At 41.8% G+C, this 70551-nt stretch overlaps 2 protein-coding genes and 1 long non-coding RNA gene across 10 annotated transcripts in view; all 3 read left to right on the forward strand.

The window, feature by feature from the left end:
• The first annotated feature begins 918 nt into the window (after positions 1 to 918).
• CARF (calcium responsive transcription factor) lies at positions 919 to 29344 on the forward strand. 5 transcript variants are annotated; one of them, XM_088167858.1, is made up of 17 exons: positions 919 to 1040; positions 2512 to 2778; positions 3780 to 3900; positions 6158 to 6287; positions 6673 to 6757; positions 10668 to 10857; positions 13025 to 13145; positions 14044 to 14187; positions 14642 to 14875; positions 15269 to 15431; positions 16384 to 16459; positions 19661 to 19791; positions 20791 to 21157; positions 21625 to 22328; positions 26183 to 26225; positions 28107 to 28160; positions 29206 to 29344. In XM_088167858.1, the coding sequence occupies exons 2-14, from the start codon at positions 2569 to 2571 to the stop codon at positions 21741 to 21743; spliced, it is 2091 nt and encodes a 696-aa protein (XP_088023984.1). In that variant the 5' UTR covers positions 919 to 1040; positions 2512 to 2568; the 3' UTR covers positions 21744 to 22328; positions 26183 to 26225; positions 28107 to 28160; positions 29206 to 29344. The 5 variants fall into 5 exon arrangements, with proteins under 5 accessions (XP_088023984.1, XP_088023985.1, XP_088023986.1 ...); XM_088167859.1 differs by lacking the exon at positions 26183 to 26225; XM_088167861.1 differs by lacking the exons at positions 919 to 1040; positions 2512 to 2778 and adding an exon at positions 2922 to 2946.
• A 144-nt stretch (positions 29345 to 29488) lies between these two features.
• On the forward strand, positions 29489 to 32635 carry LOC148223178 (uncharacterized). The gene is made up of 2 exons (XR_015804801.1): positions 29489 to 29692; positions 30042 to 32635. It is a non-coding gene; the product is annotated as an uncharacterized LOC148223178 (long non-coding RNA).
• Positions 32636 to 46887: 14252 nt separating this feature from the next.
• Positions 46888 to 70551, forward strand: part of PLEKHM3 (pleckstrin homology domain containing M3) — a 77711-nt gene continuing 54047 nt past the window's right edge. The window contains exons 1-5 of one of the 4 annotated variants that reach the window (XM_088167865.1): positions 46888 to 46929; positions 47070 to 47149; positions 47971 to 48128; positions 56326 to 57185; positions 63954 to 64889. In XM_088167865.1, the coding sequence (XP_088023991.1) occupies positions 56528 to 57185; positions 63954 to 64889 (1594 nt within the window). In that variant the 5' untranslated portion in view covers positions 46888 to 46929; positions 47070 to 47149; positions 47971 to 48128; positions 56326 to 56527. Of the gene's footprint in view, positions 46930 to 47069; positions 47150 to 47504; positions 47573 to 47970; positions 48134 to 56325; positions 57186 to 63953; positions 64890 to 70551 lie in introns of those variants that run through there. The other 3 variants (XM_088167864.1, XM_088167863.1, XM_014879396.2) reach the window with 3 other exon arrangements.

Here is a 70551-nt window from a genome sequence, read left to right on the forward strand (position 1 = left end):
CGTGACTCCCCTTCTCCCTTCTTAACTCAAACTACGGGATTTAGGTTTTCTTCTGTTTAGTTGGTTATGTTATGCATGTAGTCTTATATATGTATGCTCTTGCTAGGTAGGGGCCAAGTTAATTGTCATTTTGTCCTGTTGCTTGTGCATGTTTGGGAGTGGTCACTGCTTTAAAGGGTGTGCTGTGTGCGTGAGAGCATTATCCTGTGGATGTGGCAGTTCACTGTCCAATATTACCAGTCTGTTTGAAGGTTTGTAATGGGTAACTGAGTATCTTGCAGCTTTCTTTGAGATAGGAGGTAGATCTCTGAAGTGCTGGGAGTTCTGTCTTTTTGTCTTTCACCACGTAGCTAATGCCAAATTTTGTTTTACATGTCTGGTGTTTTTTTCCTGCCCAAAGCACACTGTAGACTAACAATAGTAATTTTATTTCATGTATATACTGCCTTATAAGCCTTTAAAACAAATTGATTTACTTCAAGATGTCTGCATGACAGAGTTGCATAATGGAAATTTGGGCTGCTGATTATGGAAGAAGGTGACTAATGTATTTATAAAGCACTGCTGGCATGTGCTTAAATATCAAGTGTTCTCTCGATGTGCGTGGTTGTTGGTTCAGTGCTTTTGGACATATTCAGATGAAAATGGTGGGAGGGTGTATGCGTGTTTTGTATCTGTGTATGCAATGACAAGTCAAGCAAATTGTCTCATATAAAAGGCTGAGCTATACTGGAGCAATACACTGAAATTTTTCTGCAGTGAGTCATAAAGTGATAAGGAGACAAGCGTTTCTTGAGAACTTTGCTGTTATCTTGCAACAGCATTAGAACTTGTAGCACTAAATTTGTAAGATCTAAAGACAACACCTGCAGCAATCTCCTGGCAAAAGGCTAAAATGAACTTTTATAACTTTTTCAGGTCACCTTGTAATGGAAGAAAGTGGAGCTGACCATGATATTGCTATGGAAGGATCTAATGATTTGCTCATAGGCAGCTGTAATGGTACAGGAGAGTCAGAAACAAATGATCAAGTTTTTCAGGTGAGGTATGAATGCTTTGTCCTTGTAGATGCTTCCTTTACATCCACTCTCATGAGTTCAAATTATGTTATTTCATCAATGCAGGTTTTTTTTCTTGCCTTTAGAGTAATACATCGTATCTTTTAGGAATGTACATCCTTCCCTTGGATTCCTGTGCCATTCAGTTTTGAACTAATGAATATCCAGATGTTACACGTAATGACAGCACTGCAGTGATGAAGAAATGCATGTTTTATTTTGTTAACCCTTTAAGAAAAGAATACTTTATGACGTGTTGGAGTAGGAGAGGTTCAGAACGGGTAAAAAGGAGGTGGAATTGCTTAGTGACCAAATGTGACAAATAAAGAGTCCAGGAACACAGGACACCTGTGTATTTATTGAGGGAGAGGAGTCTTTAATGTATTTTTTATCAGATATTGCCAGATCTTATCTGGGGAGATTTCTGTGCATGAATGCTCTTCTGCAGAATGTTCTTCTAACATAAAATGTCGTTCACATAGTGTTTTACTTGTGTGCTTGTGATCTCTGCACAATGTCTTTAACACAACAGGTGTCATTTGTTTGTTGCTGCTTTTCTGGTGTAGTTCACAGTAGACAGTTTCAGCACAGAAGATTTATACCTGCAGTATTTTTGATGAGGTTGTTTAGATCAATACTGACTTTTATGTAAAATTTAGAAACATTTTTCCTCATTCTTTGATTTGTAGTGTATTAATTTTTGTTGCAAAAACATCAGAGTTGTTTGTGCAATTGCTGCAGGAGATACAACAAATTTTAGCTCTTCTTGCATTGGCCAAATGACATGTTATTGTACACAAGGACTGCCTAATTTTCCATTATTTTTACATGCTTAATATTTGTCTTGTCAGAGTTTCAACAAGACAAGTATTTGTGCCTATGCACTTAAATATAATGAAAATGGGAAGTACTCTAAGATTTTGGTTCTGCAAACATGATGAAGATGCACTCTATTTTTTTAAGATTTTGAAAATCTGATTCTTGGCCTTGTGCTGTACAATTCTTGGCCTTGAATCAGAGATCATGTTGCTTGTGTTTCTTCTGTGGTAAACAATTTTTAAAGTGTGTAGAGATTTTTTTCTTCATAGCTAAATGCATGTATGGAAAGACCGAATGGAATAGTATCTAGGATTTCTTCTGAAGTCAAATCAAGTTGGTGAATATTTACAGTTCTGTTTTTGGTGTAAATCTCGGTTTGAGATGTTTTAAAGTGGCAAGTGGTTTTGGGGAGCAGATTTTGAGCAAAAGGGATTTTCTTTTGCCTTAGTAGGGAGACTTTGTTCTAGGAAGCAGGAATATGAATACTTTTTCAGCATGGAAATAGAAAACAAAAGTAGAACTGCTAGTGTTAGCCTTTTATTCCAGAAGGACAAGAGCTCCTCTGAGTATACAGTATAGCAAACTGGTTTTAAATGTTCTTTTTCTTGTTGTTTTGTTTTTTTTCTCTTCGTAGAAGTTGCTACTCAAAGTACGTTTTACTATTTTTCCTCTGTGAAAGCAACTAACGTGCATGGATTCCAGGGATCCATTGTTTGGCCAGAGCGACTCTCCCCCAGCCCTGCCCGTCACAGTCCCCCTCTCGGGCAGTCCTCCGGCATCGGCTGTGCCGGCGCGGCCGCCCCAGCCACGGTGCCGCTCTGCAGAGGAATTGCACGGGGCAGAGCAGCCCAGGCAGCCCCTGTGCGAGCTGCAGCCCCTGGGAGGGCCCAGTGCTCCCATGGTGAGTGTCTGCACGTGGGGCTGGGGCTGCGTTCACAGGTGAGGGAGCTCTTTGAAGAACTCTCTTACTTGGTGCTTTGTGGTAGCAACAGCTGATTCAGACTTTATCTCTAGCAACAAGGTGGAGCTTTTCAGTGGTACAGTTCATGCTCCAGTTGCCCTTCTTCAGGTAGGCAAATCCCGTCTGCAGCCATTACTAATTTTATTAAACCATGACTGATGTCTTTTGTTAGTACCAAGCCTGGATGCTGTTGTGTGATAAGATCTTGTATTTCTACTGCTGCTGCTTTCTCTATATTCCCTGGATAAATATCTTTGTGGTTTTTGGGGGGAATGAGAACATTAGCAGTAAGCTACGTCACTATGTCTCACCTTTCCCCCAGCCCTCAATTAATTTTTTTAAATGCTGCTTTGTTATTTGTAACATCTATTTAGTAAAAAAGGTAACTCTCTCACCCAGAATCCTTTGTAATTATGGGTAAAAATACCATAAAGAGTTGTTCAAGTTTTTCAGAATCCCAGGTGATTTAATTTGGGGTTTTTTTTTAAGCCCTGGACTTTTCTTCTCTCTGCTTTTGCATGAAATGCTGCCATAGAGATCAGTTTCTTAGAAGTAATGGTCACAATTTTTATGTTACTATTAGTTCTTCTAGTCCATTAATGGAGTTACAGCGAATCCAACTATGAATGGCTTTCAGGTGTTTGATAGCTTTAATAAGAGAGTTGTCAGTTTCAAATAAATGTGTCATTCATTACAGAATCAGGTAAAGTAGTGTGGTTTTTTTTTTTTTTCCTTAATTAAAGGCCTGTTTTAAAAGGGGAAAGTAATTTTAAGAAATTGACAATGAAGAGACAATTTTCTTATTAGGTAAAGTCAAGTAAATACACAGGCCCTAACTCTAAGCAAAGTATTTCCTGTCCTGGTAGTAATCAAAGCCAGTCGTGCTGCATGATCACCATACAAACTGGAGCCCTTCATGCTTCTGTGTGACTGCCTTACAGATGATTGTTGCCAGCCAGTCAGAAAATGGACAGGTGCTGCATGTCATTCCTTCTGCCCAGCCAGGAGTGACCCAAGTGATTATCCCTCCAGGTCAGCTTCTGGATGTGACCAGCACACAGGGTGAGTTTAACCTGTGGGGCTTGAGGGTTTGTGCTCTTGTGACTAAGCTCATCCTCCATTTTTTAAGCACCTTGTTTCCTTTCCTTAGTCAGTTATAAGACAAAATACACACTGAATCTGCATTCTGATTCTGAATCTGGTGCCTCACACATCACATTTTCTGTTGGGCAAAAGCCTCATGGAAGCTTATGAGAGCTATTTTGCCCCCTTTCTGAAGGGTATGTGATAGGTAGATTGACATACCAAGCACGGAGTTGTTGTGCCTTATTTACCATTAATAAGGATATTTATGCTGTCAGCTGTACTTCAACTTCAAATTTTCAATGTTTACTTCATTGTGAATGAACTAATTGATTCCTGTAGTGCAGACAGGCCAGAAGAACATTAAATCTTCTGTTCCAGAGATTGCTGGTGATGATGCATCTTCTGTGAAGCTAAGAATGAATCACTTGGGTATAAATTCAGTTCTCAGTCAAGGAAATGACATGTAACTTTCCATTCATTGGAATGTGTTAGTTGTTACGTTTTAAGTATGTGCTGAGATACACAACTAGAAGCACAAATTTTAAGGTTTTCTTTAGAAAATGGACATACTGAAATCTGAAAGCATTGATTATTTATCTGCAATCCTTGCCGGATGGCAAGATGCTGTGTGCTAGTTTGTATTCACAGAGTGAGGCAGAGAACGAAGTGGTCACATTTCGTTAAACTCTGAAACGTTTTTTAAACTGTTTTTTCATCCTCTCTATAAAATTATCAAGATTTGAGCGCTGGTTAAGTGTTCTATGGAATGGTAGCTCAGAGTAAGAATAGAGTCCTGGTGCTGAGTGGATAGAAGAAAGATTTGGGATTCAAGTCATGATCTAGCCCTTTTCACTTAGGGTTGCAATATGGTTCCCTGACCTTGCATTGAAAGACTTGTTCCTACCCCAATGCTCAACCTTCCCTCCCTCTCCAGCTTTTGCAGGGGTAAAACCAGGTTTGGTTACAGCAGGGTCTTACATTATTTTAAAGCCAACTGGGAGCCTTTAGTTACAAAATAATTGCTGCTACTCTTTGTAAACACTAAGTTGAAATACTAAATAGTATTTTGCATTTCCATTTTTCATTGAACATGGGGCTCAGTGTCATAATATTTGAATACGTGTTCGGCAGCAGTGCTATGGGTGTCATTTGTGGAGTTTTTTTGGTTTGTTTTGTTTTTTTTTCTGGAGACTTTATAGTGACTTTACACAGTTTATGAAGTATAAGAGACTTTATAGTGATTTGGTCTTTAAAAGACAGTTGGGGAAACTTGTCAGCAGTTTACTGTGCAGGTGAAAGAGAAAGGAGAATGGCCTGTCAGCCTCTGAGTTTCACGTGTCTGCACACGGTGGTAATGCATGCAATGGTGCAGACTCCAGAATAGCCTGCACTACTGCCTGTAGTGTCTGTCGTGGCTTGAGGGCACATCTCTGTAGGAGGAACCAGTGCTTTGAGCCAGAGTGGTGTTAATCCGTGTGCACACTTATGAATCTTCTTATGGAGCTTTGTGTGGATGAATTTCTGTACTGTGTCAATAGCTTACCACTCTCCCTGGATGAGGAAAAGAAGCTTTCATAACTGAAGGGCAAAAGTCCCTCATTTAAAAGAGACCTTGTGTGTTTATGTTAAGACCAAAATATTGAATGTCTGCTTTCACTGTTTTCCATTATGTTTTTGTTTAACTGTTTTGTTTAACACACAGACTTCAATCTAAGAACAATTTTTGGCTTGTGGATTTCTCCCTATTACCAAGAAAGGCTAAAACATTTGTTCTAACAGCATGTCAGATTCAATTACAAGAGGCCTGTTTTTCTTGTTTAAGTGTTCTTTTCTAAGTACAAAGCCGTATCATTACCTCATATTTTCTTGTTTTAAAAGCAACCACTATGTGACTTGCAGCTGAACAAAATACTTGTGCAATCCTATATGGATTCCTGGAAGCAGAGAAATTTGCAAGTTGTTCTGATTATTTGCCTTGTTGTGGAAGGATTCATAAGCAGTAGCACAATTACCAAAGTCCTTAAATATAAGCAGCCTTATCAAGTGTATCTTCATATGTGTGCCAGGAGTTTGAGCACTGATTCACAACTATTAGACTACTTTATCACCTTTAAAACTTCTTTCCTATGTCAAAAGGCTTGCTTTAACAACACACAAAGTTTAATCATAGCTTGTTTTTCCCCATGCTACATTCAGTTATTAACCAAGAAGTTGCTTTCTTTTTTTAATGAAGATATTTCAGAAGAGAAGTGTGGTGATGGGAATCTGCAGACTGTAGTAGTGGCTTCTATAGCAGACAATGCAAGCAGTTACATTCTACATCCACAGGCATCTCTCACCATATCAAAAAAAACAACCACCAGGTAGGTCAGGGGTTAAAGGGATGAACAATCACTTTGATCCACTGCTAGCACTGCCTTTTTATCTTGCAGTTTGTTTTTGCAATGGTTATGCAAAATTACTATAGAGCAGACGTTATGAACCCACAGTGTACTGAATGTTTGGAGGACTTGAATGTAGAAACCAGTGGGGTTTTTTTAATACTTTTATTCACTGCAACTTATTTTAACAATGAAATAGAATATGAAGAAAATGAACCACAGATTTTTAAGGCATGTTGATACAATATCCATAGTTTGATTGTATGCTCTAGGGTTATATATAATACACTGATTTGATCTTACCTGTAATTTAAACTAGGTTGTTGCTTTTCTGAATGTCTATATAGACTTCTATTTTTTTTTTCAGGGTAGTGGAAGATTCTTTTCCCATCCCTCTTCAGCCGTTGCCATTAAATACACCTGCATGGGCACACCGGCTCAGGAACTGTGAGGTGGGCCACAAGGAATTCTGACCTAATGTTTTATCATCCAGCTCTGAGATAGTGTTCCTATTCCTTGAAAGGAATAATTGATAGCTGTAGGAGTGTTCAAGCTTCCTAGTATTTAGCACTGGTACTGCTAGCACAGTTAAACACATAAAATGCTGTGAAATCCCTTTCTTTTTTGAGAGTTTTAGAATAACTAACCATCAACAGCTCCTGAAGTAAAAAAGAAGTGCTGCTGAAAACCTGATACCTTGTAGTGCTGGGAAGAGGCATTGTGTGCCATATTAGAGTTTGCTGTTGAACAACAGTGCAGACTTTGCTGATTTCTGCAACTGTTCATGTAGTTTGTGTTATCACATAGAAATCAAAATCCATGTGACCCGCCAGTGTCAAGTCTGAGACGTAATGCACCCTAATTTCAATATTCCACTAAGGATTGTTATTTTAGATGGTCTTGCTGGTTTTTTTTATTTGTCCCAGCACGTTAGGTTACTTGTGCTTGTTTTCTCTTTTGTTAAAAAGTGCTCTTTCTTTATGTTCTGTGATGGCTTTTGACCTAAACAGAACTCTTCTTTTTTGCATATTGGTAGATATTTGCAGAACTGTCCTGATGATTAGGATGCTATCAGCAGCTAGAATGCATCATAAGTCCCTTAACTGGAAGGGAGGGGAGATGGGAAATTTCTTGAGAGATCAACTACCCCTTCCTCCTGCTGCCAGACTCTTCCTGATAGATGTTTATTTTACTTTATCTTAATACTTTTTAAAAGGAAAGCTCATACTCTGTAGCTGCCTAATCTCTTTAGATATCTCTACCACTTTTTTTTTTTTTTTTTACTATTGGTTTGGCCACTGATAACTACAAGTTGCAGATTGAGGGACCGAAAAATCTTATTTCTTTCTGTATCTGCTTAGAAACAATTTTTAAATTAAATATATTCATCTATTCCTTTTGTGTTATGCCATTTATTTAGCAAAAATGGTACCACTCTTACGTCCACTTTTATGTCCACATAAATGTTAAGAAGTCAGAAAATTAATAGCGTGGATTCTTCCATGGTGGAGATACAATTTTTATAGAATCTGTGGCTTAATTCAGTTGGCCAGTTAGTTCATAAGGTTCACTGTGTTTTTAGCACTACGTGGTACATTCTTTCCTAGCATCCATGTAGCTTATCTGAATAATTTATTATTGGTATCATATTATTGGAGGACTTATGATCTGCATTGTTTCTCTATTACAAGAAATTTCACCTGCTCTGTTTAGAATTCACAGTGGCATTTGTAGAAAAGTTCTTATTTTTAAAGGAAAGGAAATAAAATAATGTCTATTTTAATATGTTCTGAGGACACAAATGTCTCCCTCTGCTGTTCAGCAGAACTGTTGCCTGTATGCATTAATCCTTCCTAATCCACTGGAGAGTGCTGGATGCATTGTCTCTTTTTTTGGGCACAGACTAGAGACACTGGGATTTTGAGGTGTCATTTATCTTTCAGGTGTCAAAATGCTTTGTTACTAGTAACAGAGTTAGAGTCCTACTGAAATTTGGAGATCCAGTTTGGAGAGATGCTGATAAATATGTCAGCTCACAACTCCCCTCTTTCAGTTGTCTGCCAGAAATGAAACAAGCTTAAAACAGTGTTTTGGTCTCTGTGACTCACACAAGGTGTCAGCAGGTGAAGCCACTGCACCCCAAAGGGCAGTGACTCCTTTGGCAGTCGGTACTGTGGGCAAACACAGAGCAGTAAAAGCTGACTGCCTTGAAATGTTCAGCTTACACTTGCTGTGTCTGGACTGCAAAGTGCCTCTGGTACCGTGCTGCTGTGAGTTTCCTCAAGGAAAACTGCATTCTTGGTGTGTGTACTTTTGGGTAAGCTTTTATGTATTTTGTTGAGGCAAGGTCTAGGGAGAAAGAAGGAATCTCTCAATTTTTTGACTTGAACTTTGGAGTTGAAGGGCTGAAGAGTATGTGATTACTTCAAGGTAATTACATTGTTACAGAGTTAATTTTAATACAGTTCCTTTCAATAACTTATATTTAGTTTTCAGTGGTCTGATCAGATGCATTTCCTGCATGTATCAGCCTACTGAAATAAAATTTAATTGAAGGCTGCATTAATGACCTATACAAAATTAATTTATTGGTCTGAAAAAGGTAGGTCTCATTTGTCCATTGTTTCCTACTTGTGAAGCCTGTAGAAAGCAGGGATCTTACGTGCTGTATGGTTTTCTTCTCATCTTCCTCCTCCCCTTCCACGAATTTAGGGAAAATGATCTAACTTGTGCAAAAGTAAAGGCAGAATAGGAGAGAGTGCCTTAACTGTTTTTGCTGCTTTTCTGGCACAACAGTTTTATCAATCTTTTCATCTCTCTAGAATAAGGTCAATGACCTATTTTTAGTGACAGGTATGAGATACGGGAAAAAAAACCCAGCTGGTTTTGAAGTATTTGTTATGTGGAGTGATGCTGTAATCTCTCTTCTGAAAGGCAGCATCCCAGATTTCTGGAAAGAAAGAAGTTCTGGTACTTCTCAGGCTATTTTACTTCTCCTGATTTTTTCAGATCAAGTTTTGTTCAGAAGTGTTATTTATAATTTCTGACTGAACAATTGCCAGTGTCTCTTGCTCCCCGTAGCCGTGTGAGTGCAGCCAGTGCAGACCTGGTTAGGTGCTGCAGAGCAGTGAGCTCTGAGGTGTGAACAGCTCAGTGTTCAGGTGGCTCACACCCAGTGCTCACACAGCCCTCCCATCTGTCCTTGCACTAGCAGCAGCACTGTGCTGGCCCAGTTCGTTCACAAGATCTTTATTGGTTCATTTTTGACTTTAGGACTTGCTAACCACAGACATTCTGTTTCTCTTAGATGAGTGTGAGGCAGGTTTTAAGCAGTTGTAGCTAAGGTATCTGTGTGATAATCTTTGAGGGACACTGCTCTTTTGCTGTCAGTATTATTTAAAGATCTGGCTGTTCTGTCATTGAAGGTGGCAAAACAAATCTATCAGACCTTAGCACTCATTCACTATGTGTTTGTCCCACAGATGCACTTTAAGACTGAGCAGGCAGACTACTCTGGCTGTTAGAGCTGGTTGGCCAGACTGACCCTGAGCTGCATGCAAACGTTTGGATGAAGAGTTCCTTTCTGTCCCAGTAATTTTGTTGCTTACTGTCTGGCTTTTAAGACCAGCTTTACTGAACCAACTGTGACAGCACTGAGTAACTGGATAACCACTTCGAGTCACGTTAGATGCAGTTTTTGTGGAGTAGCCCAGACATTAGCAGAGTTCATTGAAACCATCATCAGTTTGCAGTTGGCAAATCTGGTGTAGTATGTTTCTGTGTAATGCTGAGAATCCAGAGTGCATCGAAAGTTGGGAGGGATGCTGTGTGAGACTTGCAGTTCAAAGTTAGTGCACTAAGTAGGTGAGACAGTTACTGGTGGTATGGGCAGGTGCATTCTGCTCCAGCTCAGTGCAGTATGTTTGCAGTAGATGCAGAGACAATTATTAGAGATTCAGAGATTCTCTATGGCAGTCAAGTGAAAAACTTCATCTCATACTAATTTGTCTAGTCAGTGACTGCAACTGAAGTGTGTGTTGGGGATAAACCACAGGAGTGAAGTTGTCCTCCGGAAATCGGAGTTGGCAGTGACTGTAACCTTTTCAGGGGTTCTTGGTGTTCTTAGGGTCTTGGATGGCTGACAAACTCCTGACTTCAGTGGGGACTGAGGATCTGACTCCTGTTAGATCCTATGATAAATCTCTTTATGAGGATACTGCTGTGAGGACAAAAACCATGGAATGACAGAAATCTGGGCCTATGTTCTCACCTGCCGGAGTCCCTGACTGTTTTGTTTTCTGCTGTAGTGTCCAGCAGTCAGATGGGTGAATAATCCTATTATTTCCCGTCCTTTCCATGCAGAGAATTGGGGACTCGTACCGCGGCTATTGCGTGAGCGAGACAGAGTTAGAGAGCGTTCTCACGCTCCACAAGCAGCAAACACAGAGCGTGTGGGGGACACGCCAGTCTCCAAGCCCAGCCAAACCCGCCACACGGTTGATGTGGAAATCTCAGTATGTCCCCTATGATGGGATCCCCTTTGTCAATGCAGGTAACTAACTTTTATTTTAATAACTGCTTTCAAAATTTCAACTCCCAACTGGCCATAAAGAAGAATCTTTGTTGTTCCTTAGTTTGGATAAGGTCTAGACATAAAAATAAAAGAAGGAGCAGCTTGCACACTGCTGTGAGGATCTGAAGGAGCTTGTTTCTTTTTGTATGTTTTGCTGTGATTATTTCCTTTTGTCCTTTAGAGATTAGCTAATTACCATTTGATGGGAGTTCTTGTGATGAGGTCTTTAGGTGGAGGTCCCATCTGCTCTGTTAGGGCATGAAAGTTCTCATAAGGGTAAGAGCTTGTTCAATTATTCTGCCCAACCTGATCTTTAGAAGAGTTTTTTCCACAGGAGTCAATGAACTATTTAAATTGCAATCATTAAAGGAATAAATACATAAATTCAAAATGCCGAACAAGCAAGATAAACATCAACAGGTATCAGCAGAGAGACTTTTGGCGTTTGGGATTCTTTTTGAAATGTACATGCAGACTTCACAGCTTGGTAATTACATATTTAGCTCATGCAGTACATTTGTGAAATTACCAAGAGTTTAATTTGGATAGAAAATGAACAAGCTTTACTTGCTACACAGAGAAAATGAGTGACAGGAATGTGGTTATGTTTGGGGGTTTTTCTTCTTTTTTTTCCCTGAAAGTTACTGGAAAAGGGAAATGTTAGCACCAGTTTTAAAGCTTCAGCCATAAACTGTGAGATAAAAGAAAACTAAGAATAAAATGGCAATTTACCCTTTTTTCCCCAACATGTGAGACAGCTTCATCTAGATCATTTGGTATCTTGTGGAAACACATTTTATTGCTGTTACAGTACTTCAAAAGTTTCTGGGTATAACACTTGTGGCATGGGCAGCTCCTTGCCTGCATACTAGAGTACACAAACTATAAATAAGAGATAACTAAAGGTGATGTGGAAGAAATTTGGAAGATGTCTCTTTCTTGACAACTTTAATGCTTTGCTTGACGATCCCTTTTGTTGGAGGTCTGACTGGAAGAAGTCACTTAATTCAAGTTTAGAGCAGAGCAGTATTTGTTTGAGCCTGTCTGGTTTTGTGTGGGTGTGCTGTGCTGAAACTGTGTTATTTAGCAGTTAGGATTTCTTAACTGCAAGGCTGAGCTTTTATGGGACAGCGTGGTCTGAAGTGTTGATTTAAGCCAGGAGGGTGGAAATGGCTGCTGACCTTGTCTTGTAGTTTGACCCCAGCTGGAAATCACCACAGCTGCTCACTCATTCCCTCAGTGGGATAGGGGAGAGAATCAGAAAGGTAAAAGTGAGAAAAATCATGGGCTGAGATAGGAGCTGTTTAAAATGTAAAGGAAAATACACACACACACACACCCCAGCAAAGCAAAGTAAGGAATTCATTCACAACTTCCCATCCCCCAGGACAGCAGGACACCATCATTTGTAATGGTTGCTTGAGAAGATAAACACTAACTCTGAATGTCCCCCCCACTTCTTCCTGCTTCCCACAGCTCTATATGCTGCATGTGGTGCCATATGGTATGGAATATGACTTTGGTCATTTTGGGTCAGCTGTTCTAGCTGTGTCCCTTCCCAGTTTCTTGTGTCACTCAGCCTCCTCATTGGTGTGGTGTGGTGAGAGGCACAAAAGACCTTGACTCTGTGTAAGCCCTGCTCTGCAGCAACTAAACATCCCTGTGTTATCAGCACTGTTTCCAGCACAAATCCAAAACACAACCTGACACTGGCTACTCTGAAGAAAGTTAACTATCCCAGCCAAAACCATGAAACCTTTGATTTCAGCTGGAGATTTTTCTCTGTTGTTTTGGGAGTTCTGCTTTTTTTTATTACCAGTATTGTGTTCCTTTGGTAGCTTGCAGGACTTCTCATCTTGTAAAGTATTGGTGCTCACCAGGGCAAAGTCCCATATTTTGCCTTCACATATATTGAGGACTGCTGTGAGGTGTGATAAGTTTGAGAAATGGTTTAAAGTGCTCTTGCATTCTGGGAGAGAAGCATTTGCATTGTATTTGCTTGCTATATCTGAGGGTTATGCCTTCTGAAGAGTCTGATGGCTAGCAGAAATAACTGTTTCAGAACTCTCATCTCTTCTGTAGTTAGTATTTTACTCTAATGAATTCAGTGATTGCTTGAACAGGGTGCATTACTTTCTGTTTCCAGGAAGCAGAGCCATTGTAATGGAATGCCAATATGGGCCAAGGAGGAAAGGATTTCAGCCCAAAAAAGCTGGTGAGCAGGAACACACCTCTGGCCAGCTGTACAAAGCCACTTGTCCAGCAAGGTAAGAATTATCTATAAAGCTGTAAGAGTGACTGAGCATCCTAAGAAAGCATTCTTTCTGTGAGCCATGACAGAGCACTGGTTTGGGATGGTAGCAAATACTCACTGTAACTCTTAGCTTTACCTCCTTGATAAGTCAAGGTTGATACTTATTTAGAGGTAAGGAGGAAATGCTGTCCTGTTTGACTGAATAAGGCTGAAATGTGATAGGCTCCCTGAATGCAAAGTAGCAGTACATCACTCTATGAAATAAAGTGGGATTCGTTATCTACCTGAGCATTCACAAGCTATTGTGGTGTCCTTCAGTGACTGTTTCTGCTCCTAAAACTTTGTCATTTTATTTGTTGTTTCTTCTTCAAGCTTTTAATTGCACTGATATCAGTCAATCATCCTAGTTTAGCACATATCCTGTGTGCTGAAGGAGTTAGTTCTTCCTGTTCACTGGGGGTTTTCGCCTTCTTCAACACTAATGGTTTTTTCCTCACCCTTGAGCGTTCTCCTGGGTGCTTGTTCAGTTTTTACTGAGCTAAGAGTGTGTTTGATGAACAGTTGCATATAGGTCTGTACGTGCTCAATTCTTCATAGCTGGGTGAACTGCAGCCTGTTCACAATTGGTGTTGTGCTTTTTCTATGCTGAGGGACATGGGCTTTTGCTGAGGAGTAAAATCACTCTGGCTGAGTGGCTTCCAGTTCAGAGCAGAAGTGTGTCTGTCTGCATCTATATCTATAATGTATCCTTAAGAATTTTACAGTTCTTTTAGAGACTCCTCACACACTACATCACTGTGCTTGAACTTTTTCTATATTAGTGCCTGATATGAAGTAAGTGGGATTTTTGCCTTTCCCTTCCCAAGGCCTAAGTATGCTGATGGAGAATTTTTTTTATTCCTCCTTGGAAGGATCTATATTAAAAAGGTTCAAAAGTTTCCAGAATACAGGGTTCCTACTGACCCTAAAATTGACAAGAAGATCATAAGAATGGAGCAGGAGAAAGCATTCAACATGCTGAAGAAGAACTTGATAGATGCTGGTGGTGTCCTCAGGTGAAACTTCCACTTTTTTCTTTATTTTCACAAATGAAGCAGAAAAGAGCAGTGTTTTGCTTGGTCTTTTTTTTTTAATTTCCAACCCCCCTTTTTTTGTTTGTTTGTTTGTTTTTTGGTTTTACTTATTAATAATAAAAAATAATTAATAATAAAAAAAATCCACAGTGTCTGTAAGACTTCTGTGGCACTGAAGAGTATTAATTTGGCAAATGTGTTAAGCACTAAGCTATGGAACTTCAGCAGGTGTTTCCATGCAGGGTATCGATAGAAGTAGTTGTATAGTTTTGGGTTTGATCTAGTTTGTTTCGCATTGAAAGGTGTGAGAGGGCCCTGAGCTCTGAAAGAGATTTTCTAGCTTAAGGGCTGTAAAAATTCTCAGACTGCTCCCCCAAGACACTAATATTTTGCTTTGTTTGAGAACTGTGTATATAAACTCTCTCCTTCTTGCTAGGTGGTATGTACAGTTACCTACTCAGCAAGCCCACCAATATCATGAAATGGAAACTTCCTGCCTCCCTCATTCACCATCCCTTCTTTCTATGTCTTCTCCTGAGGAGGAGGAGGAAGTCATTAGGGATGAGAACAGTACACTGCCTTCTCGACTTCATCCTCAAGTGGCAGACAAGATCCGAGAGCTGGTGTCTCAGGGAATAGAGCAGGTCTATGCAGTGAGGAAGCAACTGAGGTACAGAACTGTCTGCAGTGCTCTCAGTCTGTAGTGCTGTATCTACTTTTGTATTTGATTAATTTGGTTTGCAGCTAAAGGGCAGTGCTGGTGCATTACAGAATCTAATTCCCAGATGTCATGAGTCTGTTTTTCCCAGCTTTTGATATCTTTTCATATAATTGTAAATAGGCACTACAAGCTGCTTTACTCTTTAAAGTTACTTGAATAAATGGGGGTTCTAAATTCCAGACTCTGTAGCAGATGCACAAGGAACTGGCTCAGAAGATCATCTAGCTTGCTTTTGTCTTGTCATTGCAGCAAGAGGAGGGAGAAGGTAGCAGGGTCTCTTAACAATGGGGAATAGCAGAATATATTTAAGTATGCTAATAAATGTCCTTTAACATATGACAGAAAGTATGTGGAAAGAGAATTGTTCACACCTGATGAAGTGCCAGAAAGACATAACCTATCCTTCTTCCCCACTGTGAATGACATCAAGAACCACATTCATGAAGTGCAGAAGTCCCTAAGGAATGGAGAGCTGGTGTATAGTTCAGAAAGTATCCCAGCAACGGTATGTTGGCCTTTGTGTATCTTTCTGATTTTTGGAGTTAAATACTGGAAATCTTAATTTTTACCACTTAGCTGTATTTCATCCAAAATTCTCTGTGACTTTATATTTCCAGCAGCAATATTTTCAGTGGAATCTCTGGCTGAGCAAGATTGGATTAAATGTGAATAAAACCTTCTGACCTTATTCGGTATTTATCTCATCAGTATTAGATTGCTGCTAGTTGGTTGACGAATTACACAGTATTAGCACTTCTTGATGACTGCATGAACTGGAAGCCATTGGTATAGAAAAATTGACAGGTGGCATAAAATTTTGTTCATGGCTTTGTCACTGTCTATGTTTTGAAGAAGTTACTACTACTTTTCAGTAGCTGAAAAAATGGAAATGAAGCGTGTCTCCGGTGCAGTCTAAATTAGGACTTAATAAACATTTTGTATGTATAAATAGTAATAAATGTACTTTATAGTAAGTGCAGTGAGCTTGGAGCTGAATCTTCCAAATGCTCAGTAACTCTTAAGTCTTGTTCCTTAATTTCTTCCATGTATTGAGTCATAAAGGGTACACAGTGATCCTAGTTTTCCCAGACTAACCACTGAGAAATGGCTGATTTAAAATCAGCTTTGGCAAACAGTATTAAATCATGCTGTGTCATCACTCTTTTCCCTCTCCCTACACTGGTGTAGCCCAGATGAGTTAGTGTGCTTGCTAGTCAAATGGTTTCACTATTTTCTAAGCAGGTAAGGCAGATAACCTTCCTGAAACACAGTGCATGTTTAAAAGTCTTTAAAGTCTTTTACAGTACTTTTTTTTTTGTGAACCAAGAGGTCCAAAAATGCAAAATTATAAAAAAGTAAGAAAATGTAGTTTTAGACACTATTTTCTTATCAGACCTGTATTGAGCCTGTAGACAAGCTTGCATCCTTTCTGAGAACTGAGTTCTTTCTCCTTTCAGCTGCAATGGACCACAGACAGTGGGAATGTCCTCACAGAAACAGTGACTGTTGCATTTGCCTCACCACCTTCAGATGGTAGGACTGCATATATAACCTGTCTGTATCCAAATGTGTTTTATTGACTATGTCATAGAAGTTCACTTTCCTTCCAGGGACATTGCTGTCATGTCCTGTCGCTCAGGTGAACTTAAGAAGGATTATTTTGCTATAACTATTTTGATTTACTTTTTTTTCTATTTAACTGCATGTGTGGAAAAAAAGATGCGTAGTCATAATGTTGTTGGCAGAAGTATTAAAATTATAAACTTAGCTTTTATTTATCATCTTCAAGCAAACAAAAATTTTAATGGGATGATTGTCTGGAAAGAGCATTTTACCTTGAATGAAGGTGCTAGTAATAACTGTTTGGAGAGAATTAAGTTACTACTGATCAGATATGTCTGTCAGAGGACACAATCCTCAGGATCCAGCAGGGTATTTGAGTTTCCAGGTGGTTTGTGCTTCTCACATGTTTACATGTCTTGCTGAAAGGAACTTCAATGCACATTGAGACTCCTGCTTCTCAAAAGTCATTGGCCTGATGAGTTCCAGTGCTAGGATCAGGCACTGAAAAACAAGCATTGTATTTCTTTTGTTGGAATTGAGAGCAGTCTTTTCCATTTTTCCTTGGTGCTTAGAACAGAAATAGAAACACAGGTGTTAAGTGGCAGTAGGGCTGAGAGATGTTTCTTCAATTCTTTGTGGTGTAACTTCTTTATTAATGTGGCACCCAAATATCATCTCTTCCCAGTGATTGTTGAGCTGCAAAGTGTTAAACTTCTTCCCTGTCTGTTTCAAAACTAGAGTGTAGATAATGTATATTTCTATATAAACTTATTTTTACGCATTCTTGGTCAAAGGACTAGTTTTTTGGAAGATATTATGCTGTTTTACTTTCGTTGAAAGTGGGTTCCTACTACTATTACTTCAACTTCAAAACATGTACTAAGAAATACAGGTGTTTGTAACTAGATCTACTTGCCACCCACACAGTTAGAATTACACATAGGCTAAGATGTTCTGTTGGATTATGGTGGCTGGTAATAATTTTAAAATTAGATTATTCTGCCCTTCCTACCCTAGTTTCAAGAATACTTAGTCTAATGTGATACCAAAAGAACTTTTCCTCAGGTTAGTAGATGCTTTCCCCATCGTCTTTTAATAGGTTTGATGTGAAACTCACCAGAACTATCCCTGGCTTTTAGCAGTGAAGTGAGATGGAAGAGCCTAATTGTTTGCACACTTCTGCACACAGTTTTTCAGATCATACTGCAGACTTCACTGATGTTTTTAATCTCAGTAGCAGAGCCAGCTGCTTTTCCCATTTAACTGAAACATGATGGTGGGTACATTTTGTTCTAGACAGCTGATAGAGAAGTCTACAGGGACCAGAGGGGCACTGCCGCAGTTGTCATGTTCAGGATTTACTGGTGTCAACAGTTATCCTGTGGTTCTTGCCTGAAGAAATCCTGATGTGTTTGTGTCCCTTTCCCCTTAGGTCAGGGAGTGACATGGGCCAATTTCTTATTTGTTGTAACAGGAAATATAACCCCCCAGAGGTTTGGCTCACTGCGTGAGTTCTCCTCAACAACTTGGTGAACCTGATTTATGTGAAGCAGTTTCATGCACACCAGTGCATTTACTGTTAAAAAAAGGCAAAGGTTGGGCTATGTTTAATTTGGGATTTTTTAACTTATTTTGGCTGTTGTTGCAATGGATTAATTTGAACATAATACTGAAAAGCTTTAAGTATGCTTGGTGCTTTTAGGGAAGAATTCCAGTGTTTACAACTGTGAAAGAACAAGAGGTTAATTTTTAGACTCAGCTTGAACAGCGTCCCTCTTTTTTAAGGAAGTCCCGTGGTTTAGAAAAAAGAAACTTGCAATGTGAACAGACTTACTGTGCTTAAGCTTGCATGCCTATGTTAATATTGCCATTACTGTGTTTTTATGGAGAGACACAGGATAGTTGTGCCTTCAAAAGCTGTTGAGCTGTAGAGCACAGCAGGGATGCTGGAGAGCACTCAGAGAACAATTTTTGCTTTCTTTGTTTTACATAGAATTTTCTAAGACAAAGTAGCCTATCAAGTGTGTAAACATCCATCCAGTGACACACTGAATTTTGCAGGAAGCAAAAGTATGGGATTTGTTTAGTATTCTGCACATGTGAACCAGCTCAGTGAATATAAGCAGAAACACTTAATTGCAGCATGTCTCGTCTCCACTTATATGTGGGGGTATGTGTTTGTACACATTTCAACACGTTTATAACTGTATTAGAAAAAAAGAAGCCTAACTTCCAAAAAATGAGCTTTCATTAATGTTTGTGAAGGGGTAGCAAGGGAAAACAGCATTGACTTTTCAGACTACTCTTTGTATATGTATTTTTTTAAAATTCCAACTTGTGCCAAATGGAGACAACGTTTAAAAAATCAGGCAGTAACCGAACTTCTGTTTGTGCAGAACTCCCTATCTCCATGTGATACAACTTTCTTTGTAGCAAATAGAGGAGTTGAGCTATTACCTTTTTTTCCAGAGGTGTTGCTGTAGAATACAACCCAGGGAGAGAACTACTATCTCTTCCTGCATGTGAACATTCACATATGCATATGGGATCTCTGTATAATATTCAAAAGAGTCTGAATATTTGAAGTACTGGTGTTCAAGAAAATTTATAGATTTGTATGTATCTTCCGGTCAGTTATGGATAGCTAAGAGTCTGCAGGTCATTATATACGTTGAAAAATCTACCTCCACTCAGATTGCTGGAAACTTTTCTTAAAATTTTCTGATAGAAAATGTTTTGCAATTGATCATTCTCAATTTTTTTGCATTCACCAGACTAATCTGCATTCACAGGGCAAGTTCTTCTTTTACCTTTGTAACAGTGGAACTGAGAAATAAGCTGAGCAATATCTGCTTGTTTCTGCATAAAGCTTAACCAAAACGTTCTGGCTGGCTCAAACAGGAAATGGAATGATCTCATGAGAAGTTTTCTTGCAGAAATTGTTATAAGTGAATCTCAGTTTTCGCAAAACTTCAGGAAATGAGGTCCATCATTATTGCATTAAATAAGAATTTTGAGGATGTGATATAATCTGTAGACTGAAAGACCTCCAGATAAATGGACTTTGGATGATATTGCGTAGAAGTTTTGCTAATTTCACTGGGGAGACTTTTATTAAACAGGAAGAAAAGATTTGTCATAACTGTCTGCTTCCTCACTTTGGCACCATAGGGAGCTCAGGAGTGGAGTCAGTCATCACCAAAGCAGAATCCAACCAGAGCGGGGAGTCCTTGGTACCAGAAACAACTCAGCTGTTGTCTTCACTCTCTTCACTTCAGCCCAAGATATTTGCACAACTTCAGGTACAGTCAAGTCATTTACAGAGCATCAAACATGCTGTGCTGGAATTGCTGAAGGCGAGCTGAGAACAGCAAGTTCCTTCTCAGCTGGTCCCAAACATAGCTGGGTAACACGGACTTTGAAGTAGCTGTCAGCTCTTACTCTGGTTGCTCTTGCATGTCACATTAGCATATAACTGCGGTGCAGGGGATCCCACTACTGTCTTTTCACACTTTGAGGTTAGGGTCTCTTGTGAAGAAAACCAGGAGGATAAAGGCAGTGGGTTTCTACCTCAAACCAAGTACCTCTTCATTTTCTACAATGTCCAGTCATTTCATAATGAAAATGCTGCAAAACTGCAGGGAGATAAGACAGTCTTGTTCATTCCTTTTAAATCTTTTTCCTGCCTCTCAAGAAAGTATCTTAAAATCCTGAAACTGCTCTTGGCTCAGAGCTGTAAACTTGCAGGTTGAAAGGCTGAAGAGGGAAGGATAAGAATGTCATGCTAAAAGAGCTTCTTCTAAAGCTCATCTCCCTTCAAAGCTGGCTCTCTTATCCTTCTTCCTTAACTACTTTGAAAATCTGCCTTCATGTTTCCTGAACCCCAATGAAGTGTATGATATTTTCTCTAGAAATACAATCTGTAGTAAGATTCTGTTCTACTTGCTGTTTCCTCTTTTTCTGAGGACAGCCTGGCTCCACATCACATAATTTTATTTGAAGCAGTGTGCTTAGCTTGTAGTAGCCACCTCTTGTGGTAACGGGCGGTACTGGGGAATGATCTGAAACCGAATGTCAATCCAAAATTAGAGCTTTATTGTCATAAGCAGTCTTCTAAATGCTGCTGGATTCGACTGTCCTGATTGTTTTCAAGTACATTTTGAGCCTGGAGTTGCTGGGATTGAGTGTTCAGAAGAATTAATGAGTGGGAAGTCAGAAGCTAGCTAGACAATACATGCTGTTAAATGCAGACTCCTGCTGTAAGTGCTGCTCTGTTGGTACTTCTGCCTTCTGTTTCACAGGGATTGCAGCTGCAGTCAACATTTACCTCGACAAACGGATCATCAGCCCTGCTAGCTGTAAATAACCATTCCCCTCCCAGCCCTGCAAGTCTCCTGGATTCCCTGGGGGGTGCAATAAGCAGCCATTCTCTAGCACTGAGTCAGGAGCATGGTCTGCAAGCAGGTGCTGGCCTAGCACAGGACAGTGCTGCTGCGCCTGCTTTTGGGACTCTGCCTGGCTCTGATCACAGTCTGGTTGCCATGGGCCAGCTGGTACCGGCTGAAGGGGTGGATGACTCCAGAAGCCTGGAAGGAGGAGCACATCAGATTTTCCTGGGAGATGTACAAACTATTCCAGTAGGGATTGTGGACAGCCAGCCAGCACTTAGTAAGTTGCAGTTTTCTCAAGAATATGTGAATATAGAAAATATAGTGAATTTTGTTCTGTGTGTCTTGAAGAAAGGAGACAAATGTGTTGATAATGGGGAACTCCAAGACACACTTCTTTCAGCCAATTCTAATTAGTTTTTTTGTTTTTCCATGGGAAAGAGGAAAGACGTTTTGTGTGAAAGTGATTTTATGTCTCCAGACATTTTACTTTTTTTATAAATTGTTTTAAATATTGTTACTCGAGAGGAGCCTCGCTGCAGTAAGTTCACGTCAATTTGCAATATTTTAGAGCACAGTAGGTAACATAACTGGCTGTCAAGCTAAAAAGCTGTAAACTTCATATATATGCCTTAACTATTAGCTTGAGTTCCTGAAATGTTTTTCTTTTAAATGCACAGCTATTGGGGTTGAAGCATTGTCAATGGAGTTTCAACTTCAGTGTTTGATTTTTGTTTTGTTTTTAAGCTGAAGAAAATACAGAGGGTGTTGTTAACCGTGTGAACCAAGCTAAACAAGAACCAAGAGAAAAAGCATTGTCTATGGAGACACGTAAAATCAGAGACTGCCACAGTTCCTCACCATAGTTCTTCGCCTTCACCTGTGAAGCCTGGAAGGATTTTTCAAATTGGAGAACTCTAAATGTCTTGGAAGGGAAGGCAAGTGCTCTCAAAGTACTGCCATTCTTTTTAAATTGTATTATGACATTCAGACTAAGCATATTTTAGAGTACTGACAGAAAGCTGTTTTGGTTTGACTGATGTGACTCACTGCCAACTCCAGGTCATTCAATTGCCCTGTGGAGCACCACCTCTCTATTCTGTTTCAAGTTTTGAGTAATTTGGATTCTATCCAAATGGCACATTTTGTTCATTGTTTCTGAAGGTCTTCCACAATTTAATTCCTTAGCTTTAGAATGTGGATCACAATGCTGGGTTCACATTTTCTCCTTGAGACCCTTGACTCTTACTGCACTAGAGAGACCATAGAATCTGTCAGCTCCAAGATCACAGAATCCAACAGCAAAATGGATCAGTATGGCAATGGTTTTGTGACAAAAGGAAGGTCCAGGATGCTAAACTTCAAAGGGATAAAGAACGTGGATGCTTAAGAAAATGCAACTTTGACCTGATCATAATGTTAATGATGTGAAGATCAAGGAGAGGAGAAAGGTGAGGTTGCCAGGTGACTGGAAGGATGTATGATAAAGGAAAGTGTGTGAATTGTAATGGTGAATGTTTTTGACTTGACAGCTTTGAGCTTAAGTTCTGGCTTTATAATGAGCTTCATTGATGCATGCAGCCTTCCTTTGCAGCACTTCTGTATTTGCAGTTGGTCATAACAATGAAGGAGTCTTTCTCATGGAAAATGATTGATACTGCCATTTCAGCTTACCTGCTCTTGCTTTGTGTGCTTAAAGCTATCAGCTCAGACAAATGTGCTGTTGTTTGCTATGTAGGGTTTGTAGGGATACATTCCTGACAAGGAGAAGCCCAAGAAAACAAAGGAAGTAATCAAAGCAATATGTCCAAATATGCTGTCACCACAACATTCAGAAAACAAACTCATCTTTTTCAAAAGTGACATATTCTAAGACTTAAGTGGTCCATACAATTAAAACAATTACCAGGAATCTTTAGAAAATGGAATGTGATAAAAATTAAAATTTTAGTAATATTTGAGTTAAGGCCATAGTAAGTGACAAGCACTGAGCTGTATAATGTGTGACAGATGTTTCCTGAGGGAACAAAAATTGCACCTACAAATATCTTGGAATCAATTTAAACATGTAAATTGAATAAAACTGATGCCAACATAAATATCAAGTTAAGCAATTGCATTGTTTTCTTCAGATGTTGAATTGCTAGAGCAACATTCAGAGTAGTTTGTATACAGTGAGAGGAGCCTTTCTGGTTTAAGTTCCTAATAAGTGATTGAGAGCTTGATCATAAAATTAAATAAGAGCCAGTATTTTATCATGCAAGTGCATTAAAAATTCTCCAGTTTTTTCAGAGCCACTAATATTTAGTATCTACACTGATTTGTTTTATGGTATGCTTTACTCATTTCTGGCTAGGAAAAATCCCACAAGTTCACCTTTGGCGTTTATTTATTTGGTTGGAGTTTTAAATTTTGTTTTATTTGTTGTTTTTTTGGTAGGTTGTTTTGCTAATTGTCAGAATATCTCCCTGGTGGATATTCTCTGCTACAGTGTTAGTTCTGGAGCCCTCAGCCAGCAATCCCCTTTTCTTTTCCAGCTCAAAAATGGCATACTGGAATGGGTACCTCCTTCCCTACTGCTGTATTCAATAATTCCATCACAGCCAGTTTTTCTTAAAGTTTACACTAATACGTTCCAACCTATATTCTCTTTCTCTATATTGCTCTTTTTTTTTGAGAATTTTTCCTCATAGTTGAGAATGCTTCTTTTCAAAAGAAAAAATTACAGCTAAATATTACCAGCAAGAGGCTATTTCCGTTTCAGTTCTCTTCAAAGCAGACAATACATTTGTGATTGGAGCTAAAAGCTAAAGGAAAGACAAGTTACATTTCCATCAGTTCCTGCTTAATTCCCTCATTAAGAGTTCTGGTTTTAACATGGTTCTTTCCACCATGAGCTACAGTCTCATCCTGTGCTGCACAGAATTTCCGACAGTATTTCTGGTTTTGACCTAATGCTCACAGCTGGAGAAAAGACTCTTCTAGCCCATCTTGAATTGCAGGCTCTGAAATTAATTTTGTATTATATCCTGATTTGCTTGGTACTCGGAAAACAATAGAAGAAGAAGTTGGAAGATTTTAAAAGAAGCAATAAAGAATTAGTTGTTTTTAAAAACAGGGGATTAGACTTGAAATTCCGTTTATTGGAAAATTTATTTTAAATTATTCTTCAGCCAATACTCATATTTTTGTCTTCAGTTTTCTTCATTTTCACAGAAGTTCAGTTCATTGTCTTCCAAATACATATTTCTGTTTATTGCTGTGTTGGTTTTATTAATTTGATGTATTTTTTTTTCCAAAGTGTATGTTTTACATTTGTTTTGTGCATGTTGCTAGAGGAGGAACACGAACTCATCTCCTATGTCCAGTCTTAAAATTCCATTTAATTCCTTTGTTCACTAATATCCACGTAAATTTTATGGAGAAGACTGTTATGTATTTTTAAAAAGTCAGAAGTAAATGCTGCCACATTCAATGGTTAAAGTTGTTTAAGTAGAATATGCAAGGCTGATTTTTCAGAGTAATCTATGCAGCTTGATGCAAAGTAGTTGGTTATGACTTTGTGTTGGAATTGTAGATGTTTTTCTGATGCTTACTTTGTTTTCTTGTGGTTGCTGCGTGCAAACATTTATTTTGCAAACCTGAAATTCCTGACCTTCAACAGTACTGTGAATGAACAATTGATTCTCCAGTTATCTTTGTTGTTGGCTGTCAGTAAGAGTGATTGGTTGCTTTACAAGAAGAGATGTGCTTCTGTAAGTGCATGCAAAAATAACCTTTTGGTAAAATGTAGAGAAGGTGTAAAAAGGTATACACCCCTAGCTCTTGTTCAAGGCTGGAGGCCTCTTGGATGGAAACCAGTGCTGGTAATGAGCACTTCTTGTTGTACAAAATTATTGCGGTTTCTACAAAATTTAGAGGCACAAATATCTGTATATGTATGTGTATATATATATTTTTTTCCTATAGTAACTTAATATATAATATTCCTATTCAAATGTAAACTTCTCAGTCTTTTAAAGTAATGGTCTATTTTGTGGTTATGGGGGCTCATGGGGAGAAATGCAAGAGTTCTTTCAGGACAGTGGATTTTAGGGATGATGGAGAACAAGTAGGATAGCTCCAGGGAGACCAGGTGGAAGAAGTTTCTGAAAAGCAAGAATTCTGCTGGGAGGGCTGGTGGGGCTGTTCTGGGGGGCTTTGGGGTTGAGAGCCCAAAGGCTCAGTGCAGTTCCTGAGTTCCTATCCATAGTCCTTTCTATGCCAGCAGTGGATAGTGTGAGTTCGTGGTAGGAATTTAAAAGTATGGAAGAGAAGGGAAGCCTGCCCTGCCCTTAAAAACAGAAAAGTTGCTTGAGTTTTGGTGAGCACCAGAGGCAGATAAATGACTCCCCGTAACCTGAGGTGCCCATTCTTAGCTTCTAATATGAAGAAGAAACTCCTCTTGGAACTTCAGCCCAGGGCTGTAGACTCTTTCTTTACCTGTTACCAAGGAAAACAAGCCTTTTCTTCCCAGCTGAATTAACCTGCTGCTTTCCTCATCCCACTGACTGCAGCTCAGTATCTGCCCAAATGTCTCTTTCTTCACACTTAATAAGGCTTCCACAGAAATCCCATGCCCTCAGGCCCTTCAGTTCTCAGTGTTTCACTGTTGGACTGTTGAAGGAGCTGCTGAGTTCACTGCATAGGTAAACACAGGTGAGCTTTGCCCCATCAGTTTTTCCCCCTCCTTCCCCACAATTATTAGTACATATGTTCCTTTAAATTGCATTAAGTTTTTTTACTTGCTTGCTTAGAGGTCTATCATTACCAGAAGGAATATGAAGGAGCCCCGTTTCACAGACCATTTACATTCACAGCAACTGAAAAGATTTGATAAAACAAGGAGGAAAGGTGGCTTGTGCCAGCTGTTAGGGCTGGCCTCTTTCAGACCACTTGAATTCCTGATTCTGGCTGTGGATAGTAGCTGCCTGTTAAGTTGTCTGTCTCTTGGCAAAAGTGCAATTTTCTCCCTTAAGCCTATTCAAGCAGATAGTTCTCAGATGTTTAGGTAGGAAGAATCTGTTCCATTAGGGATAGAAAGTGTGATACAGATGTGGATGGTGCTGGGAAAAGTTACTGCTCTTTATGGGTCTCTGATGAGAAAATTGTCTTTGATCTGCCTTGCCTTTCTGAACAAAGCTTTCATAGGAATAGACTTCAGAGCCTATCCCATCAGTAACAATTACCTTCTCCCAGCAACAATGCACCTCATTAATGAATGAAACAAGCCTTGTGTAAAAACAGGTGGTGTTGATTTTTTTAGGTCAGAAGCTATCCCGCTGGTCTATCCAAGAGCAGCAGCTAAGGTATGATTTGGGGGGGAAAGGAGGGGAGAGCAAATAACAGGAGTGTATGTGCATGCATTTTTTCCCCCCAATATTAGCTCTTACATCTTAGTATCCCATTCCATTCTTGATGCACGTGACAAATGATGTGTTTATTTTCTGAAGGGATTTGAAGTGTTTTCTGGAGAGTCTTCAAAGGAGTGATCATAAATAGTACTGCTATTACAGTATCATACAAACTACTAGTACATGTTTGTCAACTCGGACCCCATTTTGTTCTTGTACAGAAGGGGTTTAAAAGCATGGAAAGCTTTACGAGGAGACAAGTACTGAGCGTCTTTGTCCTAATAAGTCTTCCCTGAACAGGAAAATGGGAGCTGTGGGAGTAATTCTCGTCAGTAGTCTGGTAGCCTCTGATAGATAGAATAAACCTTGCAAAAAGCGTGTATATGATAGCCCCTTACACAAGTTACCTTCGGATACTTAATAGTTTTAAAATACATACACATACATGCATAAATGTATGTACTTCAAAATGAAATGCTGACATGACTATAGTTGTTTGCACATAGTTCTTTAATTACAGTTTAATTACACTTATCTGCAGTTAAATAATGCAGATATTTTAGGGCACATGTCATCAGATCTTTTAATGTGGATAATTGAAATTCATGTTTTTACTGCAACCATCCTTTGCTCTCAGCAGCGCAGCTCAGTTGGTCATTTGGCATGTACTGGCTTCTGTTAATGACATTCTGCCTGTTTAAACAAGAGCATACTGTTCTAAGCAAATTAAATTTCTCACTCTTCCTGATCGTTTTTCTAATAGGGATTGATAAGGCTCATCATGAAAATCTGTTTGTAGTATAAGAGTTGATTTCTGGGTCCTCACTAGGAAGGAGCTAGACAACAAAAGCTTACATACTATAGGATCTGCCGTTTGGACATCTGTCTAATGTGCTTGGATTTCTATAGCAGGACAGTGTCAGTACAGCATAAACTGCCACTGAAATACTGTAAAAATTTCAACTCTCTCCCTTGGTCAAAAGTTGACAGTTCAGTGGCTCCAGGAAAGAAGATAGGAATACTGCTCTTCAGAGAATAGTTTCTGTCTGTAGATACTATTCAAAACATAATTAGGTGTGGCAATCAAGTGGCAGTAGAGGTGTGTGTTGGCAGATGAACGAGAGAGGGAGTTCAGTCCCAGTGTCCTTGTGGCAGACTAACATTCTCTGTGCCAGTCCTGAGAGCACCCTTGAGAAACAGTGATTGTCTTTGTGTGCTGACACAGCTGTTCTTTCTGCTTGCCCACTCAAGAAGTTCTACAAGCCTTCAAGGGACATGGAGAGCACGAAGGTGTGTAAGATCTTATGAGAGGGCCTGCAGGAATGAAACAAAGGGGAATAAAGTTTGATGGCATGACTTCTATGTAATGCACATTCTTTGGTGAGAGGAAGAGGATTTTCCAATAGAAAATAAAATTTATCTTCCTTTTAGAGAAGAGAATATTCTCTAATTCCTATTAGAGAATAATATATATCTTCCTTTTCAGAATATTATTATTACTGCTGACTCTCTAATCTGCTTGACAATATGCCTAGTGTTTGGACCTCAATGCTTTTGATTGTGTCCCAAAATATTAATGAATATTCATTCATACATTGCCATTTTGCATATCATACTGAAACTGTAGGCCAGTGGCATCTCCTGCTCTCTTTATTACCTCTGTGCATTTTCCTAAAGTAAATTAAAGCTTGTTTTATAAAAGAGCAGAGAGCTTTTATCCAGAGCCCTTTCATATATATATACACTTTTCACAGAGTAAGCTTTAACTTAATATTGTATATTTTTAACCCTTTGATAACCTAAAATAACCAAAGCCTTTTCACTTTTTTTATCCAGAACATGAAGCATTCCAAACTGCTCTTCAAAACCACCATGCTCAGAGCCTGAAAGGTTTGGCATTTTTCTTGCTCTGTAGGTGATCCTCCATCTGTGCTGTGTTCAGTGTCTTGCACATAACACAAGAATCCATAGTTAAGACCTATCCTATCACATGAGGGCACTTTTTCATTTCCATAATCTTCCTGGTCACTTGACAGCCTGTCAGTAACAATATCTGCAAACCAGTTTTTTTATTAACATCTGTCACATCTGTTCTAGATGTGGCAAATTTTCTTTGTGCATGGAATTTGCATTGGTATAGTGAAACCAATAGTGTTGTCAAAAATGGTCAAGTCTCATGAACTGAGAGCCTTCTGTTGTGAATTTGATCTTAATCTGAGCTCTGTCTGAGCTAGGGACAAACTGAGGCTATGCCCCTGTGTTCTGCTATGTTTGTTGAGCAGAAGAAAAACTTTCCAGCTGCTGAGAACAGCTGCATTTGTGTTTCTGCCTGATGCAATGCTACTCATAATTATCTCTTGAAGGATGGCTCATGGAATTCTGCTTTCCAGCTTAAGGGAAGATAAAGTTTCTATGTGTGAAAACTTGGTGGAAAATGTACAGAGTTGGGAGCACCTAAAGCAGTCACCCTTGGGTGTACTTAATTTAGGAATAGGAGCTGGTAGAAGGAATAAGCAACTGAAGAATATCATGATAAAAGTAGGCATTCTTGCTCTTTACATAGCATTGCCCTTACACAATACTTTTTTCTTAAATATGTTCCTTGACAAACACTGGTCAGAAGTGAGAAGAAAACAAATCTCAATTTCTCCCCACTGCCAGCTTACAGTTTAACATGGCTTCTGCAAATTAATCACAAGAGGGGCCTAAAATTCCATCCTAGATCTGAGTTTTGCTTGGTCAGGTCACTGTTAAGTTACATAAACTTAACTTTTTCGAATAGCTGTTTCTTTTAAAACTAAAATTAAATGTGAGATAGAATTGGAAATTTTGTTTCTTGCAGAGGACACTTCAATTCTCTGAAGTGTGCAAGTGTTTCCCCCCCTTGTCTTCCACTTTTATCTCTTAGTTCACTATGTATTGGCTGTTTTCTCAGGATCACTTACCTCTGAGAGTACTCCAGGTAACTGTCAAGAGACCAGAGCAGAGAACAGAAGAGGAAGAGAAGTTTTCAAAAAGCTGCTTGCAGGAGATAGAAAGCTCTCAAAGCTACAGCTGAAGATAGCAATTTCTTATGGCTGAAATGGCTCACTTTAGATGGTAAGTGGTTTTTTTTTAATATACTACTTTTCAATTGTTGATTTTGTTACTATTTATGCTCTGAACTCGCATCTAATAAAAGCTAGAATGGTAATTGTGTATTTTTCTTTTATCTTCAGTGCACTAGTTATCTTGTGAATGCAAACTGGTCTGATAACTCCACGTTTCTGGCTGTTGACAAAGCTGTTATCACATCTGTGGTGTTCTGTACATGGAAGCAGATGGAGGAAGTGGGAACCTTCTTGACCTTACTTGTACTGAGAACAGATGATCTGTAGAAAGAAGGCTTTACCAGTTAAAATCAATATCCTCACAATAATTTGGTGGGTGTACAGGTTTTTCATGCCAGGTGCTAGTGCATGTCTGACTTTGTACATAATGCAAGCCATAAAATTAACCTCTCACTGGCCTAGTCATATTTTTGTTGTTTCCTACCACTCATTGCTTTTTAGGAGTGGGAAAATTGTTTTAATATGTTATCATTTTCAGTTTTCTGCCTTTCTCCTGTTGCTTCTTTCTCTTACCCAGAGCAGCACAGAAACAAATTTCTCATTTTAAAAAACTTCTCTATCCTCAATTTCCCATATTTTGGGGCTTCCTCTTTGCTTTATTGTGCTGGAGTTTGATTTCTTACATGACTGAAATGTAAGATACCATTGTGTTTTGCTTAAGGAATGAGAAATACTGGGGTGAGCTTCACTGCAGAAGTCCTCAGAGGAAGCACCTGCTACAGGTTCTGCTCCTGCACCTGCATCTCCACAAAGGCCAGCACAAGCACAGAGCTGTGCTGATGACAGCAGTGTCTTGCACTTCGTGTACCAGCACGTTATCAGTACAAAGTTATTGCTGTGAATCCAGATCAGTCTGTGGGTCTGCCCCACTGTGTCCCCACAAATGACTATTTGGGCACAACTTGAAAGAGAGCACAGGAGACAGCCAGCAAGTTCTTAATATTCAGCTTTTAGTTTGTGCTTCTGTGTTGAGTTCAGGTGCCCTGGTGTGGGTGGCCCTGTGCAGGACACAGCTGGTTCCAGGCAGCTCTGTAAGGAACCCGCCACAGGACACAGCCGAGCACGTGGGTGGAGCTGGGGCACCTCTGTGGAGGTGTCTGTAAGAAAGGGCAAAATGGTGCAAGGCAGAGAAGAGTGAGGAAGAAGGTGAAACAGTCCTCTGAGCACCAAGGTGAGAGAAGAAGGAGAGGGAGGAATTGCTTCAGGTGCTGGAGCAGGTGTTTTCCCTGCAGACTACAGAGCCATGAGCAGGTGCAGGTTTTTCTGAAGGAACTGTGGTCTGTGGAGAGGAGCCATGCCAGAACAGGCTCTTGCTGAAGGACTGCAGCCTGTGGAGAGGACCCATGATGGAGCAACAGAAAGAAGCTGTTACAGACTGACTGCAACACCCATATTCCACTTTGCCCTGTGCTGCCTTGGACACGGGGGAACAGGGAAATTTGGGGTTCAAAGTGTGAAGTTGAGTCTGAGGAAAGAAAGCAACAGAAAGGGAATGTGCTGTTTTAATTTGCTTTTGTTTCTCAGTGATTTAATGTATTTTAATTGGCAATAAATTAAATTAGCTTTCCTCATATTGATTCAAATATTGCAATTTACATCTGGACTCGAGTCATGGTGAAAAAAACTGATTTCTCTTTGATCACTGCAAGTCACTATTGCCTTTAATTTTTTAAGTAATCAGATTTCAATTTTTATGAATTCATTCTGTGTGAAGGAAGTAGTGTATCTTGTCTGAATCAGGAATTGCATTTCTGAATGTATTCTGGTTAGGCCTTTCAAGTTCAGCATACTCACCTCTTCACCAGAGTAGATCTCAGGTGGAGAATTAACTCAGGAACATGTCTAATCCGTTCTGTTTCAGCTGAAGAAGAAATACCAGCCATATTTTCACCCGTTTGAGCATGGAAGAGTCATTCTGAGGAGAGGATGCTGCAGCAGTAGATTCTACTTTATCTATTTTGATAAAGCTGTTTTTACAGGTGTTAAGGGTGTGGCATCTTCCCAGTGTTATGTCTAGCAGTGCTTCAGAATTGGGCCAAGTTTGTGGTGAGTGGCATCTTTGGTGAAAGTGGTGTAACTTTGGGAAAAGAAATAAGCAGAGTTTGGGAATGAGATTTATATTCTTGTGCTTTTCAGAGATTTTCCTGAATAAGAAGGGAACTTCCTTTAGAGGGTAAGTTTTATGTGTATGTTCTTACACCTTTGGAAAATACCTGGTACTGGACACCAGGGGTATCTAGACAGGTTACTAGGTGACATGACACACTTGCTGGTTTATAATGGGTGCACTGGAATATAAAATTGATGGATAGCTTCTTAACATTAGCTAAATTAATTTTTTTTGTCCTCTCTCTTCACATTTCACTATAAAGAGAAGAGTCTCTGTTAAAGGGAACGTGGTGGATTGTTAGTTGTCCATAAAACTGTTTATGAACAGTTAGATGAGAAGGACTTCTTTGATAATGAATTAGATGAGCTTTGGAAAGAATTACACTGTCACGGTAACTTCAAGTATTTTCTTCCAATGATATCACTCACTATTGATTATTGTTTTACTGTTTATTTGCTGTATAATTTATTTGTTAAGTTTTTCTGGCCATATCAGAGCCATAGAAATAATACATATGGCAATTCTCTTTTCTCTTGAAGTTTTATAAAAGGGAAAGGAATTTTTCGTTTTGCATTTAGCCATCAGCTGCTCTGGAGAAGTCCATGATTATCTGTGTTCCATAGCTACCAAAAAATCTTTTGTGCTGAAGTGTTCCATAAATTTGTGATTTTTCCTTGGATCAGGCAAAGTGAATCTGGCATCTTTAAAAAAAACAAAAGCCAGAGTACACTGGAACCAAATTTAGCATCTTCAGGAGCTGTGACCTAGGATTCATCAGTTGCAATTGTGAAAAGATTGATGTTTTCATAGTGAAATGTATTTATCCATCTAGTTTAATCTACAAACAAAAGTGTCTCTATTCCTCTTATTTCAGACTTCTGAATTACTTTGCAAAATGAGAGATCGCTAGTGAGATTAGCTAGTAACTGCAAAAATGGCAGAGTTTCACTGAGAACAGGTGCTAACAATATGTACCATAAAGTCAGCCACCATAATTGACATTAGTAAGGTATGATCATTCAGAGATTAACTACAGGCTAACACTTTCGGTGGTACACTGATGTTTATTCTGATCTTGCAAACAAAAGTAATGTTTATGAGCCATTGCAGAAAGAATTGGAAAATAAAGCACTTTGTAGAATGTCTGTGGTGGTTTGGTTTCTGTTGGCTCTGTCAAGCTTTCACTTGGTGTTCATTCCACGGTGTATCCGTTGTAGGGTCTGTTTTATCTCATCTCTTACGTGGAGTAAGTTAAGTTAATAGTTAATATTTAGAGCATAAGACACAAGTACTTCGTGGCAAGTTATGATATTTCATGTGTTTTCTAACAAACAGTAAAAGTTGAATATACTTGATAATTACCAGAAGACATTTGAGAGAGACTTCACATGCTGCATTCACTCTTCTTGTCCATGTTTCGGAATTGATGAATTCCCTTTTCTTTGAGAGTTGTCAGGAGTTTTTAGCAATGAAATTACTATTTTGAAATTAACTGTAGTTTCTTGCCTGCTGTTAAAATAGTTTCAAGTAGGGAAACCAGGTTTGTATTTAATTTTGAATGGCCAGAATTTCCAAAAAGAAGAAACACTGGAGCCACCTCTGCACTCAGAGAAACGCTACTTTTTGGGCATAATGTTACAAAGGTCAACAAAGTTTCCAGAGAAGTTTCACTGGCATGCTACTAAGGATAGCATGGTGTGAAGCAGTGGTGCTGCCTGCTCTGAAATGCCTGGAATACTTTCTGTGCATTATTCAGTGTCTTGCTGCTGACATACCAGTGAGATGATAAGAAGAGGAGAGTCCATGATAAGTGTTTCATTTAAACTCAGAAACAGAGGCAATGGCTGGCATATTTAAAATTTTTCACAGGTGAGTGTTCTGAGATATTTGAGGAGTGAAAAACTGTTGGGATTTTCTCTCTCTCTCTCTCTCTCTAGCATTGTCTGGTAACTAAAGATATGTTCAACTTATTTGGAGAGCTTCCTAGGATCCAGGATCAGGTAGTGCTAATAATATTACAGATTGGTAATAGTGATATTTGCTTGTTTTTTTCAGATTTCCAGTTTCTGTTACTTGCTTTCTCCAGGGAATTTTTGTCAGTACATTCCAATGGCACACTGTCTCCACTATGTTGGAGTAGTACTGTTTACTAACTTAGAAAAAAATTTCTTTCCCATTACTGAGGTGATTTACAGAAAGGTTACTAGAGTTGGCTGTCTAGATAAAACTGTAGTCTTCTGGAGATGGAATTATTTAAGGCTGCTGAGATGGCAAAAATGGCATAATATGGTGAGTACTGAGATTTTGAGGAAGCAGGGGAACAATTTTTTGATGTTTCCATTCTTGAAGTATAGCATTCACCAAGGCTGAAGCAGAAATTCTTTTGCATGGGTCAACCAGAGTTAACCGTCCTTGCCCACAGAGTAAGAACTGAATTAGGTTATTGACTACTTGACCAGCACTTACTCCAATTCCTTCTTGCCATTTTAGAATGAATGGTTAACTTTTGGCTACCTGAGAAGTGCAATTTCACAGCCGAGTACTTTAGCTCTCATGTAGGCAACAATGAGCTGTGTCAGAAATTCCTCAAAGAGAAGCAGTGGAAAATACTGTAGAAAGAGCTGAAATCCCGGAGCACGAGCCAAGCTGACATTGTGGACCTGAGCTCAAGCTATCACAAACCTCCAAAACTCTCTCAGCAGCACACACACAAATTTGTTCCTGTTCACCCCAAATCAGAAAAGAAGTCTCTGCTTAGACCACATACCAGGTTGAAGTTAATACCACATCCCAATTTAAGTAGGTTGCTTGAGAAAGCAGTCTAAAAACAATGATGCAGTCAGAAATTGAAGCTCCATTTTTTAAGAGTAGAAGCTGAAAAAATGAATCTGTGTTCAAATCTCTAAATCATATTCTCCATTAGGAGGGAGATGGGGGAAATAATATTTACCTGACTATTGCTATGTAGTGTAATAGATAATAGTCTGATAAATTTTGTGCCAGAAAGGAATGTTCATAATGCTTTGAAGCACTGGGACCAAAAATACCATTCTTTTGGAATTTTGATTTAGTTCTATTTTTAATTTTTCCATCTATATTTGCGTGAGCTGATGCTTTTATATATTCTATGAGGAAAGCAGGCAATTTTTTGATTTTGTGATGGTTGGTTCTCATTGCTAATGCACATCTTGACATTCTAATCCACATTTATAACGTCACTTACAAAGGGACAAGCAGTGTGAGACAGCAGAGAATTAGCATGGAATGGGGAATCCAGAATGACTTCTGCTGGCTTTTATCAGGTTTTTGTTTGTTTTGAGTGGCAGTAGATAATTGACAATAATAATTTGGAGCCTACTCCTTCCTTGGAAGATCCGTGCCCTGCTGTACATTTTTTGTCATGTACAGGATCAAGCAGAAGAGATAGGCTGAGGGTTCTGCTGTTTGGAAAGCAATGGCTGCAGAGTTACTGAGTCTGGACAGGGGACACAGCCACCATTTCTATATCCAGCAGATGAGAGAATAAGGAATTGAATAGAAGATGGAGGTGACCCCTGTTTTTCTTCTGGTGTTACTATGTTAGATCAAAAATTTGTAGGGGAATTAATGAGCAGCACTGCAAGAGAAAGCAGAGGTGGGAGCTTGGTGATGGCATCCGTTTGAACTCCACTAAGTCATCCAGCTACTTCTGTAGCATTGCAAGTGAGAGGATACTTTCCCAGTCCTCCTTCAGACTGTTTGGAAGGAGTGTGTTCTATCCCAGGCTATCCATTCCTCAGTTCTTGACTTTGGGAGGGGTGATGCCGGTTACGCCAACACGTTATGAGAAGAGATGGATGTTGGGTAAGTGCACTCTGCTCAGACAACAAACATTAGTAGCAGTTCTTGTAAATGTTGCCAGTTCTTTCGGCAGCAGGTTGCTCTGTGCACATCAAGAGATGGCGAATTTAAGAAGTGGCTCTACTTCTGGAGGCTGCAAAACCTCTGAGATTTGTGTGTGTATGTGCAGCCTCATGCTGTGCACATACATGTGTAACTATGTAATAATTTGTAACTGCTATGAACAACTTGGCAGAAAGCAGCTCTCAGTCATCCTATGAAAAGCAAAGAGCTTGTTTTCATGTGACAGCTTAATAAGGCAAGAACCTTAGAAACTGTTTACAGAATGTACAGCAGTTTGACAAAGACAGTAACTAAGAAAATCTTATTTTCTGAAGTGTTAGGTGGTTTGCTTATGTGTTAAAAGAATTGTAAACAATTTAGCATGACTGTTACCATCTATTGCTGCTTCTGTGCTTCAGTGAGCAGTCACTGAAGGCTACATTATAATTACATACTCAGAAATTTTATTTTTTTTTACCTTTGATTAGAGAATACAGCCTCCAAGCTGTTTTCAAGATGGCATTATAGAAGAATTAAAGGGTTTCTTCTAATTAGATATTGAAATTTAAGAAACGTAATAAAATCACTAGCAGCTGTGACAATGACAGTCTTCAGTGAATTGTAAAATCAAACTCTTGGGAAGCTTCTGGATGGTTTGTAAATCATTAGTGACTATGCTTTCTTCAGCTAACATCAAAAATCCATTTTCAGCTTCTGTCAGCCAGTATCCAGGCATTGCTTTGTTCTGCAGATAGGTGGAGAGGGAGGGGTGGCAGTGGAGTGGCCCATGCAATCAGGGGCAGGAGGTCTATGAGGTGGAGCATGTAAGACATCAGAAGAAGTAGCACTGAATGAAGGGAGAGGCAGTGCCAAAGTTCTGAATGTTATGATGAGCACTAAGCAATTACCAACACTATTAGGCACCACTTCTGGAGCATCAGCACTGGTAGATACGTGGTTATCTCAGCCTGGCCTGACCTGGTTTTCCACATCAGCTGATTTCCCTGCACTTCACCCTTTGTGTCTTTTCCCCCTGCCTTGGCAGTAGGGAGGTGTGGCTGAGGCTGCAGTGTCCCTGCTCAGCACAGTGCTGTTCTTTTCCTAAGAAGAGCCACAACAGATCTGTTTTGTGTGGGGGTCACTGGGACTCTCTGGCCACGACATGAGTGTGTGAAGTTAAACATGAGTGTATGAAGGCAGGAGGAGAGGTTCCTGGGCTTTAAGTGCTACTTATTCTGCAACTTGCAACGTGGAATGAAGTCTGTGATCCTCCTGACAAGACTGGACCAGTTTGGATTTAACACAGGGAGAGATTCTTCTTACATTAACAGCCTCTTCAAAACTGAAGCCTCGTAGGGAGTTTAATTAGGTGCTTATAGTCTTTCAGGAATATTGGTAGCACTGATAGACATGTGATGTGTATGAAAGACAAGACTTGGATGTCAAAGACAGGCCAGCAGACACTGCTGCAGAGTCATTAAGAATGTTACAAACAACTGAAATCTGCAATGTCTGCCTGCACTACAGAGTTGTGGCTTTCTTCTGAACATGGGAGAAGGAGCTCTGTCACTGGTGTAAAGGTTGGTGCTGCTTCTATGTACTAGTTTGGCTTGCAGGTTTGGCCGGCAGCTGTGTGTAGCAGCAAATCCATTTGACTTTCCCGCTTTTGTCAGGAGTTTTGCCTCACTCTCTTTGACATTCTTTGCTCTCTCTGTGTTTTGAGAGAATTGCTGTGCCATAGAGAGAGGCTTCCTGGGCCCTGGGCACAGCAGAAATACTGTAGTCAGTGGAGCAGAGACGTACAGACTTTAATATCTGTGCTTGTCACGTCTAAAACCACTCTTAAATGCCACCAAAAAAGATGCTGGCTGCATCTCTTCTTTCCCTGGATCTGGGAAAGGAAACTTGCCAACACACTCTGGAAGACTTAGACAGTAGCAGGCAGGCACTTTTCTCGCTCACTCAGTTTACTCCAGGAAGGCCATTTAGGTACTCCTGGGGAAGGGGAGCTCTAACACCACTGAATCCTGGTTTGCTCTCAAGTGCTATAAAACGGGAGGAAAGACCAGAGAATCTCTAAATGCCCAACCTGGATATTGTGGTTTGAGGTTCTCGAAAGGATTATTTCACCTGCTTATTATCCAAGTTCATTCTCTTTTTATTTCCTTTCTGGTAACAATGATAATTTAAGCAATGAGCACATCTTCAAAGCCAGAATCATCATCTTGACAATTCTACTGCTCTCCCGTGAAAGCTGAGAGCCAGAGTGGACTTGTACAATCTGTACCTGTATTTCATGGATTAGGATATAACTAAGATCCTTCCTTTTCCTGTCCTGTGAGTGTGTTTGCCTCATCATTCTTAGGGTGACAGTGTTTAGCTAGGTGCACAGAGCTCACTTAAAGTATTTTTGTTTGTGGGGGTTTTTTGGTTGTTTGGTTTGTGTTGTTGGGTTTTTTGTTCGGTTGGGTTTTTGCTTTTGTTGCCGTTGTTGGGGTTTTGTGGTTTGTTTTTTGTTTTGTTTTTTTGTTTGTTTGGTTTGGTTTTTTGGTTTTGTTTTGTAAAAAAAAAGAATAAAAGGGTCAGACTGCCTTCATCTTACTGATACTTCCTTACATGTTCTCTCTATTCCTTTAGGATGACAGAGGTACGAACTGCATTAATCCTTTTTGATGCTAGAGGGAGCTCATGGCTTGAGCAGTCAGAATGAATCATGATACCTTGTACAATTCTTGAGGAAACACAGATGGAAAGTAAAGTGCTATTGATGACTATAATGCACCTTTTTCCATCACTGGCAAAATTAGAAGGGGTGAATGTATCTGCTTAGGTAATTACACATGGCTTTCAGAGACACTCAGATAATGAAATGCTGTAGCTGCAATTTCTTCTATATCTGAGCACCTTCCTGTTGTGACTGGATTTATCTTCCCAGCTTCTTCTGAGGAAATAAGTTGTCTCTCGTATCTCTGTGAATACAGGGGAACTGTAACACCGTGAGCACTCGTGTATATGTATATACACAAAGTACTAGTCCAAGCAAATTCTCCAAAACACCCAGGAGGAGACTTGAAAACACAAGGTAACATTGTGAAACATATTGACTTACTCTTTTGCCATCTCCTCGTTGTCACTAGGGATCTGTCACTGTAACAATGCAGTTGACAGCACATTAGCAACCAGAATTTAGGGCCTTTGGAGGCTGGAATGCAGCCACACTTGAACTTAGCTTAAATATAGCCTGGCTTAAGCATATTAGCTAAGATAACTTTCCATTATCAGAACAAATTTTAATTTACATTACAACCATTTCATTATTCAGAGTTCTTGACATGTGGACCTCTAATCCTAGTGAGCACCACCTCTGATCTGTTTAGTTAAATTTCAACAAATCCTTACTCCTTCAGAATAAGCTCAGCTGTCACTGTAATGCTCGGTGAGGTTACTTTAAGTGTCAGAGCAACAGCAAATGAACAATCATACTGCTCCAGTGCCTGAGGCAAAGCAAGCTTGCTTTCTGTGCAGGGCTTTGGCAAGCCGGGCTTGGCGTTCATGCCAGGGCAGCTCTGCCCGGGAGAGGGCAGTGATGCCCGGCCACTTGCTCTAGCAGAGTAGCCAAGGCGGGGAAAATGTAATATATAGGATAGGAAGGTCCGTATAGACAGGTGGACATGAGATATGACACAAAATAATCGCTCAAATGCAAGTATTTCAGTGGCATATTACTGCCAGAAACACGCTGTCCTGGTGGATATAGATCCTGATAAGGAGGCCAGACAAGGGGGCTCTTGCAAAGGGCTGAAGATGTGAAGGCATTACAATGGCATTGACTTCATATATACCTATGCATAAGTACTACAGTTTTGATTTGCAGCTCAGTCTTCAGATTTGTGGAACAGAAGATAGTTCAGCCCTCATCAGGGTATACTCAGATACAGAGTGCCTAAGCTTTTCTCCTTTGTACCTTGTGACACAGTTGTTTAAAGCTGGAATGCTCGGGCTTTACTCTTACAGGATGCAGTAAGTACTAAAAACTGTTACTCTCTTATAGGTGACGCTGTAGAGAGTCCTCTGCCCAAGGTAAACTTATGTTCCTTTATCACCTAAGAAGTTCATCACCAACACATCATTTTTATTTACTTTGATTCCCTGTTAATTCTATAAGCCTTTTTCCTTTCTTTTTATTTGTGCCCTAGCTTTAAAAGTTAAAATGGAAAAGGCTGAGACTATTATAACACATTCTATTGAGGCTGACCATATTCTTGGATGTACTTTGAACATGAGTACCATGGTGGATAGATGGAGTAAAGAGGATTTTATGTCTCAGGATTGTATTTGTATAGTAGTTGTAGCTATGGGGAAATTATACCTGTGGGCCACATTTATGGTCTTGAGATATCTGGTCCTTATACCAGAGAGAATAAGAGCCCTGAGGCTGCTCTAACTTCCATGGAACCTGCAGCTAGACCTGAAAGGCTAAAACATCAGCCAGAGTTCCCTGCTCTGCTATTTGCTAATTAAATTAGCATTAAGATGAAGAGACACTGATGAAGAGTCGTACAGAGGCACACACTGAAGGTCTGGCTGTAACTTCATAGGAGAAAATAAAAGCAACTTGCTAGCAGCAACGATTATAAGCGGTTAGTTGTTGTAGACTTTTTTTAAGGTAGAGTCAACAGATTATGTTTGTGAAAGCTTTGGCACCTCAGACTTCTTTTAGATGGGATCTGGGTCAGGGCTTTCCATCCAAACTTTTCCAGGGGAATTGGGGTGGAAGTTATTGCTGTATAACATCTGTTCACTCATCTCATTCCAGCTTCAGTATTTCCTTCCCACAGCATTTGCATCCCAGCAAGGAGCTCACATAGGCTGTATCCACAGTGAATGCAAGCTGTGTCTTGTGAGACATCCCTGAATTGTTTGGAGGCTCCACATGATTGTGCTACTATGCAGAGGGACTGGCCCTGGCTCTGGGTCCAGGATGGCTGCTCACAGGGCCCCACGGGTAGGTGAGTGAAGTGTTGCACAGCACTGAGGTGTCAGTGTTCCTCCCAGTCCCAAAGCTGGCAGGATTGGTGCTGGGTAGGGGAGTCTATGCACTGGGCTGCCTCCCATGCTATAGATATTCCTCTCTTCTGCGGTATTGGAGACCTCACAGGGCAAGTGAGCAATGTCCTGACACAAGAATAAGGTCAGTGCCTATGACTGGGAAGCTGGAGAAACCATGGACTGCACCAAAAGAGGCCACAAAAGGCCAAGGCACTGGAAACGGCCAGGACAAGGAGAGAGATGGGCTTGGAGCAAAGGTAGGCAGGGAGAGTTCATAGGCACGTAGAGAGCAGAGCAGAAGGCATGTCAGGAAATGAGAATACTGAACATTCAGTTGCATCCTTTAAGGCTGCTTATACCTCCATAAGGTGGGGAGGCTAAACACTGTGCAGGGATGCAGAAGCCACTCCTGGTCAGGACAGGAATTCATGAAAACTTGATTTCTTGTTCCCTATCAGAGTTCTCAAATGTACCCTTGCAGCATCATTCCCCATTCAGGACAGGGATATGGAGATGGGAAGACTAAAGCAGCTTGCTTAAACTCACACAGGAAGCCCATGGCATACCAGAGGAGTAAAGGAAGAAAGTCACCACCCTAATCTGGCATTCCTGCCTGTAAACCTTCCAAATGGGGCTGTGTGGACAGGCAAAAATATCACATGGTCGCTACTGTCCCCCCTATTCTAGTAGACCCTTGATCTACCAGGCTACTGAGTGAGTGAGTGCTTCTCTCTACCTCTTCTGTTATCCAGGAAAATGGCCTGCAGGAATGAAAAGGAGCTGCAGGAAACACCAGTTGAGGGCATTAGAGGGACAGGTTTTTGCTCAGCTGGCAGAACAAGACCTGTTTGGTAGAGAAAGTAGAATTCTAAGGATAAAAAGACAAAGCAGGGAAGTTGCATTGAATTAAACCAGGATGGCACTTGCAGAGATTAATAGCTGCTTCCTGTCCCATATAATACGTCTTCTCCTTGCAAACATACACAAAGGATTTTCTGGAAATGCATACTTTACTCCTCCTTACTCCAGTCCAGTTTCCCCTGGGTTTGAACATACAGGTGCAATGGAGTAAATGCCTCAAGTCTACGTTAAATGAGATCAAACACAGTTTGAGGTGCAATCCAAAACTGCACAGCCAATTAAGGCCTTTTCATTGTTTTAGTAGGATTTAGATCCCAGTTAGATAGTTTATTTAAAGTGCAACAGGATAACAGCAGTAGAGTGAAGTAGAAAAATCTGGAGGAATCCACTTAAAGTCATTGTCTGTTAGCTTCAAATGCTAGCAGAATTAATAAAAAAAAATAAATAAAAGGGGAGGGTGGTGAGAGAATATCTCTGTAATAAACTGTAGGTGTTAATGAGCAAGTCTAAACAGAATTGGCTTGGTGAGATCTGATGTAGTCATTTCCTGCTTGCTGCAGGAACTAGACCTGGAGGAGAATAAATTGGACAAAGATTTGCAGACAAGGTGGTGGCTCTAAGACCGAAGCTTTGTTTTCAAGACCTTACTTGCTGAGTTTCCGTCTCTTTTGTACCTGATGCTTCACCTTCAGCTGTCCTAGTCTGGCTGAAGTCCCAAGAAACAGATCCACCAGTTGCTCATTGCCCATGCTGCCTCTGTCCCTGGGAGCTGGGATACTGTGACCTCTCCTTCTTTCTAAAGGACCGTCTCATTTCAGCCTGCCATGCACAAGCTGTTCACTGAACTTTCATGTGGGGTCTCAAGACTCCCCCTTCTTATGACAAATCTCTGCCTTGACCATCCCTCCCTTACATGCTGCAATTGCTTGTTTTATGGTATCCGTATCTTCTAAGCCATAAGCCAACTTTTTTTTTTCACCTTTCTGTTAATTTCCCCTTGCTTTGGATATCAATGAGATTTCAGTTCTTCCTTCTGAGTCACTGCTTTGTTTTTGTTCAAATACTGTCTTCATTTGCAACAAAGCTGGCAGTATTATCTGCTAGTGGCAAAGAAGGAAGTTTTAAAGACACTTATGCAGCAAAACCCATGCCAGAGGCCAGGTCCTGTGCTACTAGTAATCATTGTTTTATGTATGTTTAATAACTATTCTTTTAAGAAAAAAAGGAATATAAACAGAAACTGATTAACATGAAGAATGAAATGCTGAAAATAGGATGGATTTTCTGTATCAGGAATCTGATCCTGAAGTGCAAAAAGAGGGTGAAGGAATACCAGTGATCTTGATACACTGCAGTAAGACTGGAGAAAGAACTGTATCGACTTCCTAGTTCTGCCATGGCAAGAATTACCTCAGGTATTATTTAATTTCACTGAGGCTCAGCTCTCTGTGTGTAAAGAGTGATTGTTCTTTCTTTGACTTGTGATAGTTCTGAGATGTTTTGATCCTACAGAGATGGTGTTCAGAGGAGCACCTCGGAGAAGTTTCTTTTGTTAGAAGAGATGCAGTTACTGGTGAAATGTTGAAAAGGCCAAAACCATGAAAATTTTCAAAACTATCAAGCCCTGAGGAAAGAAGGGTAAACTCCTTTGTAGAGGCTGTTTCTTCAAACCAGAGTAATGTGGTTTAAGTGAGGAGTCTGTCTCCACATATCTTTCTTCCTATTAGTGATAAACCTTTAGCACCAGTATATTTGCCTAAGTGGAGAGGACTGGGTGGGTGCCTGTGCAGAGAATTTTGTCGTTCCACGCCTCAGCTGAATGAAATAATTTGTCATAACAAAAGAGGCTCAGCAGTGAGGTTCTAAGACTGCTGCCCTGCACACCTACAGGCACAAAGGCACTGCTTTGTCTCTGTAGTCCATGGACTGGTTGAGATAGAGTAGCACAGTGTCCATAGCTTGGTGTCAGTAAAAGAGCTTCCTAAGTACTGAGGTAGTAATTTACTTTTATTGAGATTCCTCATTGGCTAAAAATTACTCCAGAAATTCTCAACCTTGTATCCACAACACCTTGGAACAGGCTGTGTTGTTCAATATTTGTATCTGTGTGTACCATTACAATTCCCTCTCCCAATGCTGTCTTTTGGAGAGACCTCCTGAGACCTCTTGGTCTCATTTTACCGTTTTAGTGACCAGCATGCACCTGACCCTGTAATATTACAATTTGCCTCAACAATTGGCTGGCCCCTTAGAGCTGGTGGTTGAAGATGGGGGCAGTTTCGGAGCCCTCAGGCGAATTTTAGCTGCATGCTCCTCAAAGTGGCTCTGAAGAATGTCGAGACAGCACACCTGCTTTTGCCTCAGTCCATCTCTTCATCACCAGAGACTGGCCACAGCCAGAAGATAGGAGACATTGGTCCATGCTAAATCCCAGCTTGCCTTCTCCAGCAGTGTGGGAAGGGAAGGCAAAGCTGCTCCAGTCGTGCCTTCCCAGCAGCATCTCCCAGTCACAGCTGCTGGATAAAGGACAGCAGCCCCAGGTTTTGCTGCGAGAACTTAATCTGCACTGTCGTCCCTCATTACTGCCACTCAGTGCCGTCGTGTCCAGCCATGAAGGGTCACAAGATGACATGAGAGAGGTCGGGCAGGGGGTGTACAAAAGGGTCTGGCAAGCATCGGGAAATATGGAAAGGCTAAAAAGGGAACAGCTACCCAAACGATGCTCCAAGCGGCTCGGTGGGGATGGGGCTGAATGCGGTTGGGTTCACACTAAGTTTTGCCGAAGGTCACTCTGCAATATGGTAACTCCCAGCCCGGCTGTCAGTGCCCATAAAGGCAGCTCTCCTCACAGTGCGGGGGGGGAAGGGAAGGAGGTTTGTTTAGAAGCATTAGTGCGCCCCTCCCCCGGCCCCATTAGTGGCCCTTATTAAACCAACACAGACAAAGAGCAAAGATGCCCTCGTTAATGGAGAGTCTTCGATAATTACTCTGCTCTGCCGCTTCTTTTGGGGCCTGAATAGCCTTTGAATAATGTTTCTCTTGCTGTGGTTGCAGACAATACCCTCGCAGACTGCTTTAAGCGGTGCCAATCCCATTAGCAGAAGAATAGCAGAGCTTTCTGGTTGTGTGGGTGTGTGTGCTCACGGGAGGACAGCGGGCTCGCAGTGGGAACAGACTACGCTGCCCACTGCTGAGCTCTCTTCTCCTGCCCTCCAGGGCCCAAGGAAGCGAAGCAGGCAAGTGATGGCCTAAACTCCATCTCGGAAACCATCTCTCTATTTAAGCAGCCCCCGTGCCAGAGGGCTGGTGAGAGCCGTGCTGCTACTCCCTGCAGGAGCGCAGGGACAGGCATGGCTGCTCAGCAGAAGGGAAAAGGGAAGAAGCTGGGAGGCAGAAATGCCGCAGGATTGGGGTGCCTCCAGCCTTCCCTCATGTTCCCCAGGCACAGCTCTCCTCACGCCTACACAAAATTTCCTAAGGGGACAGAGGCCCAATAGTCCCTAAAATCAGAATCAGAGTTGCTGTTTTACTATACGGAGGAGATGAGACACTCATCCTTCTGCATGAAGTTGATTATAGAGCATGAAAATAGCTATACCACCCAATTTTGGGAGGGTTAATTTTGTGCTGCACACCCCAAGCAGAACGCTAATTAGTGTGTTCAATGGGTAGCTATCAGCCAAACTTGGAAGAGTTGGGATAATTCTACCTGAGCCTTTCTCTTTGATCTCCCCTTCTGCATGATAAGTGAAAATAGTGTATAGCCGGGCTGGCTGTGGTGTTTAATTTAATCATCTGATGATATTTATTTTCACAAACCTGAACTCAAGCAACAATTATCAGAAAGGCTTCATCTTGTGCTGAACGCTCCAGTTAATGGTCTTTCTGTGAGGAAATAGCTTCTATGTAGGGAGTCAGTAATTAAAACGTGTGAAAAAAGGCCACTTTTTCAGAGGCAGTAGAAGACTGGTGGGTCTAATGCTCAGCTGGTATGAGCTGTCAAGTCGGTCAATGGCCACAATAAATAGGCATTGCTCCTTCCACATTATGCCAGCAAAGAATGTGCCCAGAGTGTTGTTGAGAGTTTCTCAGTTTGAGAAGGAGGTTTGGATTCTTGTGAACAGGAGCCAAACTTAGGAATACATAGTGCAATGATCTGATCTTTGAAAGATCATTCATCTTTGAAAGATGATTTTGGAGTACTCATGGAAGATGTTCAGATTGAAGGAGCACTTGATCCTGCAAACTGTCCCACAAGGAAAGCAGCTAAGTTTCTAGTATTATTATAGAGAGACCTTTTTTCCCTCTTTCAACAGTGTTGAAACTAAGGAAAAAATTACGTTTGGCACATTCCAAGTAGCAGGAAGATGAGTTCCTTCATGTCTTTGTCCTATGGACAAATAATGTATAATTTTTCACTCATACAGGTAACCACCATATGGCTGCATGCACAGTTCAGTGCTGGGCCATGGGCTGCTGATTGGTGAGCAACAAGAACAAAGCTGGAAGTCAAGCTGTGTGGAAGGTTCTGATAGATACCAACCACTATGTGTTTAACCAGTATATCTTACTGGAAACAGCTTGTGATTTCATGTCGGGGGACAGTGATATTCTTAAACAATGAAAATTGCAAAATCCGAAGCTTGCATTCTGAAAGATATATATAGCAATAACAGCAAAAAAAATTTCAAAGGTTCCTATTTCTTCAGAACTGAGAGTGTTTTTCTGCAGCTTTGAAAGATAATGCTGATAATTGGGGTTTTTTTTCTCTCTCCATTGGCACACAGACTGCTAGAGGAATCAGAAGCAAGGAAGAAATAGATTTTTTTTTTCACTGCACACTGCCTGCTTTTCTCCCCTGACAGCTGTGTTCCCACAGGTAATGGACCAGCACACCCTGTCATTATTTGGTTGGGCCTAAAAGGAAACTTTTAGTTTGTAACTGGAAGAGAGGCAAAGTTCTGAAACATTCTCAGACACAGGAGTCCTAGAGAGTCTTTCCTTCTGAGGACCCTAAGAGATAAATATCTAAGTACCGCTTGAGGAAAGGCTGGATGGTGATAAATAACAAGGCAGGTAATGCTACTACCTTGTCTTTTGTGGGATCTAGGTGGATACAACTGGACCAATTGGAATAAAAAAAATCAATCCTTGATTGTTACCCAGTGAAGAAGCCATTCATCTTTGGAATGTATGGTGATTTAGTAATAGCCCACCTGTTATTTTTGAAGGTTAAGATTAATTAATTTTCAGCCAGATTAATTGGTATTTTGTGTGCCAAAGGCTCTCATTTATCCTTGCTGTCACTGAAGTGAGATAACCCATACAAATACTACTTTGTTAATTGTGCCAGTTGCATTTTGCAGTACACACTAAATGATGCATAGGATGTATGAGGAGATGAAAAACTACTGGTGGAAGCTGACCTAACACCTGCCTTTTGCTGTAGGTTGTGAATCCACTTTATGGATTCAATTCAGCACCACATCTTGTGGTTCCACTTCAGCACTAACCTGATCTCTGCTGCTCAGCACAGCACCACCGACTCCCGTGGCACAGCCGGTGAGAAACCACAGTGCCCGGGAGCTTAGACCTGTGCATGGTGCTAGTGAGAGGTGGGCTGCGTACACAGGATATCAAAATTCAGGTGCATCCCTAATTCAGACATGGCTATTTCTTGCAGTGAGATTATTTTTACAGGACCAGTATTGCCGGGTGGGTTGCCATGCTACCTGAAACAAGTAATTTGTAATTGTCTTGTAACTCTTTGTTTTCCTTGGGTAACAGGTTCTGCTAGAGATCCTTTTGCTGCCCTGTGGCGGTATGGATTCATGCGCCACGCTGCTCCCTGCAGCCTTCGTGCCTAGGTAAGCGAGCTGGCACTTGGGACTGTTGAAATCCCGTTAGGATTTTGCGTTTCCCGTCTCTCCTGAAGTCAAGTGCCAGCTCCCTGAGAATCTCGGCTGCTTTAAACTTGGGAACGTGCAACTTTACCCCCGATGTTTATACAGGAAAACCTGTGGTTTTTCTATTGCTGTATTTTTAAGGGAAGTGAGACTGGCGGGTTGCCGGGCCGGGCGGCTGCCGCCGCTGCGAGGGCTGGCGCACGGCGGCGGGGCCGGGGCTCGGCGCCGGCAGCAGCAGGAACCTTGGTGCGGCGGAGCCGTTTCCCGCGGCGGCCGGGACGGCTTTGCGGCAGGACGCGGCGGCGGGAGGGGCCGCGGGGCGCCGGGCAGGGCCAGCGCGGGCCCCTCCCGGAGCACGGGCACGGCTTTGCGGCCCGGGCGCAGGTAAATAAATCCTCCCTTCGGTCGGCGGGCGGGGCGGGGCCGGAGGGGGTTGCGGGGCTCCCCGGCCTCTCCGGGGCGGCCGGGCCGGGCGTCCCGCAGCCTCCGCCGCGCTGCCCGCCCGCCCGAGCCTGCGGGGCTGTGTGCGAGGGCCCGGGCGCGGCCGCGGTTGCATTTATAGCACAAACACGCCTGCAGTCATGTGCTTGACTGGAAGGACATGTTCCCGTCTGCATAAAAAGGCCCCGTGCTTTCGTATCCCCACCCGGCTCACGGTCTCAGCAGGAATTTGGGTGCTCCTGGAGTCAGACTCCAGTATGTGTAGGCACAGGGTGCTGACATCCCTCTCTGTTTTAATAGCCCGGAGTGTGACATAATGCCGTGGTCTTCTTACCTTGCAGTAAAATTGCTTCTTTTGAGGAGCAGGCACCCAGACACAGCCAGTGGAGTTACACCTTCTGGAATCGAATAGGCCTGACAAGAGAGTCTGTGTTATGTGGGAATGAATGTGTGCTAGCTGGAGTATCAGCAGAAATGCTGGGGTCACCTGCAGTGCAAGGTGAGGTAAGAGAAGAAACTCGAGTGTACGTTTGTGTAGAGTGTCATGACTTGATCCTGATCAGTTCTGTAAATAGCACAAATGGCCCTGATCCTGCAAAGGTTTACAGATAAATCTCACTTTGAGCACTGCATACCCTACTAACTGACTACAAAAAGTCGCAGTAAGAATAAGAAAGCATCTGAATCTTAGCTGGTCCAATGCCTATACACTTTAAGCAGCAGTCAGTTTCATCTTGCCGCTTTTATGTCTTACTTATTCAAAATTATTGAATTTAATTTGGGACTTAAATCAGAAATCTGAAATGTGAAACAGAGCACTGTACAGTGGAATGAAAGTTCTTATCAGTCTGTAGCAGCTAGATACATTGTTCTTGCAGACTGTTCTTATCAGACTGTAGTCAGGTTATTATTAGCATTTCAATATCATCAGATGCCTTGAGGTAGAAACAGATAGAAACAGGGTTTCTACAATTTTCTGCTAAGATTTTCTGTAATGAAGATGTAGTTTGGTTTGGAAAAGAGCAAGCACTTGTGCTAGGTAGTTACACAGCTCTGTAGTGGTGCCTGTGGTTACAGCCATCCCGCAGGACCAGCTGTTGTGGCAGGGCCAGGACCTGAGTGTTTGGGTTGCTGAACTTCAGCATTATTTGGATCATTGCTTCTTTTTCTGCCAATCTATGTCACAAAGCACTGTCGTCCTAGCTGCTTGAAAAACAAGAGCTTAGTTTGGGGTCTGAAATTAGGTTGTGATTAAGCACTGTATTTCCCTCAATGTCAGTGTGCAACCACTAACAATTGTAGGAAATCCAGGTCTCACTGTGGAATGGCTTGTACTGTCCCAGCTGATTCTTTGGGTACCACAGCTGGAGAGAGGAGTTAGCTCCAGCTGCAGATCGGGTCTACTCAGAAAACTGTACAGTACAGATTTGGATGTCAAGTGTGTTTTCTTACAGCTATGCCAGGATCTCAGGGAAGAAATGGTCTCCTGTGTTCTTGTGGGAGATGGTGTGTTTCTTATCTTCTTTTGGGCCTGTGGGGCAATGCAAGCTGTTATTCTCTGCTGTGCTTTTTACTTCTGTTCACAGCCTAACAAGGGCAGATTGAAAATGTCTTATTTTCTGAGCTTTAAAAAAAAAAAGTCAAGCATTTAAGGACTGAGTGTCTTTCCTCTTCAACCTAGAGTGAGGAGATACTGTAAAATTTCAGTTTGCATTAAATAGAAGTGTTTGTATTTTTTTTAAGAGAAGTTTTATTTCACCTGACATGTACAAAGTTGCTCCACATCCTAGCAGGAGCCAAGCTGCTCCACAGAGGCAGATACAATTAGAACTATTAGACTGAGTCATGTTGTTTGTTGTTTCCTGCTTGTCTGGTTCAATCATGTTTCCTCTTGTACTGAAGGAGTTTGTATCACCCTTCTTGATACCCTATTCCCTAACAATTTCTGTACTCTGTGCTGAATTCAGGAGGTGACAGGCTGTTTTGTGGTGTCTGTGCCTGGCAGAACAGACAGTGTTCTTGTAGACAAGGACAGCATGTAAAATCCAAGTTATACAACGTCAGACAAAACTGGAATATAAGCACAGAAATAATTCACTCCCTTGGGTTGTTATTTGAGGCTACAGGTGTGTTTAAGACCACAGATCCACATCTTGGGCCAAATCACTGCACTGCTTTGTTCCTTTTGTCCCTGTGGCTTTTGCGAGGTCAGGCAGCCACCAGGCACCATGCAGAGGGGGTGGTCTAGGTTTCAGTCTGATGTGACCTAAGAAGGTGCCCATGTGCTGATGGGTTTGTCTGGCTGCAGCCTGGGCTGTGTGTCACCACCAGCTGCTCCCCTGTGGTCAGTCTGCTTAGCTTCTTGTTCCTTTCCTTGTTAAAGTCCTTCATCCCAGTCTAGCTGCTGAGATTTTAAATGGTTATTCATCCCCAGGAAGTGACACAGCCCTTCATTACTTGGTGGTGCTCCCCAGCCAGGAGGGATGTGTGTCAGATGGCTGCAAGCGAGTCAGCAATAAAGATCTCGGGAGAGCTGTCCAGCAGTCAGTTTCTGGAAAAGAAATCCTTGTGGTCTGTCTTCCTCCACTCCTGGGTGCTCCTCAGCCTCCAGCCCTGCTTTGTTCTAGTGCAGGCTGTTGTGCTCTTTGCAGCTTAGTGTTTCCTGTGTTTTAATCACTGTTTCCAAATGACAGTTAAAATTAAAGATAATGTATACTGTAAGCACTGTTTATTGTGCACTGCTGTGTGCTCATCGCTGGATGAGCTGTTCTGGAGCTGTGATGTGTTAGTTCTCCACACAGGGAGGATGCCTGGGGAGCTTCCTTCTTAGAGGCATTGGGTGAGACCAGCAGCTGGGGAAAATCTGTGCTTCACAGAGCCAGACTCCTGTGTCCTTGCTAAGGGTCTGCTTCCCCTCACAGGACATGGCATTCTTCTTCCTGCGTGGTTTCACTTCTTGTTTCAGTTCATCTTTTTACAGTTGTTTATTTTTGTTTTGTTTTCTGTAGAGTAAAAGAGATCACCACTGTCTTTTAGCTTGACTGTAATTAGGCCTCAAGTTAATTGCAGCTGTTCCTGCTGTTTGTCTCTCCCTGGTTCTAGCAGACAGGATGGGGAAGCTCTTCTTCATTGATAAATGTTAGCAGTTAATTTCATCCTTAAGGGCAGTGAGACTGGCAAACAGGTGGGTTTGCAACACTGAAATGGTTATGCTTACATTCGTCTACCCTCTCTTGACCCTACAGCTGAGCATTCCTGACCAGGGAGTCTCTCCAGTTTTTGTGAGTTTTTCCTGACTATTGCCAGTGGGTTTGTTCAGGAATATCATGCAAAAGATATTTTTGTGAGACATTTTAAAGTTGGGATAGTCTGAAAAAATTAACAGTGAATTTCTCAGTTTGTCTGTTGGGGAAAGAGGCCTTTGGAGAGGGGCCTTAAAAATGTGATCTAAAGACAATTGCCCAGGTGATGTTGAACCAACCATTGACTGCCATATGGCAACCTTTTGAAACTGTGGTTCCCTGTATGTGAGAAGTTTCTTGTAGTTTTCTCTTCTTTGTGAGGCACTGTCAATTTCCTCCAGCCACTGAAATGGTGAATCTAACAAGCTTGTGTGCTCTGTCTCACTTGATGTACACAGCAGTAGATCATCTGAGGTTTTGGAATCACTTGGGAAAAGGCTTGCCTTGTGCCACAGGAACAAAATACAACCAGGATCCAAAAGAATGTGATAGTTTGCACAGGGACAGTGTCCCAGCTGATGCTTGCTCTCTACCGTTCTCCCTTGTGAAATTCCTCCTTACCAGTTCCTTCTCAAGAGGAGTGTGACAGGCAAGCAGGAGTACAGCCTTCAATTGCTGCTCAGAGAATTGGCCACAGCAGTGCCTGGGGTTCACAGCCATCCGGAGGGGAAATGTCTTGACCCAGGTCTCTTGCAGGACTCTTCAGCTGCTTGTGCAAACACTTTGTGCCAGTGATGTGCAGAGCTATGTAGGCAGTGGTAAGGGCTGTGTGTGTGACAGCCATCTCTGCATCCTTGTTCTCTCTTCTGTCCTCTCGGTGTGCCCACCTGACAAACAGAGCCCAACTTCTTAACTATTAGGTAGCACCTAAGTCATCAGCTTCATAGCTATTTTCAGGGATCCTGCACAGCGAGCCTGGTTTTCGAGGACTGTCATTGACCTAAGTGTGTTCTGGGCAATACTTGTCTTATGTGACCTACAGAGCAGATCAGAAATCCTCATAGCAGCAAAACCTGTAGGTTGTGATTATCTGAGGTACCACTGTAAGACATCCAGGTCACAGTCTGAGGTTGCTCAGACTGACAGGTGGAAAAGCTCAGTAGGTATTTAGCTGTGCCAGCCCCAGTGGATTGTATTCAAAGAGGCAGTGCATTCATCTCTTCTTCAGATGACCTGTTGTTCAGACCAGGTTTGTCTGAACAACACATAGCCCATAAACGAGGCTGTAGTGGTCCAGACTACAGCATAACAGAAATACAAGTCCCTAGGCTGCTTGAATTTGCTCTGCTACCCGATTGTTACCCATCTGAAAGAAATCTCTCTCTATTTTCCTTCTTGGCCTTGGAGTTTCAGCCCACAGTTGTAATGCAGTGTGAGATAAGCAGAGCTGGTTCCCACAGAAGGTTCCAGTGTGTTGAGAAGGGGATAGGGCAAGCTTCCCAGTGCCTGTGGCACTCCTGCTCTCTCTTTGCATACAGGTAGCTTGTAAAACTCCTCTTGTGCTCTTGAGATAAAATTCTCAGAAACCCTAATCTTTGCCAGGAATTTGAGCCCAAGAATCATTAAGAATTAATGAAACTTGAGGGACTTTTAATATTACCTGTCTTTTGCTACCTTTTACTGACAGCTCCTGCAATTTATGTGTTTCCTCATGAACATCTTTGATAGTTCTTTTCTAATTCTCTGTCCAAATACCAGAGGAAGTCTCTGTTTATCTGTTATATATCACTTGTGTTAAGCACCTCTGTTATCTGGAATAGGGGTAGGAAATCCTCTGAGCACCAAAACCATCAAGATTGCTTATCAAGTTGTGTGAGGTCTCCTTTCTTTCTGCTTTCCCCCTCTGCTTCACAGCATTTTCTGTGCTTTTTAAATTTTGCCATGCAATGCTTGTATATTTTCCATGACCCATGAAGATCCTGAAAATGTATCAGGAAGTTAAATTATCTCTTCCAGTGTATGATCCTTGGTGTTTGTCATTCATGATTTTTCTCTGCTGTCAGACTGTGCTGTCACCCAAGCTGAATCCATGTGGCTTCTCCAAGGGAGGTAATCTTTACTAAATTGAACTTCAGTGTCTCATGTGCTATGACAAGTAATCCTTGCTGTTTACCTCAGCCATGTGAGTGATGGGGCCACTATAAACTTGTGATAGTAAAGACTACTCATGTGGTAAGTGCACATTAATTATCTGACTGCTGCATGTTCATGCTGGGCAGATATACAGAAAACTGTTTTTCAGCTGCTGCAATCCATGTGTCCAGCAGTTTTTGCTGAGTACAATGCAGCATGTTCCTTCATCCTTTTTCACTAATTCCCAGGAGCCTGGATGAGCACAAATCCAGGCTTATAGTTGCCCATAGCTTCATCAGCCTATAATAGTTTGGGCCGATGGTTCTTTCTTCCTCTCATGTTCACTGCCTTAGACTGAATATCTTTGGAAAATTTAAGGTGTTTCAAGAAACAATACATAAATCAATACATTTTATAGTAACTTAAAAGGAGTTTAACTTATCCCATTGTTTGCCTTTTTTTACCCTTCCCATGCAGGAAGTGATTTTCACTGCTTTCCCTCCTGGAGGAGATTCTGATGAAACTGTTTACTGTCATGTCAGAGTTTGCTTTCATTTGGCACCAAATCCATGCAGACATCTGAATTAAATTTTTGTTGAGTGCCACTGTCAGAAAGTGCCTAATTGCATTTATGGGAGATAGGTAATAGCAGCATCCCAGTGCTAGTGGGAATTACTGGCACAACTCTTTTGGTGGTGTAGGAGAGGATGAATCTGCCACCACAGATATCACCTTTCACATCTTTATTGAGAAGGGCAAGCAGACTAGCTGGGAAGGTATGAATGCTGCATTTGTGAGCCATGTGATACAGGGGCCTGTCATCTTCTCCTGACCATGTGATTCAGCATCCTACTGGATATGAGGTCAGTTTTTAGTTTGGCATCGCCTCACTTGGCTGGGTGGTTCTGGATAGCTCCAGTCTCACAGGATTCAGAGAAACGTTCAGCTGCTTGAAGCCTCCTCATTTAAAAGTTAACTTGTTAAATGTAAGTGTCAATTTTTATCCTTTGCTTTCCACCTTCCTACTGACTTAAGATAAAGAACAGACCAACATTATATCTGCTGTCACTAGAATGCTGCAGTGGTGTGTCGCAAGTCCTGGACTGGTTGCCTCTCCAGTTGCGTGAGGGAGTGCAAGGCTGCATTCCCTGCCAATTCTCATGAGGCAGCACCTTTGAATGGACCGGGCTGTAGCCTGCACTGCAGGCCTATGGTTATGCTGGTGCTAGTTTTGTTCAAGTGAATGGCTCTTGCAGTTTGCCACTTCAAAATACCATTCTTGCTGAAAAAATACGCTACAGAAGGATGTAGAATAAGTGGACGGGTTGCACCACATTATGTTGCTTTGGGTATTCCTTGAGCTCCCAGGCTCTGTGGTACCAGGGGGCATAACCCTGTTCTGGAGCTGCTGGCAGGAATGAGCTTCAAGAGTAAACTCCATGCTGCATTAAGCTGACAATGCAGATGTGCCCAGGATGACTTAATTTCCCACTGCTGTCAATTGGCACAGTTGCACAAGTTTGCAAAGAGTCTGCTCCCATGCTGTTCTGATTTGAAATAACTCCAGGTCTGTTTCGTTCAGCCCTCTGGTTGAGGTTTTGTCTCTATCTTCAGTGTCTTACTTCGTGTTCACATAATTGAAGCTGATCCTACCCTGGTTCACTATGAGACTAGCAAAGTGAATCCTTGTGAAGAGTTAAGGGGGGAAAGATCTCAGTGTAAAGGCTTGATGTTCCAGAGTTGTGTATGTGATTAGTTACTGCTTTTGAAAGTTATTTAGTTGGAGTGTCTTTGTGGACATCATAGTCTGAACTGCAGATCACTAGGAGAGAGGGTGAGCTGCTGCTTTTGATCACAGCTGTGTCATGGCTGGCTACAACTGAAGCAGGGGTGGGAGCAGGTCTCTGGGGGATTGTGGAGGAGATTGTGCTACAGAATTCTGTGCCCCCTTCATGTGGGGGTTGCTCACCACCTTCCTCTCTCCCTCTGGCTTGCTATAGTAAAGGGTGCCTGTTTATGCAGCTTTCCTAATAGAAGTTAAACTAATAGACTGTTCTGGATTTAAAAAAAAACCCCACACCTTAAATAGAAGTATTATCTGGTTTTGATGCTATTTAATAGATGTTTTTTCCTGCTAAGTGTAAATCTTCCTGGGTCCTGGTAGCACTTCAGCAGTATTTATAAGCTAATGAGCTGCTAATTATTGGCCCATCCCAGCTAATTAGTTTTGTTAAGAGTGTATTAATCTAGGCAGAGCTCTGAGCTAATGCAGCTTTGCTGGTTCTAGGACTTGAGCTCAAAATTCTGTTCAAAATTCTGACTTTAAGCTGTTCTGCATGTACAGGCTCTGGTACTGCGATTTGTCTTAGGAGTTCTGAGGGCTATTCTCCTGCCAGTACAAATGCCCAGTCTCCAGGTCCCAAGAAATTACAGACGTTTGACAGGTTACCCCAATTTAATCATACCTACTGTGCATTTCCCTTTAGCACAGCAGCAGTGGATGGAGCTTCAAGAATAAGAAGTTAGACAGCAGCAGACAGCAGTGAGATACCCCCTTACTGCACCATAAGGAATAGAAACTCCTTCCTTCCCTCCCTTCCTCCTCACAGTTGTAAGCTCAGGTGGTCAATACAGCTCTCAGTAGTTCTAGCCTTAAAGCTCCTTTCTGGTCTTATGTTTTGCCCAGTTAGTCAACAGTTTGGAAGTAAAGATCTGCTGATTTGCAACAGTGCAGGATATGTGTATTTTGTTTTGCTGGTAGGTTGCATTGTCTTTGGGGCTTAGGTTGCTACGTGGTTTCACTTGAGTTCACAGCGATATTCTAGAGAGAAACTGTGTGCAGTGCTCTGTGGCAGCCTCCTAGCTTTGATTTATTTGGCAAATGTCACAGTTCTGTTCATGCAGATGGGTAGGCAGGATAGCCACTGTAAAACTCATGTTGGTCTCCATAAAATTGTGAGTTCAAGCAATCTTGGACAAAAAGGCAAATTATTTGAGGCTGCTTGGCCTATTTTATGACCTTGTAGTTTATCAAGTTTTTCTTAGAGCCCTAAGGGAAACTCTATGCAGCATTCCTTAGATGGCTACCTCTCAATGCAGCTTTCTAAATCTTGGTTAACAAATGGTATCACTTTGGTTTCCCATCATCCAATGCTCCATCCTGCTCTCTGCAGCTTTCAGTTCAAAAAGTGATTATATACAAAGTTCATACAGAATGAACAACAGAAACCACAAAGGGTTTCTTCATACACAATAACATTGGTGCTAATTGAAGGAGAAAGTTAAATGAAGGAGATTATGACTGTGAAAGGCATGATGTGATTAAACATATTTACCAGGGAATAGACTCTTACTGATGTGATGTTTTGCTTTTCTTTGCAGGTACTCTTCATCATTATGAGCTTGTTTCGTACAGGGACCGTAGCCCACTTGGTCAGTGGGTGTTAGATCTTCCCTGTGAAGCCAAACTGAGTTGGTTACTTCCTGCCACTATGGTTTGGGATTGTTGATTGTGTTTGCCCACCAAGTCTGAGTGAATGGTGTGCCCAGGACAGATGTGAAACAGATCTTTAGCTCCATATTGATGTGGTTTCTTCTTAAAGCATCGCAGCGCCCTGAGCCCACAGCAGCACAGGATATGGAGGCTCTTGAAGTGGATGACATTAGCCCTGCCTTGGAAGTGACTGAAGACTTTTTCAATAGTTTTGATACTAAGCTTGAAAAGATTGTGCAGCCCTCTGAGGTGTATGGTGTACAGGAGGTCCCTGAACTGGTTGGGCATGAGGTATTTGATCAGATAACAGAGAGCAGGAACCTGAGGAATGTCACCTCCTTAGCCAAAGGTAGCCTCATCTGGGATCACTGCAAAAATGGCCTCTTGGAAACCAAAGCTCAGACAGCATTCCCTGCAAAAGACCAGCACATGGTGCAGAGGGGAACAGCTGCTGACAGCCTTGCTTGGGCAGGGGAAGGGGAGACCACAGCTTTTAATATCTTCAGGATCTGCCAGCGGCGGAGAGATAGGCCTCGCTCAGTGAATGACATCCTGGTGCAGACCGAGGAAGCCTCCCTGTTCAAACCAGGTCACAACAGGTCACGCTCTGATATCAGCCACGTAAACTGGAGAGTGGTCTTCACAGGCACCTCCCTGCAGCAGCCACCTGCACCTGGTCAGGACAATAACTGTGCTCTGCTTTCCTACCTGGCATTAACCAAGGGAGAGGACATCCAAGGAAACACAGGTTTGTGCTGGTGCTTTTTTTATGCTTATATGAGGGGTTTCCTATTTGGTTTTAATATTTGTCTTGAAAGAGGACCTGGATGTTAAAAAACACAAAACCCCACTCAGAACCCAACTATGAGGTAACTCTTAAAAGAAGAGAAATCAGTGTGCTTCCTTGTCTTTGATGTGGCTCTGTGTGTTTGCCTGCCTAAGGATTGTTTTTTAAACTTAGCTTGATTTTTCTTCTTCTTATGGTTTAAAAAACTGAGCTTGTTTGACTTTTTGCTTCTATCTTATTCATTGTGACTCAGAAAAAATAATTTATTTGCTGTATATTTTTGATCATTTCCTTGAATGATTTCCCCAAACTTAAAAAAGCTTTGAATGTTAAAGCTATTGGGAGAACAGCAAATCCAGACAAAAACAGTTTTCATAAAGTGAAAGAGTGGCCATTAAAAAGAGGGTGTACATAGCTTTACTGTAGGGCCTGACATCTCTGCTCTCTTTCTTTAAATAGTGCTGACTCTTCAGTCTATAAACAATTAACAGAAAGTAAAGCACTCAATTTGTCAATATTAAGGCATCCCTGCCAGGCATCCCTGTGTGGGGCACAGGAAGTGTTGTTATCAGATTGAGGCAGGTGTCTCCAGTGAGCTGTATGAAGTGGTGGTTCAGCCAGTGATATTCTTCCCTTTCCTTTCCCAAGCACTGCTCTGGAAGAGGTTCTGCTCAGGGCTTTGGAAACACTGACCCAGTGTCTCCATCTCCGTGATTTATTTTATAGGACCAGGCACTTAGGAAGAAGAAGAGCAGCTAGTGCCACAAAGATTGTTATAATCTATATAAAGGCAGGGCTTAGCTAAAAATCAAGGGATTGTGAAAGGGTGCATGTATATATATGGTGGCTTGACTCCGGTTATGAATAGGTGACCTGTTCCAGTTATGAATAGGTGACCTGTTTGGAGTTAAACTTTTTACGTTGGGTTTTCCAGGTAAGTCAGCTATATTGGAACATGGAAAGCAGGTACCTAAGTGTTTGTTGCTGGGGAGATGTGTGTATATAAATATATATCACATGTAAGTATGTGTAAGTGTATAATAGCTACAAACATTTAGGTTATTGTGTTATATTGTGACATAGTTGCTGTATCCCAAAAAAGGGTGTTCTTGGTTGACAAAGGCAATTACACCTGTTGTTGTTTCTGTCTAGGGAGATATATTGCTTCTTGTAGAATGAGGTCTCTGTTCTATATCCTTGCTGTGGAAAGGATGCAGAACAGAAATGCACCCACAAGTCTGGAGACAGAGCTCTTTGTTTTTGTCAGCTGTATCCTGGGCAGCTCCTGGGCTTGACTTGTGACAGCTTTATATGCCCACAGAAACTCTATTAAAATGTAGTCATTGAAGATCTGTACATGTCCCTGATAGTGTTTTGAGCTTAATCTGTGATTCTGTGATATGAAATTCCCATGGACCCTCTTCTCAAGGTTGTCAGTGCTTGCTGTGTGCCCTCCAAGAGCCTTTCTGTATGGGATGCTGGAAGTCAGGGGTACCTTCTTTGAAGAAGGAGAGCTTCTGTGCTCTGAAAATATACTTTTTTAACCTGTTTCCTTTACCTGCTCTGTTCTGCTGCTGTGCAGGTTTTACAAGGTAGCCATGGTATTTCTTCCCTCTGTGTTTACAAGAGAGCCTCACAAAGAGTTTGCTGCTACTGTTAGCTGAGCTGAAAAGAGAAGCACAAAAGCAAGAAAGTAAATTTTGCAGAAGTGTGTCTGTGGCTACTAATTCTTCTCCAGAAAAGACTGAAGAATGTATTTGGAGGTTGGATAAAACCTGCTGCAGTTGTTGAAGGGGTCATAGTGGTTGCATACTTAGAATAGACATCCCTTTCCAGGGTTTTAATCCATATTAAATGAGTGCTGTGAGATACTGAGAGGACCTTCGGCAGCTCCTGTCAGTCCTCACTGCTGTAAAGGACTTCCCTCTGGAGCCTGCAGAGGTCTCCCAGTCCTCCAAAGCAGTTACTGCACAGATGAACTCTTCACTTTTTTTTTTAATTGTCATAGTATTTGCATTACTGTGGGCTTATCTGTTCTTGCTACTTGCTCTTTTATAGAATCATAGAATCATTTAGGTTGGAAAAAAACTGTAAGATTATCTACTTGAGCTGTTAACCCAGCACCGCCAATTCTACCACTAAATAGTAATACAAATAAAATGACATTGGAACCTTTCTATGTGGTGAGAAAGAAAAGAACCTGAAAAGAAGCTGTGCCTTTTGGGCTCTTGTATTTCTGAGCATGTGGCCTGGAAAACAAAGAGAGAATACTGCATCTGTAATGTACAGTGAAGCTTGGCTTGGATTTTTAAAACACAGTGTTGTAAGAACAGTATGGCTTGATGGTTATGTGGATATTATCATTCAAACACTGCCACTCCTGACAGTGTGGGTGCTGTAGTATAGTAATTTTTCCAGGTCACTGTTTTGTTTGCCTGCTGTGCCTGTGAGCCTGGGGAGTTCTAAAGTTTTCACTGTGTTGAGCACCTGCACACTGACAAACCGAAGGATACCTATCTGCAGACCCAGGTGGGAAGAAAAGACTGTATTTTTAAGCAGGAAGATAGTGGACATTGTGGACCTGAGGCACAGTTTGTCCCTGATCTAGCAAATCCCACCAAGAAGGTGGTCCCAAACGTGTTTTGTAAAATGCTCAGTTTTGTAAAAATCCGAGAGGAAAACTAGTGACAAAAACTCTGTAACTTCCACTCATCATTTCCTAATCATTAGAGAATTCAGAGAGGAGTGCCCCCTCAAGATGCGAACTCCTCACAAACTGGGCATCTCTGCTTCTGCTCTTTCCCAAGTTACTTGGAATGACTTGTCAGAAACGCTTCAGTGGTGGAAAACAGAGGAGGCTTTCCTGCCGTGCCGACTGAGATGCAAGTACAGTCGCTTGTTCTGGAGCGTGAATCTTCTGGACATGCTCACACGACATTTGGTCTCTCTCCATGGGTGCTGGTTGCACCAGCTGCCCCAAGTGTGGTGGGTGGTAGGTGGGTGCTAGGCTGTCCTGGTTTCAGTGCTGTGTGCAGGGTTCCTAGCTGGGACCAGTGGGCACTTCCCAAGGGAGAGGAGAGATGCTGAGGAAGATATTACTCTGTCCCCAGCTGCTGAGTCTCTCTTTGTTTTCCTCTGCCTTCTTCCACCTCTTTCCTTGAAATTGTAACTCCAAATGGCTCAGATGTGGGCCATTTACTGTGATTATTTCTTTTTTTTTTACTTTTCTTCAATTTACTCTGTCTGTCTCCACAAGGAGGAAAAGAAATGCGTTTTCTGTTTGGAAGGTAGATAGAGATGGTACCATTTGCTCTCTGAGTAAAAGGCATTATCTGGCACAGTGCATGTGGAGGAGAGAAAGGAGCAGAGCTGTAAGATGTGTGTGTATGTGCAGCTTATGGATTCAACCTGTCTGCCAGCATCTATTGCCCTGACCTAAACAATACGAGGCATTTGAATGTTAATCAAGGTGGCTGCTGGTTCTGTCCCAGTTTGAGTGAGAGCCATTGGAGCCAATTTCACAGAGCTTGAAGGGAAGGAGTGGGGTGAAAGAGGGAGAGGGGGGTGCTTCTGTGAAAGACAAGAGAGATAGCCTTTCTCTAACTCAACAAAAGACAAGCAAACCTGTGTGCAGATGAAGGAGGGGTGGCTGGGGCAAGGTTATGAGTTGTCTTATTATGGAGAAGCTTGAACAGTCATCTGTACTTGATGGAAGTGAGAGAGATTGCAGTTGGAGCTGCAGAAGCGCTGCCTCCCTGATTGGATTAATAGAAAGGGAAGATGACTCTAGAATGGCTGTCCATTATCTGCACTACAAAGGGATTAGTGTGGGTTTCAGAGAATTTAATGGCTTTTGAGTTAGTGCAGAAATACTAATGAATGTCAGGGCCAGAGATGTACAGTGAACAAAATTAGTTCTCTTTTAGTGTGTCCATGTGTGTGCACATCTCTCCATTTGGGCTATCAAAGTGTGCTTTTTCTCCATCATTTTGGGTTATAGATTAGGCTTTCAGTTTTCATATTTAGCTGAAATACTCTTGAGTAGTTTATTGATATGCAAGGTATAGTTATACTGACCTTTTTAGACCTGGTGCCAAAATAGCAATTTTTAAAATGGTTGTTATGGTTTTAGCCATATCTGCAGGAAATCTCTGTAGATGGAGTGCTTTGAGCATGGTGTTAAAAGCAGGCTCCATTCTGAGTACGTGGGTGAATGGGGAAGCTGAGGCTGAGCTGTCAAGGCGAAACCTAAGTGCCTTCTTTTTGTTAGGGTGGCTGCAAGGTAGCATCCTTCCCCCATTTTTAACCCCCATGACATTTCCATACCAACACTAAGTATATCAAACAATTCATTTTCATGTATGTTCATTAAGTTTAACTGGAGCTTGTCTACTTAATCCTTATAAATCCTTAAAAGCTGATCTTTGCTGAAGAGCTGGCAAAAGCTTTTACACTGCTGCTATTCTGATTCTTTTTCCTGCCCATAGAAGAAAACGGGAATTAGGTACAGGAACTCTTCCAGCCAAAGGCAGGAGCACCTTCTTAGAATGAAGGTTACAGCCCAATTGGTATTAGAAGCCCCTGGACAGTAATTAAGTTCCTCAAATACTCAAGAGTCCCTGACTCTCCTTGTGCTCTGGGGGGACAGACAGACTCGTCCCTTAGCCAGCAGTGATGAGAGCAGTGTGGCCAGCAATCTTGGCCATATTAGCTGGAAAGCCCAGTACAGATGGGGATGTAGTTTCTATATAGGCCTGGTTTTGTTTCCAAGCTTCATCCAGTCTAGATGTTTCTCTTCTCTAAGCTCTGTGTTGCAGACATCCTCAGTACACTCAGAGATGATTAAAACTTGTTAGAGTGTGGCCTGTTAACATGAATGTAACTGCTTAAGCTGAAATGCTGAAAATGTTTTACGCCTCCAGTTACCCTGTTTCAAAGGCTGTCAGCCCCAGGGTGGAGATCTCGAGTAGGCCAGCTCTTGTATTGCTGTGGTCTGTAATGCCATGTGTTAAGGTCAATTGATGCTGATTTTGTTGTGACTTAATTATGCTGGGCAGTGGATGAGGAGCTGTTTCCAAGTGGCTGCCTTGCTCTTGTGCCAGGAATAGCAGACTCCAAGGGAGATAGACAATTGGAGGTAGAAACCTTTACTTGTGTCTGCTAATTCTGTCACTGTTTGTAAGTCAAGACCCAGCACAGGCACCCTTACTGGAAGGGTGAACTAGAACTCAAATGGGAGTAAGAGTTTGTTCCTCAGGCCTGGGTTGTTTTGGGGTGCCAAGTGTTACAGCTGATATTACAGTGTAACAGTGAATGCCTCTGAATTTATATAAGGACCAACAAAAATTGCCTAGAGCCGCATGCCTAGCCTGAGGTGAAAATATGAATCTTGCCTTTGGTAGCTGAAGTGTGCAAATCAGATTCAAACAAATTTTGTATGGAAACCTTTTTTTAAAACTCATAAGTGCTTTAGATAATTCCTTTTAAACTGCATCACTTTAGTGCTTGGAGTGACTTGTGTATGGCTGTTTTTTTGTAGATGAAGAAAATTTCCCTGGTCTTTGCCTTGGGCTGGGGTTTGTGAAAAGGTCTGCTCCAAAGCACCTGAAGTGCTGAGATGCTCAGGTGTATGTGTTTGAATCCCTCTGAGCAGCCTCTTACTTTTCATTTTTGGTTGTGTCTGCTACTCCTGAGCCTGATTCTCATAAATCAGCAAAACTCAGGAGTAAACAGAGCTGCACAAAATGTTCTGGTCCCAGGTCATGCTGAGATGTGGTAAGAAACTGCAGTGTTGGGCACAGTTCTGCATTCACTGGGTCAGTCTGGGTGCCATGTGCTGTACCCAGTGGTGGCAGCAGGGCTGTTCCAGACAGTTCCAGCATCCCCTCCACAGGACACAGCTGTGACCATCAGCCACAGGTGGGGCTCCTTGGGCAGAACATGTCTCAGGAAGGGCACAGCACTGGCAGCTGTGTCAAGAGCAGCTGGGGGTCAGAGGATGAGTCCCTGGGCATAACGTGGTGCAGCAGAATCTCCCTGCAGGCCCATGTGGGACCCCATGCTGGAAAATGTGGAGATTTCCTGAAGGAACTGTGCCCACCCTCATGCAGGGGTACATTTAACCTGGAGGACTGCAGCCCCTGGAGAGGACCATGCTGGAGCAGAGGAAAGGTGTGAGAAGGAAGGAGCAGCAGGGAGGAGCTGAGCAGATATCACTATTCCCTTTCCCTCTGAGCTGCTTAAGATAGGGGAGGCAGAGGTGATGTGTGTGAAAACATGAAGTTGAGCCTGGGAAGGAGCCAGGAAAGAGAGGGTAAGGTGTTTTCATTTGTATATGTTTCTCACTGTCAAAATCTATTTTAGCTGGCAGTAGATTAATTGATAGTATTGTCCACTTCTGGACTAGATTCTAGGAGTGTTTTGCTCTGCCATTGTTGTCCTGGATATCTCAAGAAAATTGCGTTTTTTCTCTGTTCCTCTGTTTCTTTGTTCCCTTTTTGTAAGGTGTTTTGGTATCTCTGAGTAAAAAGGTGCTGTGTTCTCGGTGGCTCAAATGTAGAGTTAGTGCTTGTGTTTGATAATTATAACCTATTAGATAAAGATTCTCTCTGGAATCGTGTTCTCAGATATGCCGTGTGTGGGTTAGGAGAGATGTAGAAGCCAGAATGATGTAGTAATTTGAGATAAATTTTAAAAAATAATCATAATATTATTTTTTTTTTCCTCTAGAACACAAGACAGTGTTCCCAAATCTTCTGAAGAAGGGATACGTGGAAGTTAGAAGAGACACTGACAGCTACTGGCAAACCTGTTATGCTGAGCTCTCCCAGTACAAACTGTACCTGTATTGCTTGGACAGCAGTGGCAACCAGACTCTTCCCACCGTGTATCCACTCATGCGTTTTCAAAGGGTCACTGTTACTGGTGGCACAGAAACCAAGGTGGTGGACACTGTCCTGTCAGACGGCTCACAGCTACAGCTGAAGGCAGAGTCCTCGTGGGAGACTTTGGACTGGGGACAGAAACTTTGGGAAGCGGTGCGTGCTTCTGTGCCTGCTTTTACAAGACAGCAGGAGAAACTGGAGAATGTGCCAAAGCCTGAAAATAACAGTGACCTTTCTCAAACTAATGGATTATTAGAGAAGCCTATGGAGCTCTTCCTATCCATGAATTTGACTGATAACACTAAAGAGTACCAAAATATTCTGAAATCAGGGACTCTCTACAGGTTAACTGTCCAGAATAACTGGAAGGCATTTACTTTTGTCTTGAATAGGTCTTATCTTATGGCATTCCAACCTGGTAGGCTTGATGAAGACCCCCTGCTGAGCTACAATGTGGATGTGTGCCTGTCAGTCCAGACAGATACTCAGGATGGCTGTGACTCTTGCTTTCAGGTCATTTTCCCCCAGGATGTGCTGCGCCTGCGTGCAGAGACTCGTCAGAGGGCCCAGGAGTGGATGGAGGCACTGAAAGCAGCAGCCAATGCTACTCGAAGTTTAACTCAGAACCCACAGGTCACGCTTAGGAACAAACCTGGAGATCGGCCCTTTGGAAATGATCTTAGGAAGACCAAGCGCCAGTCTGTGACCACCAGCTTCCTGAGCATCCTGACTACGCTGTCTCTAGAGAGAGGGCTCACAGTTCAGAGCTTCAAGTGTGCAGGTGAGCAGCCAGCTTGCAGCATCTGCACCTACACCCCCTCCGCAGGAAAAGAAAATCACTTGAAAGGGCATTGTGTGTGTTTTAGCAGCACAGCTGTTCCCTGCCTCTCACTGTGGCTGTAGTTAGCCTTTCTCTCTGTCAAATGTGGAGAAAAACCTATGGGCATTCGGTGGGTCATCTGCTTTTGATGAGCAGTGCTGAAACATTAGACCCTGCACATACAGCACTACATGGGCCAGTGTTACCCTGAGCCGTTTTCTTGATTCAGGACACTGTAAAGGTGGTCCAGAATCAAAGGGGCTTAAATTCATTTGTTGTCTGACTCTAGTCCTATAGGCAAGATCATGTTTTTATCCAGTTTGGGAATTAAGTGAAAGTAGAGAGGACCTGTGTGAATGCAGTTCATTGTCATTTTACTTTAGCAAGGGCACTTGTGTGGAGCAAATTTGGGCACCTTATGCCTAAACTATAATCTCTGACTTGCTTTAGTTAAACTCACTTAGAATTTGTCAGCTCAAGCAGAAACAGCTCTTTTGGAGACTTTTTCTCTATTAAGGGAGCTGTGATGGTCCTGCATCCTCCCCATGCTGCCTTGGGGTGTGGTTCTCGTGTTGCCCTGGAACCACACATGACTCTGGGGAGTATCTCTGTGGGCCCAGGACCTGCTGGCTCACCTGAATCCCTTCCAGGGGAGACCTAGGCCCTAGAAATACTGGACTGCCCTCAAAACTGGCTATGGGTGCAGTTGGGTTTGTCCTTCTCTGGTAATCACCTGCAGGTTCTGCTCCTGCTCATCTCTCCTCATCTCTCCACAGTGCATGGCGCTCTCCTCACAGCTGGAGCATCATATGAAGGTTGGCATCATTGCAGTTAATGGTCACAGTATTTGGGCTTCTACCTGAATTCAGCTCTGTTCTTGGCCACATTTGTATGATTTGATATAATTTGTTTTATATTTTGCTTCGTTCTCTGACTAAGGTTGAGGAGAGTTTTAAGTGAATATTTTCAGTGACCTCTAAAATGGGATTAGGCCCTGGGATGGCAACAAAATACATGTCTCCAATGTGAAACAGGTTTTAGTCTTGCTTTATGTAGTATGGGAGCAGACTTTTCTCTGGGAAAGGGTGGATTCCCTCTCCTAAACATGGGATGATTAATCTCCATTCAGTCATGTATTCCCCACAAAAATAAGGTGCTCTGACCAGGGTTGCACGATGTCTTTTCCTGATACACCTGAGGCATTCCCAATACTCTTGTGATCTCCTTTTAGTCTGCTGAACTGAACAAAGGTTCTTGTGCAGAGAAAGTCTTCTTGGGTTGTGGAGGGTCTGTGGGAAGCTGGTCACTGGGGTTCTCAGTGCCTGAGGATGGGGGTTCACAGCACTTTCTGTGCTGTGAAAGGAGCAGGTCCTTTGCCATTCCTGAGACCCTTAGAGCCGTTACCATGGTGCAGAGAAATAAATAATTTTAGTTATAACTGGGGAAACTTGTTTGGTTTAGAAAAGTTTGTGCTGAGGAGGCACACAGGCAAGCTGAGCCCCTCTCTCCTTATTCCTTGCTCCCTGTGGGCAGTTGTGCCGTTCCGGGCATGGGCTGCTGTTTAACCTGAGGGGCCTGCTGTTGGTAATTGCAGCTTGCAGGCATTGAGAGAGGTTTTCCCCAGGGCTGCTGGGAGGGGTAAGCTTGGAGAAAGATGAGGAGGGGGGAGGAAGAAAAGTTTTGCTGTGAATTCTTCAGCCATTTAGTGCAAATTCCTGTAATTACCGTCTTTGTGTCCTGTCCCAATGGCACATAATACAGCAGAAGCCTTTCCTAATTGAGACCTTACAGGAGGTACAAATCCCTCCTTTGTTCAGCCTGACAAATTAGTGCCAGAAAGTGGCAAGGTCCGAGTGGGAATCAAAGGCAAGCAACACAAAGATGGAACTTACGGCTACAGTAATAACCCTCTCTAGTCCTGCAGGGGTGGGAGGGAAGGAAAAGTAATGACCAATGAAAAATGAAGGGTTTTTTTGTTATAAATTCCCTTGACATGACAGCACCTCAGGGCTGCTTTATTTATTTAGGAAAAGCGATTAAATAGTAATACAACAGGGCAGACCATTGTCTCTCGAGCTACCCCCCTTCCTACAGACCCCTGCTGCCTTGGTTAATTGATTGACAATGAACCTCTGATAAAGAAGGTTGCTGGGAGGACCTGATGGGGGACAGGCTTTTTAAAATTTATTTTCCCTTTGCAGTCTTTGTGGGGTTCCCCTCCCTGTTTTTTTTTCTTTTTTTTTCCTGTTTGAAATGCTCTCTGCATCCCCCTTTCTTTTTCTCCCTCAGTAAAAGCTTTTCAAGGAATTGGTCCCAGACAAACAGCTGATACTCACAAGCAGGTAGGGAAGAATGTGAATGTCTGTGCCTCACTATTGACAGGTTTATCTTGGAGTCTGACTAGCACTTTTCAACTTGTGATAAAAGCCAGGGCCCTGGTGTCAGATGTAGTCATGGGGCAGGGAGGACAAACTGTTGATACCCTGGAGTCAGAAGGGTATGGAGTCAGTTTGAAAAAGGTTGTCTTTTGCTTGATCAGCAGATACAAAAGCTTTTCTCCACGTTTCTAACTCTGTTTTACTGCAGAGGGCAGGACATTATTTGTTGTAATTTGAAAAAAGAAAATGAATGAACAAGTCACTAATTAGCAGTGGAGAGGCAGGGAGTTTATAAACTCTTTTCATTTTGTGGCCATTATTTATACTTTTGGCTTAGAGGAAAGCTTCTAGGGAAAGGTAGGCATTTCTCCTGGAAGAGTTCTCCTGGAGGTCTTTAAGGAGCACATATCCCCAGGTGCCCTTCACTATCGTTATTTCTTTGTCATGTAGCATCACTTTTCCATAGGTGGGGAACACAAATGGCCTTTGCCTCCTGTTTTTGCATAGCTCCTGTTATTGTGATGGCTCTCTTCTGTTTCACCTTTTGTTTTCTTTCCCCCTGTCTTTTATTAAAACAGACATTTTTTTCCAGAGAAGTCAATTTGTCTGCCAGGAACTTTTGTTACTTAGACAGCAAGTCCTAATGGATGTGGGAATTTCTGCCTTCTGGAAAATGTGCTCTGCCCCCTTTCATTTGTGTGGCTTTCCTTGCTCCTCTTCTGGGGTGCCTTCTGTCTTTTCCTCCCTGCTTTCTCCATATCTCCTCACTTGCCAAAACGATAAACACTGCTATTAGAGCTTGAATGACTTGGCGGGCTGAGCTGAACTCTAGGTGCAGAGAAGCCAAGGTTAGTAAATGTGCTGCTTCCTGAGCTTGCAGCCCTGTGAAATGAAGCAGTAGGTGGAGAGCTGTTGTCTTTCAAGGAATATTTTCCACCTAGTGCTGTGATCATGTGTGTAGCTGGAGGACAGCCCAGTGCAACATGCACAGGTCATGCAACCTCTGCTCTATCTCAGCCCCCTGGCCTGGAATCAGTCCCTACTGCAGTGAAAATAAAATTCCCTTTTTTTTTCCCATTCGATGAAAACAAAGTATTTCCTAAAGCTTACAAGCCAGAAAGTGTGATTTAAAAACAAAACAAAATAGTCATGTGTGATGTCAACTTTGTTCAACTTCTCAAAAAGCCTTACAGTTGAAACTTCTCAAATACAGATAGTTGAGAAGCATCCTTGAATTTAGGAAACTGTCATTGCACCCAACACTTATTTGTAGCGTGTCACTGAAATAAAAATGCTAGAGGATAAACCCTCGAAAATGCAGCACAATAATGAAATACCATAAGGTCCTTTGGAAGGTTTTCAGCACTCTTGTCACTTTTTAGTTCTGAATAACCATTGTTCTCACCTGTCCAGGGCTTTTAGGATTTTGCTTTTTCTAAGTGCTGTATTTGTTTTGTGCTTGGTTTCATTTCAATTGATCTCTTTCTTCCAAGGCTTCAGCAGCTTTTTACCTGCCCTGTATTTGAGACTCTGTAAAATCCCTTAGGAATGTTTTGCACTGTAAAAGGTTTTATTGTTTAGGTATCTTCATTTTAGGCTTTGGTCTTCTAGTCTTGTATGTGACTTTCAGGCTCTATTTCTATTCATTTCAAAGTAAAACTTCCACTGCTAGCAATGGAATTTCTAAACCAGCTGAGCAGAAACAAACATGGTCTAAGTTAGTATTTGGAAAATACAGCATGTTTAAACAAGGTCACTGACTTGTTAGGAGGAGTGGGGGGAGTGTTTCCAAACAAGGGTGACTGGAATTTGTGTAGCAGGGAGTACGTTGTTTGCAGTGGATCTATATGTTTCATGACACAAGATTGCTGGGCCACAGTGCTTTGCCATATGACAGCTCATTCTGGAAAAGGATCAGAAGATACCACATGCTTGGTTTTGATTAAACCTGTTTATCAGTGATGGTCACAGAGGCCATTTAATTTTAATTGATGAATTCTTCAGTGCAGTTCTAGGATGGCATGACTAGAGGAAGTGACAGTGAAAAGTATCAGCTTTGTCTGGTAGAAGTTGGGTCCTTCACCCTCCTGGGATTTGGCTGGTACCTTCACAGATTGAGATCTTTGCCTTCATGGGATTTGGTTTGGGGCTGGCCTGCTGCTGCCTGGAAGTGCAGTTTTGAGAAGTACTTGATCAATTCAGTGCCTATTCTGTCCCCAGTGCCTATTCTGTGCCCTGATGGGCACTTTGCACTCGACCTGCAAGACTTTGTCTCAACCTGCAAGAGGTGCTGCTGACACAGCTGTCTTGGCTGATGAATCTACATATTCCTGCTGGCAGCCTTGAAGGGAGCCTTTTCTGCCTGTATGGGGATAGGTGACCCCATTGCTCTAACCTGCCCCTGTTGACAACTCTGCAGGTTTTCAGTATGTTCTTGTTCTAATTTATTATTGTGCTATTGTGAGCTCAGTTCTGCTGGATGTGAGTGTGTCTGTACTGTAAGCATAGGCTGTTTGTTCTTGGCTATGCCTTGTTTCTTCTTGGCTTGTGGGTGCCAGGTACGAGTTCCACTGCCCCCAGAGAACTCTTGGTTGTCTGGGGACTTTTTTGGTCCATTTGTTGTATGAAATTAGCCTTGAGGGATCTTTTGGCATAGAGTTCAAAGAAAAGAATGCCTAAACCAGGGAGTCTAAATGTCCAAGTCTCACCTTTGTTGAAATGGAAAAAAGCTACATCTGGACAAAAGGAAGTATTTTTCAGACCTGAAAACTCCAACAATTATATACCACCCCCAGACCCCCACAGTCCTCTGGAGAGCGCAGAGGTTCTTCATGAATTGTGTGCAAGAGAGAGCTTTATTTGTTGGGCTAGCTTATTTTAAATCAGTCAAGCTGGCTTTTGCTACTAAAAGCGTTGCCTTCCCAGAAAGGCACAGGCATCTACACAGCACTTTTTCTGCAGTTGCAGTTTATACCAGGTTCCTGAGTTGGTTTGGGCAATGGCTGTTAATTTAGATTCTTAAGAAATCAAAGCTTATGTTCTAATGCTGTTTGCTCAGTTTTACTCTTGCCTAATAATATTTGGATCTACCTGACTGTTCTGCCAAAATTTGACGGAGGAGAAGAGGTAGCAAAGATGTTTGAATCTCAGAGGTGTCACAGAAGCCAGCATCACAGGGAACCCCTCTTAATGCTGCTCTGGAAAAAAATCCTGTGAAGTGTATTGTGCATTTGTTTGGCATCAGT

This window comes from Sturnus vulgaris, chromosome 7, assembly GCF_052056855.1.
Source record: "Sturnus vulgaris isolate bStuVul1 chromosome 7, bStuVul1.hap1, whole genome shotgun sequence".
In the NCBI taxonomy this organism is placed as follows: domain Eukaryota; kingdom Metazoa; phylum Chordata; class Aves; order Passeriformes; family Sturnidae; genus Sturnus; species Sturnus vulgaris.

What these genes read in the sequence shown, in the direction of transcription:
- CARF (XM_088167858.1), top strand. Translation starts at nt 2,569, where the DNA reads ATGGATTCCAGGGATCCATTGTTTGGCCAGAGCGACTCTCCCCCAGCC. An exon ending in TCAAAAAAAACAACCACCAG is followed by an intron (nt 6,288 to 6,672) that starts GTAGGTCAGGGG and finishes TTTTTTTTTCAG; the next exon opens with GGTAGTGGAAGATTCTTTTC. An exon ending in CAGAAAGTATCCCAGCAACG is followed by an intron (nt 15,432 to 16,383) that starts GTATGTTGGCCT and finishes TTCTCCTTTCAG; the next exon opens with CTGCAATGGACCACAGACAG.